The 72,089-nt window shown below is 45.6% G+C and overlaps 2 protein-coding genes across 2 annotated transcripts; both read right to left on the bottom strand.

The window, feature by feature from the left end:
- Positions 1-24,072: 24,072 nt before the first annotated feature.
- Positions 24,073-34,765, bottom strand: LOC135826976 (uncharacterized). Its single transcript, XM_065339501.1, has 5 exons — positions 34,655-34,765; positions 30,993-31,124; positions 30,480-30,608; positions 26,628-26,671; positions 24,073-24,660 (listed from the first exon to the last, which is right to left on the bottom strand). The coding sequence occupies exons 2-5, from the start codon at positions 31,114-31,116 to the stop codon at positions 24,487-24,489; spliced, it is 471 nt and encodes a 156-aa protein (XP_065195573.1). The 5' UTR covers positions 31,117-31,124; positions 34,655-34,765; the 3' UTR covers positions 24,073-24,486.
- A 1,658-nt stretch (positions 34,766-36,423) lies between these two features.
- LOC135827350 (mucin-2-like) lies at positions 36,424-62,084 on the bottom strand. Its single transcript, XM_065339861.1, has 10 exons — positions 61,766-62,084; positions 51,587-51,748; positions 50,408-50,713; positions 48,792-48,899; positions 48,209-48,376; positions 39,860-39,991; positions 39,379-39,507; positions 37,280-37,411; positions 36,585-36,713; positions 36,424-36,485 (listed from the first exon to the last, which is right to left on the bottom strand). The coding sequence occupies exons 2-10, from the start codon at positions 51,678-51,680 to the stop codon at positions 36,424-36,426; spliced, it is 1,260 nt and encodes a 419-aa protein (XP_065195933.1). The 5' UTR covers positions 51,681-51,748; positions 61,766-62,084.
- Between the last annotated feature and the right edge of the window lie 10,005 nt (positions 62,085-72,089).

Here is a 72,089-nt window from a genome sequence, read left to right as displayed (position 1 = left end):
GAATGCGCTCTAGTCGCACTTTCGTCGGATGTCAGCGACTGTGATTCCTCTCGTCCAGAAGCTGCGACGTCCGAATCAGAGGAGAGCGACTCAGACTGACTTATGAAGCTATGTCTCTAAATTCCAATGTCCTTGTTTAGTTAGCCATTGGGCTATCAAGTTGTATTCTGGTGAACCAATCATTATTTTCCATCGTGAAGTGTGAGTTATGTTGAGTGATTGAAATCATTAAAAAAACGCGCCAAGTTTCGCTTGTCGGAGGTAGTAATAATAATCGATTTTGAATAACATAAAAATCCTTTAAAATTCCATGAACTCTTTGTTGTCCGGCCATGTCTGCATCTATTATACTCTAATTGCACTAATAATAATAATATTAACTGGTTTGAGGGAAAGAGATCAACGGGAAAATTCTGAAGAAAAAATTGACTGTCACCACCAGGACTCGAACCCGCTCTAACCACTGAGCTATTGTGTAGTCGTCATCCCAGCAGAGGCCGTTCAACATTTTCTTCAGACTTCGTAATAATAATAATAATAATAATATGACAGAAAGGAGCAAAAGAAGAAAAGAAAGAATATTACGAAGACAATTTCATGGAGTCCGAAATAGAAAGACAGTAATTTCATGGAGTCTAAGAATATTTAAAATTCGGATGTTGAGCCAATAATAAAATGTAGAAAGGGAGAGGACATATGGATACGAGTTGAGAGTAACTCTCCATCGCTATAACCAGATTCTATAATTATACAGTTAGAAAGTGCAACAACTAGGCACAAAGCTGACAAAGTACTGAGAGATTCGACGTCCTGACACCTAGCTTCAACACATCTCCGTAGCGCTAACCGAAAACTCCCAACTCTGAGTTGGAAGGCTGTCGGTTCCTACTACTATACTTCTGATTTAATATGTACTGTACTTTGACCAGGCAGGCACAGTGGGTTGGTCGAAGACCATGATTGAGATACGAGAGGTACCTGGTTCAAGTCCTGCCTGGGAGCGGTTTTTCCAGCCGTGCTGCTACCCACAGTCAACTGGGAACTTGTGGCCAGGGACAAGGGGTACATGGATGCAGCTAATGGGGTCGCTTTAGGCACTTGTGCCAGTGGTCGTGAGACTTACCCACTCACCCCCACCGTTAGGCGCTGCATCTGCCGCTAGGGTTTATCGGGTGTTAGCGGCCGTCGTGAGTTCCCTTCGGGAACGGATACGATAATTTACTTTTTTTACTTGACACACCACGGAAGAAGAGAAAAAAGAAAATGAAGAGCACCTACACAAAGTGGGAAGGGATTATCAACTTACCGGTACAAAGCAATGGGATGCTCAGCGAGCTATGCAGCGGAAGGGGTGACTGTGAATTTGTTTACTGGGAGATACTGAAGTGCTGTCTGACGAGCGTACGGAATTTGGGCGTATCTGGAGCTTGTCTAACACTGGGAGACAGTTGGAGCCACGTGGATTAGAAGGTATAGAAAGGGGAATTTACGAATAGGGTTAGACCTATAGTCCATTTCAAAACTATAGACGCGTACCTAGGCAAAAACCGTTATGCCAGCATCTATACCACATAAAATCTGTGATCACTTTGTGCATAATTTTTTTCCAAATTGGGCGTCTGTTATCCAATCCTTTAGAAACTATATGAGAGTAATTGTGGAGCGATCCTGAGCAATATTCCGAAAACTATTCTCAAAAAGTTCCAGCCAAATTTGAAATATTTCAAAACCCCTACGCGTCTATAGTTTTGAAATGCACTGTAGCTAAGGGGAGCCGAACGCAGCTTCGGGTGGTGCCACCTGACTTAAACCAATTAAGGCACTGTAAATGAGCAGGGTGCTGGTCAAGAAAAATTGAATGTGCCTGGGTGCACTTGGAAGCATCGAAGTAGTGTTGCAGAGTGGTAGTGGATGCAGCAGCATACAAGTCTAGTTTGTAGATATAACGATCAGTACGAAATATGATGCACAGTATACGGCGATGGAGAACTTCTAATTTACCTATGTGGGTTTTGTTAATGGTGGACCACGCAGGGAAGCCGTACGAGAAGAGGGGAAGAATGTATGATTTATAAAAATTAATCCGCCAATTTTGGGGCAAATGGGACAAGTGACTTGACAGTATGCCGACAGATCGGCAGACTTTGGACGACACATGATCAGCATGGTGAGACCAGGAGAGGGCGGAATATATGACAATGCCAAGGTGTTTATGGTGGGGCGCTACAGAAATAGGGTGACCGTGATCATCGGGAAAGTGGAAGATGGGCACTGGATCTGTGGCAGGGGGAAAAAGGAGGAGCTTGGTTTTGGACACATTTGACTTAAGGTACCAAGTGCCCATCCAGTGAACATTGTCGTTGATACAGGTCTGAACTTTGGGGTACAGGGTGGCGTAAGATGGGGTGGAAGCAAGGACAGTGGTATCATCTCCAAACCAAGAAATATTGGGAATTGCATAGGGGAGGTCATTAACGTATGTGAGGAAGAGCAGGGGACCTAAAATGGAGCCCTGGGGCACTCCAGATGTCACATCCTGAAATAAAGATTACTATTATTTATCACATGGCACGTGATTGTTGCCCGTACTCCAGCGAATCAGCACCTTTCGCGCCGCGGGCAATAATATGCGATATTGCCCGCAAAAAAATTGTTTATTTCAGTGATCGCGTGACTACGATCGTACGACGACTCTGTAGACTGTACGACTCTACGACGAGTCGCAGTGTAGCATTGAGACGAAGATGGAATTCTTTTTGGAGATGGACCTCCCGGCAATGGACATGGCCTCGGACGTCTGCCGTGTGGTGCTTGCAGGGATCATTTGTTCAGTCATGTTGGCAGCCTGACCGTCGGTAAGCTTGTGGATAAGATTCAGTTCTGCTCGAAGTGGTACTGTGATCACAAACAATTATTTGAAATAACACAAATTCAACTCAGCGTCGTGCGTTTTCAAATCCTCGCAAAGTCACTGCCTGTGTGTGGTCTTCATGTGCCACGCAAAACTCTTACCAGGCTCATCTCACCTTTGCTTGAACAACAAACACAACAATTCAGGAATGTTTTGCAATGAAAAATACAGCTATCTGGAGCTGAAAAAAGAAGAAAAATTGTTGAAGAATTACACACCAGGGAGTCGTCAAATACTTTCACTTGTTGCAGTACTGTATTTGACAACTTCCTGATACACATGTAAACATGAAGAAACTCTTTGTGGTAGCACTCTTAATTTTTCAATTGAAATTATGATTCTGCTGTATTTTATTGTCGTTGCCATGTCTATTGCTATGACGATGCGGTGCCGGCACTTTTTTTCTGTCTCCGTCTTTCAGTACTTTATACTCTCTGATGGCCTGTAGAAGACTTTTTGTTAGGGTGTAGGAGAAATATCTTCATTTTTCCTGTTTCGATAATGATAGCATATCAATATACATTGTGGTCATAATGTGTTGGCATTTGGGCTAATTTCAACAGCAGCCCAATGGTCTGCTCTGTGGGCCATACGATAAATTTGTTATCGCATGGTTGGTGCGGGCCTTATGGCATATTATTGCCCCTCGAGGTTAGCCCTCGGGCCTACGGCCATCGGGCTAACCTCTCGGGGCAATAATATGCCATAAGGCCCTTGCAACCATGCGATAACATATACATATTATATAGAAAAGAAAAAGGACATATGGATACGAGTTAAGAGTAACTCTCCATCACTGTAACTGGATACTTTAGACAGTCAGAAAGTGCAATAACTAGGCACAAAACTGACAGAGTACTGAGACATTCGACGTAGACATTCGTTTGTGCCTAGTTATTGCACTTTCTGACTGTATATAGTATCCAGTTACAGTGATGGAGAGTTACTCTTAACTCGTATCCATATGTCCGTTTCTTTTCTACATCTATTTATGGCTCAACATCCGAGTTTCAAATTATATATGGTATTGATTTATTTGAATTCGGTATCTCAACAGTACATTGTACAACTTGGGAAGATCCGAATGACATGTTTTATTATATTATTATTACAGACTCGGGGTCAGATAAGGCTCCATTCACTGTGACACACTGATTTCGGTCCAAGAGGTAGCTAGTTATCCAGGCGAGTAGGGAGCCGGAGACACCATGGGCACAGAGTTTCGCGATCAGGCCCTTGTGCCACACGGTGTCGAAAGCCTTGGAGAGGTCGAAGAAACGGGTGCAGGAGACCTGCCGCTGGTCTTTTAGGGAGCAGAGGCACGTGGTTCCCGCTCAACCCATAAGAACTATAGGCCCGTATCCTTACTGTGAATAATCTCGAAAATCATGGAAACTCTAGTAAACAGACACATCGTAAACTATTTGAGGACCACCATCTGCTCACGTCGCACCAGTTTGGATTTCGCAGAGGCCTCGGCACATCAGACGCTTTGCAGGCTCTCCAGGTCGTATCCTTGCTGTGGACATCGCAGGAGCATTTGACCGTGTCTCACATGTCGGCCTCTTCCACAAGGTGCGTAGCCTAGGCATCGATGATCTGCTGAAGAGATGGCTTGCCTCGTACCTGGACACCCGTTCCTTACAGTGCCTTGTTGGAGGGCGTACGTCAGCTACGTATACGACCTCCGCTGAAGTCCCCAGTGAAGCGTTCTTGGTCCAACGCTTTTCCTGGCGTACGTCAATTACGCGCCAGACGTTCTCGCTGACGGCGCCAGCTTGGAGGCCTATGCTGATGACACAACCTTATACAGCTTAGTCACCTCCCAGCAGACCCCGGAAGTCGCAGCGCAGTCACTGCAGGTGTCCGTTGATCGACTGCACGAGTGGGGCCGTACGTGGAAAGTGACTTTTGAACCAACTAAATCCCAGGCCAGGACAGCCACCCTCAGACGCCGGCTTAGAGACGCTGGCGCCGGCTTGGATCTCCCCCCCCCCCCCCACTCCTGTTTGGTGGCACGCTGGTGCCCGAGACAACCAGCATCACCCTCCTTGGTGCGAAGGTTGACCTTTGGCGATCACCTACGCTCCGTAGCCAACCGTGCACGCCAACAGCTTGGGGTCCTAAACAGAGCCGCCCACATACTCACCCCCGCCGGCCGGACGACAGTGTATAAAGCGTTCGTACGACCAGTCATGGAGTATGCGCCTCTTGTATGGATGGGTGCTGCGCAGAGTCTCCTCCAGCATCTGAACAATGTTCAGCGCCTCGCACTCCATGCTATCGGCCCTGGGGCACACCTAACCAGCTTGGCCTTCCGCCGTACTGATGCCTCGCTTGCCTGCCTGTACAAGCTGCACTACTTGCCTGGTCCACTGCAGCTGCTCTCTGTGTTGCCACCGCGCCGTATCACCTCTGCAAACCCCAGAACCCGCAGCGAGCACGGTAGTGTCAGTGGCCATGACCACCAGCTCCAACACCAGCTGCCTGCATCTGCCCTGCTGGCGCTGAAGCGCTCTTTCCCACGCTGCAACATCAGCGATTGGAAATCACTCCCTCCCTGCCGCTCTCCTGTCCCAGCCTCCCCACAGCAAGAGAATGCAATCATTCAAAAACGAACGTTTATCGCCATCTTCGCAGCACAAACTGGCTCTGGGCAGTCGATTCCCTATGAATAGTATGATGCTATGAAAGTTTCTCCCCACACTCACTCGTGTTAAGCTTTGGATTTTTCGCATCTTTCTGACCTGCACAGCTCTATCTTCTTCTTTTTTTTCTTTGTTTTGGTGCGTGTTTTTGGCCGTGACGCCGAGACCTCAGGTCGGCAGAGTCATCAATGCACCACCATCACTGCTACGTCTCGGCACAGCGCCTGCTCATTACTTGTCATTTTGTCCTAGTCTTCGTACCATTGTCTTTCCTTATGCCTTTCGAGCTGGTTATGTGAACATAGTAAAAGAAAAAGAGGTCTTGGATTATGCAGGACGATTGCAGGTATGGTCATACAAGCGGTCGTGCACTATTCTCTCTAGCAGTTTGGAGACACAGGACAGGAGGGAGATTGGTCGGTAATTAGACGGGTTGTTCTGGTCGTCTTTATTTTTGTACACTGGAATGACAGTGGTTGACTTTTTTCGTGACGGGAATGTGCCGGAGGACAGGAACGGTTAAAAAGAATGTAGAGCGGGCGGGCAATTGAGTAGCTCAGTTTCCTGAGGATCTCATTGGTGATCCTATCAGCTCCGGGGATTTGTTCAGAGGCAGTCTTGCTTTATACTTGTGAACAGTCGATGAGGTGTTGATCGGGTAGTGCAATATAGTTGCTTGTGGAGGTAGGGAGGAAATAGTGGGAATAGGAGTATCGGGGTCAACCTGTAACCCAGTACTGACGAAGTGGTGGTTCAATAAGCTACTAATGGATGCCGGAGAGGTGCTTGTTCGACCATTGGGGCACACCATCTTCGAAGGTATGACCCCGGCGCTGGTAGGATTTCGCAGTTGACGAATGAGCACAGGAAAGGATGGGAGGTTATGGTTTGTGGGAGATATCGTGGCAAGGAAGTTGCGGATGTAGCAGCGATGGCAGGATCTGGAAAGGCATTTTAAATAGTTACGTTGGTGTTTGTATTTGTTGAATTTTTTTGGGATGGGTATTTCCGGTAGATGTTGTAGAGATCACTCTTGACTTTAAAAGCTGCTTTCAGTAATGCAGTCTTCCAGGGGCAGGTTTTGTGGCGTGATTTCCGACGAGGAGGTGAGGATCTTCCTCTATATAGGTCCAAGGCACCTTCAAGGATGTCTGTGAATGCGGAGACAGCCGTGTCGATGCAGTGGGAGGAGAGGACCTGAGACCAGGGTACATCTGCGGGAAAGACATTCATGGCATTCCACATGTTATCCGTGGCACTCAGGACATTGTATCTTTGTGTAGATGGTGGGCTGGCTGCTGTGTGGGAATACTTTGAGGAGAAGAACTCAGTCAGCAGGACGGCATGGTCTGAGGCCCAAGAGGAGTCAGGTGTTGAACGTGGTTGAGTTGGTTACGGATGTTGCTCACGATAAGGTCTAGACAGCTGCCAAGTCCATTCGGAGGGAGGTGGGTGGGAAAGGGTACCGATTAGGTCAAATTATAGCATAAGAAGAGGTTGTCAAGACTCAGACCCTGTGCATCCGTTTGGTCAGTTGAGCACCAGCCAGAATACCTACAGTTGAAGTTGCCTGATATCACAAGGGCTTCCGGCTTCCTTTGAGTTGATTGCAGGGCTATTTGGGTGGGCGAGCAATTAAAGTAATGACAATAATAATACAGTAATAATACAGGGGAGAATGGAGACAGCGATCAGTCCTCGGAGTTGGCAAGTGCCAAGTTCGAGAAAGACAGAAATTATACTGTATGCCACACACGATCGAAGGCCTTGCTTAGTTCAAAATAGCAGGCATTGACGTGTTTCCCGTCGTCTCTCGCAGTGGAGAGGGTATGGATGAGATGGGCAAGCTGCTGCTCAGTGCCGTCTTTCTCACGGAATCCGGACTGCTGGTTGGGTAGATGGGAAGTTATGTGCTTGTAGATGAGTTTATGTGCATTTTTTTTAGGATTTTTGTAGTGCTCAAGAGAGAGATGGGTCTATAGTGTTGGTTGGGTTGGGTCACCAGGCTTGGGTACTGGAGTAATGGTGGCATCTTTCCACTCCTGTGAGATTTCTCCGGTTTGGAATGATAGATTGAAGAGGGACGATAACGACGGTGCAAGTTCCTTAGCCGCTTATTTGAGTAAGCGGTTTGGAATAGAGTCGACCCCAGGGCTTTTGTTAGTATCAACTCCGCGGAGGAGTTTTTCGACCTCAGCTTGGGAAGTCGAGATTTCTTGAATGGGGCTGAGGATGTTAGGGGTGGTTTTGATGGCTGGAGTTTGCTCATCAGCATTGGCCAAGGACAGTTTGTTCTGTGATATGAAGAATTCATTGATTACAGCGACTTTTTGTGCTGGTGCCGTTGCAGGAGTTGCTTGGCTGACGAGCTCGGTTACGAGTTGTTTTGTATCTGTAGTTAGGTGCTTCATTAGGCGGTGTAGAAGTAGATGAGGCTGTTACATTGTTTACGAAATCCGATTTTGCACGACGAAGGAGGGTGGTGACACGGTATATTTGGGCAGTGAACGTGTTCCGGTCATCGGGCGAGAGTGAGTGAAGGGATATTCGGTGTTTTTTGTGCTTATACTTGATCTCTTGGCCCTTTGCTATCCATGGTCGTGCACGCACGTTCTTCCTGTCCAAGGGGGCGGGGGGGAGTGTGAGTAACTTGGCAGTGTTCTTGGGAGATGCTCAGGACATTGTCGCGCCAGAATCGCCAGAAGGTGTCAACTGGGCATGGGTCGTGTTGGTTTGGATGGTGGTTGAGATGTGTGATGTAAGTAGGGAAACTGACATATTGTTTGAGGCCCTATGTGTGTAGAAGAGTTTGTATGTCGTCCCCAAGGCGATCTGTTCTGTCTGTGGTGAGCCACGCACTGTTCTTGGCATTGAAGTCTCCAAGTAGTAGGAGATCGTCACCTTCGGCTCTAGCAGTTTTAATGCTTCTTTCCAGCTCTGCACAGAAGAGAGTGCCATCGCTACGGGGTGGTCGGTAAATGTTTGCAACAACGAGGGAAAGATTATTGGTGGAAATTCTCGTACATACGCATTCTACTGCTGTCATTGGTATTGTCAGTACCCTTGTGTTGAAACGGTCCGCTGTGTACAAGGCAACACCACCACCAAAGTCCTGTCTGTCAGCCCTGATCGGCTTGTAGCCTGTAGCGTTCTGAGATTAAGAGCACGAACGGGTAGAGGTAAGTAACTCGTCCATTTTGTTGAATAAGTAACGCACATTGGTGCTGAGAAAGTTCAAATTCACTGACATTGGTATGGATTTTAATTTTTAAATCCCATTTTTGTTTTTTTGTTTTTTTTGCTGTTCCTGATTGAATTCGCGTTATGCTGTTGGCTTCCTCTTCTTGTCTACTGTGGCTTGTTGAAGTAACGCGAGGCTGCGTTCGTCGTCATCACTGTACATTTTTGTTGTTGGTGCACCATTGACCTCTGATGCGGCAAATGCGGGACCGATAGTTCAACTCGAACCATACAACCTCACCGACATCATTGCAGAGGAGGTTGAGAGGTGCAACCGTACTACCAGCGTCATAGTACGAGGACTGCCTGCATCATGGAATGAAACCCTATCCGTGCATTGCAGTACTTTGTTCAAATGTTCGACCTCTGACCTGCTGGAATTCGAACGTTTGCGCCCACGCGCTACTAAACATGAGACTCCAGCGCCAGGTCCAGCCCCTGTCAGGGTACCCTTTGGAAACAAGCGCCTCAAGGCGTCAGCGTACAAGGATCGCATTGGCCTGAAAGTGAATGGACATTTAGAAAAGCGATCCTGTCAGCTTTTCTATTGTTTTGTTCACATGGCAGAAAAAACGACACCGCTATGCTACGTAAGTTTCTACGTAAGGTGCTCGGTACTTCACTTAGGCTACGTAAGTTTCTACGTAAGGTGTTCGGTATTAGATCTCCTAACGCGTGGTAGCCGCGTGTTGTGCACGTGCACGGCAGACATTGTGTTGCATGTGCAGTCCGTTTTCGGATGTGCATGCGCGAGGAACTTCCTTCTTTGGAACTGCTTCTTGTATGAGCTGTTTCGGATATTTCGTGTCCTGGCTTATTTCGCTTCGGCTCTGCTGAGACCTCTTTTCACGGAATATTACTCAATGACAGGTGAGTTGACCAGTTCCCTTTGATTCATTTGCTTTTGTTGACTCTTTCATTTACGAAAAGTGTGCTGATTTTAGGTGGAATACAATGAAATTAATAATGGAAAAGCTGACAGGATCTCTTTTCTAAATTTAGCTTTTCTGCTGTCGAGGCCTCCTTTTACGGAATACTCAAAGACAGGTGATCTCTGAGTTGACCAGCTTCCTTCGTTTCATTTGCTTATGCTCACCCTTTCATTTACGGAAACGTGTGCTGATTTTATTCGGATTTAGATCCATTCGTTTCTCTTTGCCCTTGCCAACAGTGTGCGAAGAACGCGAGTTCACCTTCTTGACGGTAAGGCTTATGTTGCTGCTGAGGCTTTAAATAGATGTGTTGTCGAAATACTCATGTTCATTGTACATTGGTACGTTACAAGTAAGGCACTGGTCATGATTGCTTCCGCCATTCCGTGCTCCGATCATAGGGTAGAATCTGAATTTTGCAGTGGCATAGCATTGTTGGCAGTTCCCAATCTGGAGGGAAAGGTTCAAAGACGCATTGGCCGAGTACTAGTATGCAAAATAAATTCGCATATCAGAAAAAAATCTCCATTATGGAGAGGTTCATGCATTCAGTGACTTGTTTGCTTCATACGAAACAAGCCAATGGGTGCAGTCTCGTCTCGTGAAAATCTCGTACGATTGGATTTGTTTACTCGAGTCTGGGCTGTTTGATTTGTGAGTAGCGCCGAGATTGCACTGCCCCAAATAAAGTTGCGTGCCGGTAGAGCAAGAATTACGATCTGCAGTCTGTTTGTAGTACCTGCAAGAATGTGCTATACATGTATCGTATTTTCTCTGTTGTTGTTTCAGTTGCCGTCATGTTGCTAAATAAAGGTTCAGTGACTCATTTGTTTCATAAAAGACGAGTCAATGGTTTGGTCTGGCTTAGAATCTTTCGCTGTAGAAGAAATCTATTCGTGTCTCTATTGGAGAAATAAATGTATTCACTCGTTATAAAACTCACAGAGCAAATGCCATCGGTCCCTAGATGTTCGTCCTAAAGAGGTTTGACTGGATATCATTCATACTCCCCCGAAGTCGTGTAACATTTTACTATTATGGAGTGCCTTGTTTATCTCTCAGTACCTAAAACCATATATCCTTGCCCCTTATATCCTCAGGATCAGTGTAGGTGTTGGAACGAGGTGTCGGACTCAGCGATGTATTTGTTTACATTTTAATGCATGTTTATTGTTCCTACTTTGCTGTGTTGTTTTAGACAATCGTTGACTTGTAACACTTTGAAGTCATTGAACTGCTTCCAAAAGTTTTATCGACATCAACAGGATTACGATTTCATTACAATATGATGCCGGATGACCTTATCACGACAACCCATGACTACAATTATAAACACAGAATCAACAAAACATCTGCGGCACACACCTGGTTACAATTCTCAAGTAAATGTGATTTAGGGTGTGGACATCTGAATTTTCTGAAAGACAAGACAATTTTATGACAGTCATGAAATTCTGCAACATCCACAGAATGACTTGCGTATAAAAAAAGTATCACCGCCACGACCCATATGATTCCCCTGCAGAAGAACATGAATACATGTATGCAAGACTAGTTCCATTTTCTGCAAGAAAAGGCTTGCACATCAATGCGTATAATACGGTATTGAATTTGATATGATACACATAGGGGCTCCCGTAAGAAGACCATAGGTCTGTGGGGAAACATCCTAGTAAAATAAATAAAATAATAATAATAACATGCACAGGCGCTACATGTAGGCCATCATTAGGGCATTCCATTGGTTACACAATTATATCCTTTAGCCAAAAAAAACAAGAAATTATAGCAATAAACACTGCTTTTAATATGGCAGTTTTCTAAAAAACGTTATTGTGTTCTAGTCCATGGACCTCGTCTAAAAACGAAATGTGATAGCCGAAAATTAAAATTTCACACAAAACCTCACAATAATCACACACAGGATGCGAGACGACCTTTTCCCCTCGTGGTCCTCTTTCATATGCAAGCATGTTGGCGCAGTACATGTACTTGTACAAGTACAAGTGTCGGAATAAACAAGTGTTGAAAGCCGTACTATTAGATCTTCAAGTATCGTGATTATTGTGAGGTTTTGTGTGAAATTTTAATTTTCGAATATCACATTTCGTTTTTAGACGAGGTCCATGGACTAGAACACAATAACGTTTTTTAGAAAACTGCCATATTAAAAGCAGTTTTTATTGCTATAATGATGTGTACGTCAACAACGACCTGACTCGACAACAGCAAACGAAGTGGAAGGCAGTACGAGGTATAAGCAACTTCGAGCCAAAAAGGTCAAGTGCTCTCTGCCTTATGACGTCATATTGGATGACAAAGGGACACCTCCCTCTGACAATGCCATCCAGGATCTGCTGTCTGCCCAGTAGGACATATCAGGGAACCCCCAGCCAGACAACCGCGCCGTCCTCAAAGTCGCTCATATAAACATCTGCAGTCTACAAAACAAAGTTCATGAAATCCATCATATCCTGCATGCCAATAAAATTCACATCATGTCAATTAATGAAACCTGGCTAGACAGCTCAGTATCAGATTCCCTGCTGAACATCCCTGGATATCGGATATATCGGAACGACAGGAGCTTGAGGGGCGGAGGTGTGTGCTTGTACGTCATGTCTAGTCTCCGCGCTCGTCTCATCATGCCCGCATCCAACACACATCTGGAGTCGTTGTTTGTGTCAGTTCGCATTGCACGGGAGCCAGATGCGTGTAAGCTCCTCGTGAGTTCAGTCTACCGCCCACCGAGCTCTGGTACAGAATTCTGGGAGCAGGACAGTGCCCAGTTGGATGGCAATTTCGTGGACAGCTCTGACCTGCTAGTTCTGGGAGATTTGAACACGGACATCTTACAACCGACTCTACATCATAATCATCATCTACTTAAGCTTTGTGCAGAGTACCAGCTGCAGAACATTGTCCACGCACCAACTAGAGCGCCGTCAAACACGTGTCTTGACCTGGCTCTGTTGAACACTACCTTTCCATTGCCCAATCCAACGATCATTCCCATGTCAGATCTTACTGATCACCACCTAGTCCGCCTTGATACTGTAATACCGGAATGGAAGCCCCCAGCAACCCAGAGAACTAAGGTTGTGAGAAAACCAGGAATAGCTACTATCAACTACTCTCAGTTTAATGCTGACCTGAATGATATGCTCGAGGACTCATTCTCATTTTCAACATTGGACAGTCAAACTTGCCATCATAACGTCTATCGCTGCTGTTACTGATCCGCATGCTCCATTTAAACAAGTTAGACTACCCCTCTGTCCTAAACCTAAGCCTCAACCGTGGGCAACACCAGAGTTACGGAAACTGCTGCGGCGCAGAACTACTATGCATCGTAGAGTCCTTTCGCAGCCTGGGAACTGTCAGCCTGGGAATATGCTTCTTAAGGTGGCTCGCGCCTATTTCTAAACTCGTCTTTTGCGCAGGTTCTCGCGCATCATACGTTCGAGAAAAGACATGCAGAGTTGGCGTAGCGAGCTTGTAGCGCACTCCAGTTTCGAAGGGTCCAGCTCGAGCAGATGGCCTGAGTACGAAACTCTCGTACTCGAGTCTAGAGTGTGGGCTTTTTTCTTCTTCTTTTTCACTCCTTCACTTGGCTACTTTTTTTAGGTGCATTTTTTACTTGTGGAAATTGTCACCTGTCAGAGAAGTGTTGGGATGTCCCTTCCAGCAGGCACTGCCCATGCCCATGGTCGGCTTCGGAAAAAGAGTAGAATAAAAGCGTTGGAGTCTATGTATGTGGATGTCTTGGAAGGAATGGGGGACGGCACAGACGGGTACGTGAATGTGTAAAACCTGAGTATTTTGTATTTTCGTTGAATTGGTTCAAGTGACTTGGCGAGTCCCTTCCACAGTAGAACGCCATCCTTCGCAAAATTTGTCTGACTATTTTGTCAAGAATGGCCGTTCTATAATGATAAATCGACTCTGAAGCCAGTGGATTATGGAGGTCGCCCTTGAATATAAATTGAAATGGTCACGAATGTACGAAAGTATTTTTGATTCGAACATGTACTGGAAAACGTGGTTGCATTGTGTCAGTAGAGGGTACTACTGTAGTACCGTATTATCTCTAATATAAGCACAGTCTCCAATAATAGCACGTCTCCAATAATAGAACACCTTGGGGCGGCATTCAAAAAATAAAGTGCTCAGTCTCCATTATAAGCACACTGTGTAAATTCATTATCTGTACCGGCGAAAAAAAACCCTGAAATGTGTGTGTCTGACATGAATTTGGCATGGCAACAAGCTTCTGAAATGAGGTTGAAATAATAATGGAACAGTCTCCAATAAAGGAACGTCTCCATGAATAGCACGGGGCGGAGGTACATTGAAAAAATAAAGGACCGTGCTTATATTAGAGATAATACGGTATCTCACCATTTCTTTATGGTAATCGCTGTCCACCAAGAACTCTACTATAGTTATTGCCACGGCTTGATCACAGCGGTACACTGAGTTTTTGTTGAGAAATTCCTTCAATTTATTGTCTTATCACTCTGACTAGACTCAGTGCTTGAGCGTTTTATTTAGGATGCATTTTTTAGAGATTGATATTTACCAGTATGTGTTTCACATCACTCCTGACGAGAATACGCATTTGAAAGCAACACTGGCTGACAGCAATCATGCTCCCCAGGCTCTAGTGTGTGTGTGTGTGTGTGTGTTACAAGGGCGTGCATGGCAATTTGGTAGAGTATGTGTGAACACAAAGTCCACTATATATTCACAAACTCAAGTACATCGCAAAATTGTGCCTTCGTATCGCATATTGTGCCTTCATAACTTTGACTAGCCCTAACCTGCTGTCTGACAGGTGTGTCATTGGTGAATGTACATGTATACTGTCTCCCTTCACAACTACGTGCATGTAACACAATATTTACAGTGCACTTGCAGTGTATATATGCACAGTAACCAGTAAATTGTGGCTGCCTCTGTCACATTGTCATATTCACGCGACGTACATTCTAAATCATCGAAAATGCCCAAACCTATTTCTTCGTGTGCAGAAGAAGATTGAACACATTCTTTCCTTGCATCTGCGCCTTGATCCTTGAAGGATGATGGCGTTCCTACGGATGCGGAAAACTCGGCCTCTAGCCGAGTCTGACGCGAACCGTGAATTTTTTCCTTGACATTGGTTGATGGCATCAGTCACATCTAAGAGCGACACTCTATCTCAAACATATTTACGCAAAGAAGTAGTAATCTTATCTTCATTGGAGCGATGGTCTGCAGGCGTGCGATCATGTGTGTGCCTTGTGTGTGTGTGTGTGTGTGTGTGTGTGTGTGTGTGTTTAGTCACTGTTTACACGCACGTTTGTGTGTGTGGTGCGTGTGTGTGTGTGTGTCTGTCTGGCCTGGTATGAGGTTGCTCAGGATAGGTCTGCCTGGCGGGTGGACTGTCTTATCTACCATCGGTCGTTTCGCCAGCCAGGTGACAAACAAGGCACAAATGTGGCGCAGAGCAAAGTCTCCCCATCCAGGATCAGCGTGGTGCTGTGCAGTGTGGTACATGCAGAAGGTGGTTTCACTCTCGTGGTGGCCTGCGTGTGCATCATTGTTTGCCCCTGGAACCATTGAAAGTGTCCGCCGGCATCATCTATTCCGCTCAGCGTCCATGCTTCTCTCTTGTGTTTGACATGCAATCGGCAATTCAAGTCAGTGCCTGGTTTCAGACGTCACATGTGCGACCGTGGCCATCGGGCAACCAAGTCTGACAGAGCGTCATATTGTGTCCGCTGTTCTCGCTGCAGCCGTCAGTTCCGTCGACAGAGTGACCTGAGTCGTCATCTCCGTTTCTGCTCCTGACAATGACTCCGGCTTCTTTCGGAATGGTGTGGCCCTTGGGCAACCATGCTACAGTAGCAGTAGTAGTAGTAGTGTGTGTGTGTGTGTGCGTGTGTGTGTGTTCTGCCTCGCCTAATAGCTATCATCGCCTTCGGCGATGGGCTTTCCAAAGGTCCAAAGGTGTGTGTGTGTGTGTGTGTGTGTGTGTGTGTGTGTGTGTGTGTGTGTGTGTGTGTGTGTGCGTGTGTGTGCGTGTGTGTGTCTGGAGCGCCACCGGGTGGCGTGCTCTTTCTCTCTCTCTCTGCTGCCCTTCCGGGGCCCACGTGATCCTAGTGGTAGTGGCTCGACAGGACAGGTGTGTGTGTGTGTGTGTGTTTGCATGTATGCGTGTGTGTGTGTGTGTGTGTGTGTGTTTGTGTGTGGTATGTGTGTGTACACTGGTGTAAATGTGTATTGCAGGGTTGGGTGGGCTAGTAGAGAAGAGTAGATGTATATGGACATGTACATGGGATATGTAGGTGTGCATGTACATGTAGCAAAGCAAACTTATCAAAAAGGCATTCTGCGCCTATATGGCGAAATTGAGCATTGAAGCATATGTTTTTTATTTTCTCATTGGCATGTACACAGTTAGTCCATTCAATAACCAAAAAATGAGGAAGATTGTAAATCAGGTTCTTGATGAAATACCCGTCCGCTATACATCACAAATCCTGTACAAATTTGACAATTTAGTGAAATTGTCATCGCCTATATCTCAAAAGTTAGCATTGAGACCCCGTTTTTTTAACTCGCCATTTGCATACACTACCTAAGAGCAACCGCCCACCAAATTTTCAGAGCAATCGTTAATTTTTTTGAAATAGGCGTGAGCCACCTTAATCAACAGTATCGTTCTGTCAGACGCGAGGGGACGCTTCTGAGTAGGAGACTGAAATCCCGTTTCCTGATGCACCAGTTCTCGGCACTCCGACGAAATCCTAGAGGTCAGTGGGCTCTTCTTAACAGTCTGTCTGGCAGGCGGAAAGTAAGAAATCAGCCAATTGCATCTCTCAGTAGTCTGACAGAGACATTTGCTAACATAGTGCACGATCCAAGCCGGCCTGATGACATATGTTTACGCCCAGCCACCCTACAGCCAACTACTGCTGCTCGACTGTCCCATTTTCGACCCATAACTGTGGCGCACATCACCACACTGCTCAAAGCAACAAACACAAGTAAGTCACCTGGCTCTGACAACGTCTTACCAGCCGTACAGAAGCATGGTCGTGATTCCATAGCAGTTTCTCTCACTGATATTATCAAGAGTGCATAAACAGTTGTTTATGGACTGTTGATATTATGAATAAATCTCCGAGCACAGGGTGCGTACCAGATATTTTCAAGAATGCCACAGTCAGCCCAGTTTTCAAATCAGGCGATGCAGAAAGCTCTACTAATTACAGACCAGTCTCATGATTGCCCATATGCAGTAAGATATTAGAACGAGTTGTCTTGGAGCAGGTGATTGTATTCTTTAAGTTACACAACATCATGTACGTGCCTGACAATCAATTTGCCTACCGTACCAACAGCTCGTGTGAGGACTGCCTAGCGCTAGTGGTCGACGAATGGCTCAAAGCCCTTGATAACAACGATTACTGCGGCATAGTGTTTGCAGATATGAGCAAAGCTTTTGACCGAGTTAAGCATCAAGAGCTCATTGACGAGTTGAAGATGCTTGGCGTTGCTGACACTGCACTTGTGGTTTGCAAGCTACCTGACCAGACGCGTCCAGCGAGTAAGAGTAGGACACCAGCTAGGTGGGGCCCGCCCTTGCACAAGAGGCGTCCCACAAGGCTCCATGCTCGGCCCATTGCTATTTTGCATTTACACCCGTAATGCACCACAGTGCTTCCAACATGCATTGAATCAACTTTATGCCGATGATATCACACTCTATATCAAGCACAAGTCCATCCAGATCATCACAACCCAGCTGAGTGATGACCTTGCCGCTCTGGAGCGCTACCTAGATCAGAAGGGACTGGTGTTAAACCCGTCCAAGACTCAGTTTGTCCTGCTCAGGTGACCGGGCACGGAGCTGCCACCTGGCACCGCAGTCAACTGCTGGGCACTTCAATAGTCCCATCTGCTTACGCTCGGTACTTTGGAATACTGGTTGACGAACATCTGTCTTTCTCAACCCAAGTGGATGCAGTATGTGCAAATGTCAATAGGAACGTCGGAGCATTTGTCCATGCAAAGCAGAATATCAGATTTTTTGGCATTCAGTCCACATTTGAGTTTGGCAGCACTGCATATATTCATTGCTTATCACAAACCCTATAAGACAAACTTCTTACTGCCAGCCGCGTAGCATTAAAGAGAATATTTTCGTTGGATAGAATGACTCCCACCACTTTTCTATACAGTCATACTAACTTGTACGACCTTGAGAAACGCCTCAACTTCAAAACCTATGTATTTGTTTACCGCTGCCTGAATGGACTTGCTAGTCCTCTTCCGCGAGACCGCTTTACCTTGCGCGCCCATGGTGCTCGCACTGCAGCCACCACCCGTGGCCAAGTCTCTGCTGCTCTTGTTCTGCCCTCCGCTAACACCCGATATGGCTTTAGTGCAATTTCTTATTTGGGCGCTGCCAGGTGGAATACACTTCCACCGGCTTGCCGCATGTCTAGTTCACCAGCTGAATTTCGCTCATCCATCAAATTATACCTAGGGTTCCCTGTAAAAAGGCGCTGACGCCTGTTGGGAATTCCCTAGTAAAAGAAGAATAAATAATAATAAAATAATAATAACATGGTGTCACTCGTGTCGTCGATGTCGCTCGTGCCTGCGTCTCCCTCGTGATCACGAGGCGTGCTGGTCGCAGTGGCCAGCAGGCTGCTGCTTGGTGACGCGGGGCTGGGCAAGTGGTCGTCTTTCGTCGACGTGCTGTTGGCTGGGCCGAGGGGAGTCCTTGCTTGACTCTTCTTTATTGCTGCCAGTTGATTTTTCATGTACAAAACTGTCGTTCAGTTGAACCGCCAGGCTCGAAGCTGAGTCCATACGCGGCCGGTTCGTACTGCATGTACCTGCGGACTCTTCGTTTTTATTATCAGTTGGTGATGTTTCAGGTTCAAAACTGTGTTCAGGTTTTACCGTACCGTTTCTTTGGTTGTAGCCAATGAGCGACGTTCCCGCGGTGGCCTTGATCAGCCGATAAAGCCCGTGGTCAATGGATACGGAAAAATACGGTAGCAATAAAGCCCGTCGTCAATGGCACTCCGTACTCTGTCAGCCTAGCTCTGCAGGGGTCTGTGGCAGTTTTTCGTTGTCAGCTCAGTTAAGATCTCACATTCGACTGTGAACATGCTCTGGTACATGGTATACGGCAGGGAGTCGTAAAATACCGGGAGGCGACACGCCACACATTTCACAATCCGAGGATTGCTGCACTCGACCCGTGAAATTTGATGCGTTTTTGAAACGGTCATCGTCATCTTCTTTTTCTCAATTGTTTTTGCTATGCTTCGAGGCCTATTCTGGATCTCCAGAGCGAAAGCTGGTTGTTTCTGATACGTACCACGCATTACCTTAGGTTGAGCCGTGGCTTTTAATTGTTTTGGGAAGTTCACTGCCTTGGAGACGACGGAATGTCAGGGTAAGTTAAAAAGCTAAAAAAAACGCTAACGTAAACGCAAACCTTTCCGTACTTCGGATCGTTCAAGCTGACTTTTCCCTTAGCACAAAGTACGCTATAGTTGAGACGAAGTAGTCGTGACAACCATGGCTAAATGAATTTTCGTGGAAACCGATGCGGGAAATTCAAAATTTCGAACCAGGGATTAGTTTGCTGTCGTTCAGAAAGAATACCTTGGCGAGGTCTTTTACTCTGGAATAGCAAAAGCACGGCGAAAATGAGTTTTCGCTGTTCCCAGGTCCTTGGAAACCCTTTCCTAAACGCAGCACCGAAGACTGTAAGGGTTCTCCAGCTCCAGCACGTCTGGGAGGGGCCGATGAATTTCTTCCTCAGGAGTGCCGTGGAACTGGTCCTTTGTTTCCCAGATGGGATAGAGGGAGAAAGGCACGAAGCAGAGGACGCAGAAATTGTCAACTGAAAGGCAAAAGTCGCCAAAAAAGCTAAATGTCACAAGAGGAAGCAATCTCGACTCTCGATCTCATCTCGATCTGTACGACGTGCTTTTTATCTCCCGCCAGTTACAAAACAATGCGAGTTTTTTCATTTTTTGCAGAATTTCTATAACGAACGTCGGCCCGTTATTTTGAGCTCTGTAACGTTTTTCCGTTATCCGATAAGGCCATGGTAAAAAATATCTTTGATTCTCAAGTACGCGCGCATCGATTTTTGGTGGCGCACCGACGATTTTTTTTATTTCTATGCATGCATATGCGTGCATGAAAACGGTCAATGCGAAAGGCATGAATCCGGGAGTAGAAAAATACCGGTATTTTTCTACTCCCTGGCCTGAATAATAAAATAATTATAAATTAATTATGAACCTGTGACGTACACATGTGTGACCCTATCTTTGGAAATAAAAAAAATGTGGGAATTAAAATAAAAAATCGCTCGCTCGCACCGATTTTCACAAGCTCATGACCTGAGAATCAACTTTATTTTTTACCATGGCCTAACGTCTTTTGTCACGGCTGGGAGTGAGTACCGTAAAAGTTAGCGTTATCGTACTTTTGCTAAGGATGTCTATTCACGAAATGTACTCAAATTTGAATTGAGTAGGTGCGAATGACACCCTGTTTTCGGAATAGTTCTCCACTAAACACACCATGCCCATGGCCCCTTCATGTTGTCCAAGTTCCATTCTCGGTTTGTGTGAAGTTTTGAGATGAAGATCGATGATGCACTCACCTTTCCATGGAAGGGAAAAAAAAGTAGCATATCAAACAGAATCCATGCAGCATTTGATGCCACTATCCTCATTCTTCTACATTCAAAGTGTTTCACATTATGGTCCATGAACTACACACAATATTTTGTCATTTCTTAACTGTTCATAGCTGTTCATACTTGAAGTAACTGTGTTCTGAACACATTGCCTTCAGGAAACATAAGGCCGAGTCGCCTGACCGACTGAGCAAAGTTCTCTGCGACGAACGTCACACTATCGGCAAATGCACTCAAGGCGAATACCCGTGAATACCCTGTATACTGCTTGATCCACTTATCACAGAAGCATACACATACACGCACGCACACACATACCATGCATACGCCCGTCGCAAGAGAAGAACGCAAGTCTGCAAATGCACTGGATGTGCACCCACAGATTTTCTCTTATAGCAACGATAGCGAACAAGATCTGAATGAGACAGATCAAGACTTGCACCAGATAACTGTATAATCCACACAACTGGCAAAGCCATGTGAATCGACCACCAATGCACAACACACATACACCTTTGGACCTTTGGATGCCCATTGCTCCGTGCAATAATAGCATCAGGAGTTCCAGTATTTCCTGTGGCGAGTTAGATCATTGGGCCGACGCTGAAGTCCCTGCCACAGCCGCAAATGAACACTCTAGGCTTTGGCACAGCCGCACACATATACACACACACACACACACACACACACACACACACACATACACACACACACGCATGCTCGTGCAACATTCACATATCACTGCTTCAGTTGTTTTTAGCTGTGTCATATTGTGTCTTATACAGAGCTTCACTTTGGGAAAAGCGGTTGAGATGCTGGAGAGCACTTGTTGCCATGCTTGCGAAATGCCAGCACCATGGCATGCCTTCAGCTGGCACACTTCCTGGTGTAGTAGATTTCCAAAACCTGATGCCTTGAGTAACTGTGTCCTGATAACATGCAGGAATGACTCCATCGCCTCAGTAACACTCGCCTGTCTCATTGTCAGCAGTTCGCAAATTCCATGGATTATTTCACCTTCCATAGGCCTGTACACCATGGTGGCACTTCCACACTTACATGGATCTGCACATAGGCAAAGCAAGGGTTGAGGGCGGAGGTTTACATATAATGTCAACAATTTACATACTAGGTACACACGTAATTTCAGGACATGAATAATAATATCCTGTCACAGTTTCAACACTGTCACATGTCATAGTGAACAGACAATGCACCGTGGGCAGACTCCCATTTTTCGGGTGAGTTTGGGGCGCTTAGTATGCTACAGATTATACATTCGTGTTCACAAGGACAAGACGAGACCAAAAATTAATCAGACGAGAGAATCTCACAGCTGAACATCTCCACAACTCAGGTCACCAAGTGGTTACGTGGCGTCATCTACATCGTGCACGGTGGACTCATCACTTTGGCAGGCATTTCTGTCAAGCTCCATCATCCTTTACCCCGTCAAGGCACAAACTTAGAATCACCAAATCAACTGCTGACACTCGGACGATTCCTTGGGAGCAGGATTATTTTTTTGGTTTTTGGGACCAAACAGCGAACGCGTACTTTGTGCATGACCTGCTCCGCTTTGACCTCATGGGGATTCTATATTTTCCCTCAGCACTCGTGCCCGAGCTGAGTTAATCATCCGACGTGGTTGTGCATCTCGTGTCGCCTCCCGGTATTTTACGACTCCCTGGTATACGGTACCTGAAAACAGCCTGTCCAAAAACGGCAACATGAAAAGTGTCGACACATCGTGGTCAGTTTTCAACTCAACTTCTTGTTGTCGTGAGTGGAGAAGACATTTTACGATAGTTGTGAATAAGCGAAAGAGCATGCACCTATCTATCTGCTAAGAAACAAGCTGAAATAAGTGGCAAACATCGCGATCGGTTTTCCACTTTCTGTTCTACATGTACTAAAAAAGGAGTTGACGAGTTGCCGAACCTTTCTGATAATTTTGAGGAAGCGAAAGGTCATGGACCAAGGATCATCCCATCCATGAGAAGCGGACGGAGCTGAAACTCACAAGCTGAATCCACCACGTCCCTGACCACCACCCCTATACATGTCTTGCTTTATACCAGAAAGGCGAAAGACAAAACCTGAAACACCATCATAGAGGTCTGGCAGGACTTTACGGCTGAATCCAGGCCGAGTGCGTACGGCCAAGGCCGTACGCACGAGGCCTTGATGAAGGCGAAAAGTCCTGCCAGACCTCTATGATGGTGTTTCAGGTTTTGTCTTTCGCCTTTCTGGTATAAAAGCAAGACATGTATAGGGGTGGTGGTCGGGGTCGTGGTGGATTCAGCTTGTGAGTTTCAGCTCCGTCCGCTTCTCATGGATGGGATGATCCTTGGTCCATGACCTATGATTGTCTACATCGAGTGCGAGGGCGCTATTATTATTATTACCGTATTATTATTATTGTGGCCAGCTGATTCCAAGATTCTATCGATGATAGTAAGGGTAAATGTTTCAATCCTGGGAGACAGGTATGGACTTGTGAGATTAGTGAAAAATAGAGAGAGACAGAGAGAGAGAGAGAGAGAGAGCCAGAGAGAGAAATAGAGAACATAACCATCCAGGGAGTGGTATGGTGGCTCTTACTGCATCGTACATCTGCCGCTATGGGTCACAAACATTATCGGCCCGTGGGTTCCACTGTCCGTATGCTATGATGACTTTCTACGCGTAGTTTGCCCCAGTAAAAATTCCGCTCAATAGAATTTGAGTTATAATAGAACGGTGAAAGTCTGAGTAATAATAATAATAATAATAAAACAGGTCGCGTAATGAAGCAGCATAACGATAGATGTGCAAAGTCATGATGCCTGGTCCGCTTCTGTCCTGGGTTCACTACCCCGTGCTTTGCAGCCGCGAGCAAAACCAGCTCAGGCTGAGAGTTCCCTCCATGATTGCTTGTCCAAAGCGCGCATTCTGAGCCCACTCAGATCAGTCATGGTCTTCAGTGGCATGTCTCTGGCAGCTGTGCTTGCCTTGACTGCCGTGGCCAGGTTCGATTTCGGGCGTCCACGCACACCGGTGACATCTCGACGGAAGTAGTTGTCCATTGCCTGCTGTGGCGGGGCATCTGAGTGCATCCTTAGAACATGACCCAACATCCGGAAACGGCGGACAGCAACGGTGTGCGAAAGTGGCTGTGTGTGTGCTCTGGAATATAGGTCTTTGTTGGAGATGATGGCGGGATACCTAATTCCGAACAAGTTTCGTAGTTGACGTCTATGGAAGGCGTTCAGCTTCTCCAGTGCAGCCTCTGTCAGTCCCCAGGTTTCGCAGTTGTATAACAGTGAGTATGAGTGCTAAATACCCCAAATTCTCATCCTCACTTTAAAAACCATCTGACAAAAACAGCACAAAAAAAACACCACAAGCTCCTATAGTCGTGAAGCGCCTTGTGGGTTGTGATTGATCGCATGCGTTTTTATCAACATGGTTTATTACGGAATAACTACCCCTGTTACCGCCAAAGGACAACGACTTCAATTTTTGGTACTTCTCAGTAGAAAAGACTAGAACACATCTTTCAAACCGCCTTGGAGAATAGAATTGCGAAGAAGAAAAGAAACAAGAAAAGGAAAAATGGAAATTGAAGAAAGAACATTGTTGAGTTTTCAAGAACAGATTTTCACGATGCAGGATAGTGGCTCGTGGTGTACAACAGCTTCGAAGTAAACGTCGACGTCTTCGAAAACGATATTGATGAAGTAGCTCGTCAAAAGGCTTGTGTTTCTGCAGACCTAGCTAGGAAGGAATGAGGGTACAGAAAGAGAGGTGTGGTCAGCAGCTTCAGCACTTGCTACAAGTCATACAGAGGCAACAGCGCACTGGAGAGTAGAACTGCAGATTTGAATTCAAAGCATGCATGTGCTGCTACATGCAATACTGGTTCTCTGTGAAGCCTCCTTGTCCGTACATATAGGGCAAGGATCATAACAAAAATAATAAAGAATATAGAAAGAAAATTACTGGATAGCACAATACGTAGTGGATCAGTGGTATGTGTATATCTGACTAGCACCATGCCCAAAGAGTATTAGTGTACCAAACTACTACAGATGCCATTGCGATGACAAGAGTAACACTTGAGCCGGCATGCTTGCATGCCTTGGAGCCAGGAGTGTTCTGATGAAAAGCACCTGGTGTGATAGCTGTTTTCCTTGGAGGCAGCACTTCAAGAGTATGATTCTACAGATAGAAAGAATAAGAACCACAGAAAGTTGACAAACGCAATCAATAAGACAAGCTGAATCGACATTTGTGTACACTTTATTCATTCAATGTAAAACGGTCATGACAATGTGCAATGAAACGATGAAAATAGGAAGAAAAAGTGTAGAGAACAAATTTTGAATTATGGCCTAAGAAAAACTACAGTGGGGACGACACTACGGCTATAAAGGCGTGCTTTCAGGTAAGCTTTTCCCAAATCGGCCCGTTTTCGTCTATTCGGCTTTTTGCTAAGCTCAAAATTACATCAGATTCGGCTGCAAAATCAGCATATTGTTCGAAAATCAGCTGCAAAATTGGAATAATACTCATAAAAAGGACACACTTCAGGCTCATTACAAACATCTTGAAAGTTTTTGTCTTCACAAGTATACTTTCAAGCCTTCAAGCCTTTTTATGAGTATTATCGCATTTTTGTCTCAGAGGAAACTGTTTACCAAAATTGGAATATTTTGGAAATCGGCTAAAAGAATTGTTGGCATATTGGCTTCAAAATTGGTGAGATATTGGAGGATTTGGTAGATTTTTGGCGATTCTCTAAGAAACCCTCCAAAATCGGCGAATTGCAAAGCGATATCCGATAAGTCTTTATTTCGGAGAAATTTCGGCCAGCCGATTTGGGCATTTTACTGGTAACGATGGCTCTATATGCTATGAACTATACTGCAAGCAATGTCACAGCGGTTTGGCATCAGTCTACAACTCATCAGTTCCCAACAAGCAAAAGAAAGCAATTGCTTCATCTGTCTATCTTCAGATGCTGATTCCCCTAAAAGAAGTGTAGAAAAAGTAACCAACATCCTACAATTCAACAACTACCCAGAGTCAGGTATGGTTTCCGCACGTGAACGAGCTATGCGCCCCCCGACGTGGCAGAGTGCAGAATGAATACCATGTCACCCTAAACCTACCGTTTCACACCGAATCTTTCCACAACAAAGTTCATAAATTACTCCGTAAATTTCAAGATATAATTATGCCCAGCTGATCTACAGGAGCCGGCGTCCAAGTTCTATGATTTGCACGTCTGCCCTCAGCAAACCACTATGCCACAGGTATACAGACAAGTCCAAGCCTCGTAAACAGGGGTGGCCCAAAGCTGCTTGTGTCGCCTGCATGTCTGCATGTCTGTCAGAAACATGCACAGAGCGAAATATCGTACACCACGTAGACTGTAAATGTGGTGATAGATATGTCGGGGAGACTTTCCGCAGCCTCGCCGCCAGGACCAACGAGCACAGCGATGACACACGCTTGCAGCCAAGTCAAGATGCTGAGAAGTTTGAAGTCGAATCCGGTATTGAGCACTGTCCAAACTGATCCTAAAGAAGTACGATCTCTTTCTCCATCTCAGTCTCGCCCTATATCTTTCTACCCCCCCCCCCAACCCCTTCTCTCTCCATCTCTCTCTCTTCTCTCTCTCTCTCTCTCTCTCTCTCTCTCTCTCTCTCTCTCTCTCTCTCTCTCTCTCTCTCTCTCTCTCTCTCTCTCTCTCTCTCTCTCTCTCTCTCTCTCTCCTTCTCACACACACACATACTTTCTATTCCTCTCTGTCTCCATCTCTCTATCACGCACTTTTCAGGCACTATCCTCCTCAGCTTACTCAAGCTCAGCTGATGAGCGGTGAATTCCCCGAAACACTATGTATTAAGCAGGGATTGGTTCTTTGTTGCGGGGTTTTCCCAGTAGAAGGTGCGATGTGCTCCTCGTGTGCTCCGGATGGCAGCCGTGAGTCCGTCAAGAGCCAAGTTCGGCCAGAGGCCTATGTTCCTCGTTGAAACAACCAACTTCATGACTAAGACCGCCGAAGTCGCAACTTTTAAGTTCGTAAGTTCATATAATGACAAAAAATACATTTAGAATTATGACACTACTGTTTTCCCTGCATTTGCTAGTGTAGCGTGTTCCCGCACGCTAGCTCTTACCTGTGAGTTCAAACTTGCAGTCGGCTCACTAGTTTCCAGCGTAACTGCAGTGAAGCACACAGTGCAGCATACATGTACATCACCAATCAGGATACGGCTCAATTCATCTATGGCCGATTTGACGCGAAGAAGGGGCCAGCTTTCCTGCGTAGCTATAAGCTTGGACGTAATTCAGCAAAGTCGAGTAGAAAAATTCAAAATTGTTCATATCGAGAAAACTCTAAAATGATGATGGTGAACATGTCCCCAGCGTTAGAGATGATCTACTATCATCTCATGTTTAGTTTTTTTCTAAGAGCAGGTTCTGACGATGGGTGACTGGTCCGAAATAGCAATAATTTGTTCGACATCACTAATAAAATAATTTTTTATCCAGCGCATGCACCAAGACTTAATGACAGCTGAAGAGAATGGTTGTCAGTTCACCCCCCCCCCCCCCGCTTTCTTTGTATGAGTACTCAATACTCATACAAAGAAGAGAGTAGAGTAAAACCTGTGACTAACGACCACCCATTGGTGCCAGCAAAAGTGGTCTTTAGTAGCAGGTGGTCTTTAGTTAGAGGTTTGCACTGCGTGACCATATATAGATCCCAATATATGATATGTATGGCAACATGCAGCTAATAACGTTAGAATTCCCCAGGACTTGCGCATACCATTCTTATATAAGGTCAAACAACACTTGGAGAGAAAGACGGAGAGGTGGAGAGAGACAGAGAGAGAGACGATTGATTTTTGCACATATCAAATTCAGCTGCTACCTCTGAAGCCAGGAGTCAAACGTTCTCTGTGGAAGTTTCATTTTGCGCTGGACTTCGAATTTGTTCATGTGACCAATCGTACCCACTGCCCTAAGTAAGTTGCTGTGACTTCTCGATTGCTTGAGCGCGATCCTTCAGCATCGGAACCTTGCGGTGCTGCTTGGTTTCTGGATTCCTTAATGCCATCGTCGATTCGTCTGTAGCTGTATGCCTGAGGTGAAAGAGCCGCTCAATATTCGTTTCTACTTCGAGTAGTAACTTGAAATATGGACAGGTGTAGTGCAGTCCACACCGACTCCATAGTCAAATGAATTGCGTTCATTTGTTCAACTCTAGTATCGAAAGATTCCTTTCAGGACAATGGAAATTAAGCAAATTTTCAAGAAGAAGCTTCCAGAAAAATAATCTTGAAAAAGAGAGCTTGCAGATCCGTGTATAGACCGAAAAACAAATACAAGCAGCTTCTGTAAAAGGACTTGGTGAAGTGATGATGGACAACTTAGCAAGCAAGGGAGCTGTTGCAGTGTGGCGGGGAGCCTGAAACACAGCACGAATACCAGACTTATGCAGTTTTACACGGCAATTTAGCAAAGACCGTGAAAGCGCAGGAAAGAAGCAATTAGAGGCGTAACAGAGATGAGATAGTATCATAGACATATACCACATTCGACTTGCTTTGAGTGACAAGGAGGATCATTTATACAGACATGTTTCACCGTTTCTGAGTCCCGCACAATCTGGGTTTCGTAATGTCGACTCCACCTCCCTTCAACTGACCTGCTTCGTGCAGCAGGTGTGCCAGCATAGGGATAACAGAGCGCTTGCTGGTATTTGCTCCTTTGACTTGGCCAAGGCGCTTGATACCGTCTGGCATCGAGGACATTTGGCCAAGCTCGAGCATGCATTTAGGGTACGTAAACACCCCCTCTCCTGGCTGAAATCTTATCTCTCTGGGCGTTATCATTACGTAACTGTGCTTGGCACATCCTCGGCTGCAGAGCCAGTATTGTGAGGTGTTCCTCAATGATCAATTCTTGGTCCCCTACTATTTATAATTTACGTAAACGATTTACCTGCAGTCTTCCCTGGAACGTCTCTGCTTGCTGATGACACGACCTTTCTCACCTCATCAGCTTCCCTCACTGGCTGAAAAACAACTTGCGTGCTGGCATTCAGGAAGTTCTTTCATGGATGTCGTCCTGGAGATTGTCCCTAAATCTATCAAAAACAAAGAATATGCTCTTCCCGCCCCAGCCAGAGTTTACAACCCTCATCCATGGCAACTTTCCAAATCGAATTCACATAGTGTCTTCTCACAAACACCTTGGCATTGTGATTGACTCTGCACTCTCTTGGGTACCCCACACCGAATATATCTGTAAAAAATCAAGTAAATCTTTAGGAATTTCTTCCCCCCCCCACAGTTCCTACCTCCCACTTTCTTGCAAGCTTCATTTCTATTTAGCCTACCTTCGCCCAATAGTTTTGATTATACCGATCCGTCTTGGGTTGGATTATCCTCTTTCGCTGCTGCAAAGCTTGAAATACACCACAAGAAAATCCTTAAAATTCTCCTCCGTAAACCTTGCATGCTCTCATCATCCGCCCTTTATAACATCGCTCACACAACCCTGTTATGATATGGACGCAGTGTACACGTGGCTTCTCTTGTCCATTCTATTAAGCTTGAGTTGTGCCCACCTCATCTCATGTGTTTTAATTGGTTCTCTTCTCTAAGAACTAGAAACTTGCTCTTACTCCCTAAGTGTAACTCATCCACTCTTTTGCGCTTCCCTCTCTTTATTGCTTATTTTGTTTGGCTCACTCTACCCAGAGAAGTTAAGGATCTGACCTCACTCCGCCTGTTTAAGATCCGTGCCGCCCCTTATTTACTATGACATAAATAGCTTATTATCCACATGTCCTTTGCGTCTCTGTGTTTTTCACTGTTTTTATTTGACATTATCTTTCTTTACGGAGTTGCTGTTGCTGTTCATTTTTGTTACTCTTTCTTTTTCCCTCCCCTTACTTTTATTTATCGCCGTGGTTGGCAATCACCCACTCTCTTAATATTGGCCGGTGTTTCCACCAAGTCTTGAGATGTTGTAATAAATATTAAATAAATATTAAGGCCCAGCCATGCCTCCAAATCTTTCCAGTGGTCGTCGCCAATTTTTTCGCCAGAAACTCAATGTGGGACGCCCAAGTTAGCTGGTCATCAATCAACACACCGAGGTATTTTGTCACGTGTGTGACTTGCAGAACACTGTTGTTGCAGGTGATGGGTGACGGAGCAGAGTCAAACGCACCTCTGGGACCAATGAACATCGCTTGAGTCTTAGCTGAGTTCAATGGCAAACCTTTCTAGTAACGGGTCAAAAATCGTCTTTGGTACAAGAAAAGGCGGTCGCCGGTCGCGTTCAGCAGGTAGTCGCTAGTCACACTGCATTTTGAATGTGAGACCGTCTGTGCCTGGCAAAGTGGTCTTTAGTACCAGGCTGGTCGTTAGTCACGGTGGTCTTTATTTACAATTTTTACTGTATGTATCTATTTCAAAGTGCAATGTGAGGCATGCGCTTTGTTGCAAAAACTTATTACACTGAGTGGTTAGGACAACCTCAGTATCATGGTTTGGTACCATTTTAGGGTTGTGATTGCTTAAGGCCCATTATGCGCACCGGGTATTGAGAGCCGATCATCATTAGTCATTGTTGATGGTTGATTGAACTGTGCTTTTTGATTTGAATCGCTTCCTAATAGCTGCATTTATGGAGTCAAGCTGAGAAGTAGGATGTCCCCAAAATGAGAGACATACCGTTACATTCACAGTGCAATGTTTATGCCTTTTGCTTGTCGATCCACGATATTACAACTCTTGCCATGCCCCCTCACTGTTACTGTTTTGGCATGGCTGAAACAGGGTACGTCGAAGTAGCTGCATGATATCTTACCTCTGCTGCTCAAGCACGGAGTGTTATAGATTTTCGGTCCCCTAAACATTTGCACAGAGTAACATGTCACTCAAAGGCAACAGTACCACTCCTGCATGTGGCTGCTTGATATCTCTAGGGGGAACTCCCGTTATGCTCACCAGATGCGTATGCAGATCCAACTTCATCGGTTGCTGGTGAAGTTTGTTGCGACTGTCCCGGACTTTGAGATGTTTGGCTTTTTCTTTGATCTGGCACTGGTGGTGTTGGGGGTGTCATACCTGACAGACCTGGATTGCACAAGACATAACCATGACAATATCTCTGTACTCCCCAAGGTTCTTGGATTCTGAAGGTTGCGAGGGCCTCTTTTACGAGAAAACAAAGTACAATTCAATGTTATATCAGGAAAGATTAGCACACAACACAACAAAGGGTTCTCAAGATCCCCCACCCCACCCCACCCCCCCCCCCCCCCCCAGCCCACCCTCTCCAAATTCTCTCATTACAATCAATATTCATCAACTCTTCAGTGGTTCCTCTAGTGTATCGATTGGAGGCCCGTGATTCAAGAGTACTGACTGTAGAAAAAATCAATCAACAATGTCGATTTACAACAGTACAACGGAGGGGCTTCTCCTATAACATTGGCCAAGCCCCTGGCTTGATCTTACCAGGATATTTTGATACTTGTGCATTGGCTACTGCCGGAGTTCTTGGGAACTGTCCTGGATTTTGCGATGCTTGACTTTTTCTTTGGATTGGTACTTGTTGCGTTGGTGTTGTTTTGCCTGCCATGTCTGAATCTGCACGGACATTAATAATTAAAATAATTATATTACCTGCATTACATACGGTCACTGCACATGGTGTCTAGATTATCAAGGGGATTGCTTAAAATGGTCTCAAGCACAGAGTATGCGACCGTACATGATGAAGGGATTGATACCTGCCCCAAGTGAAGGTGCGTTGTGTGCCGATGTCAGAACCGATATTGGCAGCAGTAAGATGTGCAATTTGATCTAAGATATACTCGAAACGAAATTTGTTGTTCGCCCTGAATAAAGAGACCTAGGGTATTCCAGAACATGACAAAACACCACAGGTACCGGACTTGCTTGATGCGAATCTGGTAATCTGGTTTTCTGGTCATCTGGTCATAACGTCTCCTTGTGAGAAGGCCCTATTGCTTTCAAACATGGTGCAGATCCACAAATGGTCCTCGCGCTCTGTTCTGAAAAAACTATCGCCCAGTCTTGTTATTATGCATAATGTCTTAAGAGAGCATGTCTGAGAATACCAAAGTATGTGTGCAAGTGGATCTCTCCGATTTCGCTCAAAATTTGCAGGTAGGTTGCCTTTGGGGTGTGGATCGACTGTGCAAAGCCCTTGAAAAAGTTTCTGAAGGGAACCTTGAAATTTGCATACCCCTCAAAAATGGCCGAAATATCACATTATTTATGGGTCTAGAAACGAGTCACGCCACAGCGTATACGAACAAGCTATGAACAAAACTACATCAAGCCAACATTGCCTCACCTTAGAAGAGTTCCTGGAGCAGTACCGCTTAGCCACGCCAGCATCCCAGAAGACGAGGTCCATCACCCCCTGACGCCACAAATGATCGTCTTGAAAATAGCCAATTTACAAGCGCTGGCAAAACAGCCAGCTACGTCCTCAATTGGCCAGAACTATACACCGGCAGATAGTAGAACACCTCTTCTAGCGCTGAGGACATGTCCCCCATCTTCCTTTTGGGGTTTTCTTGAAATAAACATTTTTGAATTTTTCCACTCGACCATGCTGAAATACGGCCAAAGTCATACCTGCGCAGGAAAGCTCGCCCCGTCGCGACGTCTCCTCAGCAATTTCTACTCCAACACTACTCCCAAGGCCGCAGAACAAAGTGTAGTTTTGACTCTGACAAGGAAAAGCAGCGGTGATCACTTGTCACTCCAAACGACAAGCTTCTCCTTGCGCCACCAATAATTTTTTGTGCGACTGTTGATGCAAAAGTGACTGAAGGCCTGAGCGCAGTTTTTGAATTTTATTGCAAGATGCACGGTGAAATCACGTGCCTTGTGACGCAAGAATGCCAAGTCGCGTTGCCCACGGCTCACGAGATTTCAGAGTCACCTTCGTCAAGTGCGCTTGTTACTCGCCTTGAACGCCCGTTGGTCTGGAAGTCATCCCACTCGTGTTGTTACTGCGCTCAAGAACACGCTGGGAGTGTTGTAGGCCTACGAGCCGGGACTTTCCCTGATCATGTAGGTCGAAGACCAGTGAAATGATGATGAAATCACATTCTTTATGACGTAAGAAATCTCTCATGCAGTTCACGCGACAAGTGCGTGCAGTCAGTGCTACTCGCGTGCCAGTCAACACAGGGACCGAGCTAGCCGCTTTTGTCGAGCATCGACATGAAAACAAGGGACTTTTACTGTTGGACTATGTTCGGGATTGCAGGAGGTAAGTGTGAAAGACGAATAACTCTCCATGCTGTACGGGGCATATTTCAACGGCTTGCTGCCATTGCAACACTCCTAGGACAGTTTGTTGGGGTACTCAGCAGTTCAAGCAGGAAATGAAGGTCATCTTACCTCTGCCATCATGGTCTGTTCCGAGTAGCGTTCCAGGCACTTTCACGATCGTTGGCCGCGTATTGTGATGCAGGAAGCGTCATCCTACGTCATAGAGCACGCGATCTCACCGTGCATCTTGCAATAAAATTCAAAAACTGCGCTCAGGCCTTCAGTCACTTTTGCATCAACAGTCGCACAAAAAATTATTGGTGGCGCAAGGAGAAGCTTGTCGTTTGGAGTGACAAGTGATCACCGCTGCTTTTCCTTGTCAGAGTCAACACTATACTTTGTTCTGCGGCCTTGGGAGTAGTGTTGGAGTAGAAATTGCTGAGGAGACGTCGCGGAGGGGCGAGCTTTCCTGCGCAGGTATGACTTTGGCCGTATTTCAGCATGGTCGAGTGGAAAAATTCAAAAATGTTTATTTCAATAAAACCCCAAAAGGAAGATGGGAGACATGTCCTCAGCGCTAGAAGAGGTGTTCTACTATCTGCCGGTGTATAGTTCTGGCCAATTGAGGACGTAGCTGGCTGTTTTGCCAGCGCTTGTAAATTGGCTATTTTCAAGACGATCATTTGTGGCGTCAGGGGGTGATGGACCTCGTCTTCTGGGATGCTGGCGTGGCTAAGCGGTACTGCTCCAGGAACTCTTCTAAGGTGAGGCAATGTTGGCTTGATGTAGTTTTGTTCATAGCTTGTTCGTATACGCTGTGGCGTGACTCGTTTCTAGACCCATAAATAATGTGATATTTCGGCCATTTTTGAGGGGTATGCAAATTTCAAGGTTCCCTTCAGAAACTTTTTCAAGGGCTTTGCACAGTCGATCCACACCCCAAAGGCAACCTACCTGCAAATTTTGAGCGAAATCGGAGAGATCCACTTGCACACATACTTTGGTATTCTCAGACATGCTCTCTTAAGTTATTTACAGTAAAGAAAATAGGACTAATAAACTGAAATTTACGCTACAATGTCAAGTACCGCCGGTACTGTCAGCACCGTTGGTCAGTGTCGTGCAATGTTATCGCATGAGCTGATTGTAAAGTAACTGGTGATGTTAGTGCACATTATAGCCTGATATGCAGTTTCTTGGTCTTTTTTTCTTTAGTATAAATTTATCCTTGGCTTTCCATCCGAGGCTAAAGTAAGGGGAACTATTGTCAATTGCCAACTGATGAATCATCTCGAGCGCCAGCAGCTCCTCACTCCCACCATTTTGAGATCTGTAGGAGTCTCGGCACGAATTCTCGCAGCTGATATAGCGGGGGCTTTCACTGGGTCTGCCACGTGGACCTCCACTGCAAGGTCAGGCAGCTCGGAATTACTGGCACTCTCCATAGCTGGCTATCGTCTTATCTTGACAGCTGTTCACTCCGGTGCTTAGTTGGCGGGCATATTTCTTCTCTCTACCCAATCTCTGCAGGGATGCCCCAGGGCAGTATCTTGGGCACTACGCTGTTTTTAATATACGTGAATGACGTTGTCGATGTACTTGTTGGCAATGCTAAGCTTGGGGCCTAGGCAGACGATACAACACTATACATTTTAGTATCCTCAGCACAGTGCCGTCGGGATGCTGGACAGGCATTGCAGATATCTACGAACTGCCTGCACAAGTCTCTGCCGCTCAAACAACTAATGTTACAGATATTCGCTCCCCTAAACATTTGCACAGAGTAACATGTCACTCAAAGGCAACAGTACCACTCCTCAATGTGGCTGCTTGATATCCCCAGGGGGAACTCCCTTTCTCCTTACCAGATGCAGGCGCAGATCCGTCTTCATCGGTTGCTGGTGAAGTTTGTTGCGACTGTCCCGGACTTTGAGATGTTTGGCTTTTTTTTGGGTCTGGCACTGGTGGTGTTGGGGATGTTATACCTGACAGACCTGGATTGCACAAGACATAACCATGACGAAAAGCTCTCTGTACTCCCCAAGGTTCTAGGATTCTGAAGGTTGTGAGTGCCTCTTTTAGGAGAAAACAAGGTACAATTCTTTGTGCCATCAGGAAAGATTAGCACAACAAAGGGTTCTCAAGATCTCCCCACCCCCCCCCCCCCCCTCTCCAAATTCTCTCATTACAATCAATATTCATCAACTCTTCAGTGGTACATATTTTTAAAATATCGAATGAAGGCCCGTGATTCAAGAGTACTGACTGTAGAAAAAATCAATGAACATTGTCGATTTACAACAGTACAACGGACGGGCTTCTCCTATAACATTGGCGAGGCCCCTAGCTTGATCTTACCAGGATTTTTTGATACTTGTGTATTGGCTTCCGCCGGACTTCTTGGGAACTGTCCTGGATTTTGCGATGCTTGACTTTTTCTTTGGATTTGTACTTGTTGCGTTGGTGTGGTTTTGCCTGCCACCTCTGAATCTGCACGGACATTAACATAATATATTATCTGCATTACATACGGTCACTGCACATGGTGTCTAGATTATCAAGGGGATTGCATAAAATGGTCTCAAGCACTGAGTATGCGATCGTAAGTGATGAAGGGAGTGATACCTGCCCCAAGTGAAAGTGTGTTGTGTCCCGATGTCAGAACCGATATTGGCAACAGTAAGATGAGCAATTTGATCTAAGATATACTCGAAACGAAATTTGTTGTTCACCCTGAATAAAGAGACCTAGGGTATTCCAGAACATGACAAAACACCACAGGTACCGGTCTTGCTTGATGCGAATCTGGTCATCTGGTTTTCTGGTCATCTGGTCATACCGTCTCCTTGTGAGAAGGCCCCATTGCTTTGAAACATGGTGCCGATCCACAAATGGTCCTCGCGCTCTGTTCTGAAAAACTATCGCCCAGTCTTGTTATTATGCATAATGTCTTAAGTAATTTAAGGTAAGAAAAAATAGGCCCAAGAAACTGAAATTTAGGCTTTAATGTCCAGTACCGGCAGTACTGTCAGTACCGTTGGTCAGTGTCGTGCAATGTTATCGCATGAGCTGATTGTAAAGTAACTGGTGGTGTTAGTGCACATTCTAGCCTGACATGCAGTTTCTTGGTCCTTTTTTTCTTTAGTATAAATTTATCCTTGGCCTGCCATCCGAGGCTAAAGTAATGGGAATTATTGTCAATTGCCAAATGATGAATCATCTCGAGCGCCAGCAGCTCCTCACTCCCACCATTTTGAGATCTGTAGGAGTCTTGGCACGAATTATCGCAGCTGATATAGCGGGGGCTTTGACCGGGTGTCCCACGTGGACCTCCTCTGCAAGGTCAGGCAGCTCGGCATTACTGGCACTCTCCATAGCTGGCTAGTGTCTTATTTTGACAGCTGTTCACTCCGGCGCTTAGTTGGCGGGCATATTTCTTCTCTCTACCCAATCTCTGCAGGGATGCCCCAGGGCAGTATCTTGGGCACTACGCTGTTTTTAATATACGTGAATGACGTTGCCAATGTAATTGTTGGCAATGCTAAGCTTGGGGCCTGCGCAGACGATACAAAACTATACATTTTAGTATCCTCAGGACAGTGCCGTCGGAATGCTGTACAGGCCTTGCAGATATCTACGAACTGCCTGCACAAGTCTCTGCCGCTAAAACACATAATGCTACAGATATTCGCTCCCCTAAACATATGCACAGAGTAACATGTCACTCAAAGGCAACAGTACCACTCCTGCATGTGGCTGCTTGATATCCCTAGGGGGAACTCCCTTTCTCCTTACCAGATGCCGGTGCCGATCCGTCTTCATCGGTTGTTGGTGAAGTTTGTTGCGACTGTCCCGGACTTTGAGATGGTTGGCTTTTTCTTTGGTCTGGCACTGGTGGTGTTGGGGGTGTCATACCTGACAGACCTGGATTGCACAAGACATAACCATGACAATATCTCTGTAATCCCCAAGGTTCTTGGATTCTGAAGGTTGGGAGTGCCTCTTTCAGGAGAAAACAAAGTATAATTCAATGTGCCATCAGGAAAGATAAGCACAACAAAAGGTTCTCAAGATCCCCCCCCCCCCCCTCTAAATTCTCTCATTACAATCACAAAGGCACACAATGAAAACCTTGGCAAATTTATTCCGTTGTGACTCCGAGTTTCATGGCTGAACCAATCATCAGACAACGATAATGGAATAGGAGGCAGCGCTGGTATATCTAAGTGGAGAGAGGTGTGATAATACGATAGCGAGAGGAGTAATCGCGTGATTGTATACAGGGACGGGCTATTTCAGAGGCAGATGCAGTACAATCAATATTCATCAACTCTACACTGCTTCATAATTATAGTGTTTAAAATATCGAATGGAGGCCCGTGATTCAAGAGTACTGACTGTAGAAAAATTCAATGAACAATGTCGATTTACAACAGTACAACGAAGGGGCTTCTCCTATAACATTGGCGAAGCCCCTAGCTTGATCTTACCAGGATTTTTTGATACTTGTGTATTGGCTTCCGCCGGACTTCTTGGGAACTGTCCTGGATTTTGCGATGCTTGACTTTTTCTTTGGATTGGCACTTGTTGCGCTGGTGTGGTTTTGCCTGCCACCTCTGAATCTGCACGGACATTAACATAATATATTGCCTGCGTTACATATGGTCACTGCACATGGTGTCTAGATTATCAAGGGGATTGCATAAAAATTAATGGTCTCAAGCACTGAGTATGCGACCTTACGTGATGAAGGGAGTGATACCTGCCCCAAGTGAAAGTGCGTTGTGTGCCGATGTCAGAACCGATATTGGCAGCAGTGAGATGAGCATTTTGATCCAAGAAATACTCGAAACTAAATTTGTTGTTTACCCTGAATAAAGTTACCTAGGGTATTCCAGAACATGACAAAACACCACATGTACCGGACTTGCTTGATGCGAATCTGGTCATCTAGTTTTCTCGTCATCTGGTCATAAGGCCATGGTAAAAAATAAAGTTGATTCTCAGGTCATGAGCCTGTGAAAATCGGTGCGAGCGAGCTATTTTTTATTTTAATTCCCACAATTTTTTTATTTCCAAAGATAGGGTCACACATGTGTACGTCACAGGTTCATAATTAATTTATAATTATTTTATTATTCAGGCCAGGGAGTAGAAAAATACCGGTATTTTACTACTCCCGGATTCATACCTTTCGCATTGACCGTTTTCATGCACGCATATGCATGCATAGAAATAAAAAAAATCGTCGGTGCGCCGCCAAAAATCGATGCGCGCGTACTTGAGAATCAAAGGTATTTTTTACCATGGCCTAATGTCTCCTTGTGAGAAGGCCCCATTGCTTTCAAACATGGTGCCGATCCACAAAGGGTCTTCGCGCTCTGTTCTGAAAAACTACCGCCGAGTCTCGTTATTATGCATAATGTCTAAAGTAATTTAAGGTAAAGAAAATAGGACCAAAAAACTGGAATTTAGGCTTTAATGTCCAGTACCGCCAGTACTGTCAGGATCGTTGGTCAGTGTCGTGCAATGTCATCGCATGAACTGATTGTAAAGTAACTGGTGATGTTAGTGCACATTACAGCCTGACATGCAGTTTCTTGGTCCTTTTTTCTTTAGTATAAATTTATCCTTGGCTTTCCATCCGAGGCTAAAGTAATGGAAACTATTGTCAATCGCCAACTGATAAACCGCCTCGAGCGCCAGGAACTGCTCTATCCCACCATTTTGAGATCTTTGGGAGTCTAGGCACGAATTCCCGCAGCTGATGTAGCCGGGGTCTTTGACCAGGCAGGCACTGTGGGTTGGTCAAAGACCATGATTGAGATACGAGAGGTACCTGGTTCAAGTCCTGCCTGGGAGCGGTTTTTCCAGCCGTGCTGCTACCCACAGTCAACTGGGAACTTGTGGCCAGGCACAAGGGGTACATGGATGCAGCTAATGGGGTCGCTTTCGACACTTGTGCCAGTGGTTGTGAGACTTACCCACTCACCCCCACCGTTAGGCGCTGCATCTGCCGCTAGGGTTTATCGGGTGTTAGCGGCCGTCGTGAGTTCCCTTCGGGAACGAATACGATAATTTACTTTACTTTTACTTTTTTTGACCGGGTCTTCCATGTGGACCTCCTCTGCAAGGTCAGGCAGCTCGGCATTACTGGCACTCTCCATAGCTGGCTAGCGTCTTATCTTGACAGCTGTTCACTCCGGTGCTTAGTCGGCGGTCATATTTCTTCACCCTACCCAATCTCTGCAGGAATGCCCCAGGGCAGTACCTTGGGCACTATCCTGTTTTTTTAATATACGTGAATGACGCTGCCGATGTAATTGTTGGCAATGCTAAGCTTGGGGCCTGCGCAGACGATACGACACTATACATTTTAGTATCCTCAGCACAGTGCCGTCGGGATGCTGTACAGGCCTTGCAGATATCTACGAACTGCCTGCACAAGTCTCTGCCGCTCAAATACATAGTGTTACAGATATCCGCTCCCCTAAACATTTGCACAGAGTAACATGTCACTCAAAGGCAACAGTACCACTCCTGCATGTGGCTGCTTGATATCCCTAGGGGGAACTCCCTTTATGCTCACCAGATGCAGGTGCAGATCGATCTCCATCGGTTGCTGGTGAAGGTTGCTGCGACTGTCCCGGACTTTGAGATGTTTGGCTTTTTCCTTGGTCTGGCACTGGTGGTGTTGGAGATGTCATACCTGACAGACCTGGATTGCACAAGACATAACCATGACAATATCTCTGTACTCCCCAGGATTCTTGGATTCTGAAGGTTGTGAGTGCCTCTTTTACGAGAAAACAAAATACAATTCAATGTGCCATCAGGAAAAATTAGCACAACAAAGGGTTCTCAAGATCCCCCCTCCCCCTCCAAATTTTCTCATTACAATCAATATTCATCAACTCTGCAGTGGTTCATATAGTATTTAAAATATCGATTGGAGGCCCGTGATTCAAGAGTACTGACTGTAGAAAAATTCAATGAACAATGTCGATTTACAACAGTACAACGGAGGGGCTTCTCCTATAACATTGGCGAAGCCCCTAGCTTGATCTTACCAGGATTTTTTGATACTTGTGTATTAGCTACCGCCAGACTTCTTGGGAACTGTCCTGGATTTTGCGATGCTTGACTTTGTCTTTGGATCGGTACTTGTTGCGCTGGTGTGGTTTTGCCTGCCACCTCTGAATCTGCACGGACATTAACATGATATAATATTACTTGCATTACATACGGTTACTGCACATGGTGTCTAGATTATCAAGGGGATTGCTTAAAATGGTCTCAAGCACTGAGTATGCGACCATACGTGATGAAGGGAGGGATACCTGCCCCAAGTGAAAGTGCTTTGTGTGCCGATGTCAGAACCGATATTGGCAGCAGTAAGATGAGCAATTTGATCTAAGAAATACTTGAAACGAAATTTGTTGTTCACCCTGAATAAAGAGACCTAGGGTATTCCAGAACATGATAAAACACCACAGGTACCGGAGTTGCTTGATGCGAATCTGGTTATCTGGTTTTCTGGTCATCTGGTCATAACGTCTCCTTGTGAGAAGGCCCCATTGCTTTCAAACATGGTGCCGATCCACAAATGGTCCTCGCGCTCTGTTCTGAAAAACTACCGCCCAGTCTCGTTATTATGCATAATGTCTAGAGTAATTTACAGTAAAGAAAATAGGACCAAGAAACTGAAATTTAGGCTACAATGTTCATTACCGCCAGTACTGTCAGCACCGTTGGTCAGTGTCGTGCAATGTTATCGCATGAGCTGATTGTAAAGTAACTGGTGATGTAAGTGCACATTATAGCCTGACATGCAGTTTCTTGGTCCTATTTTCTTTAGTATAAATTTATCCTTGGCCTGCTATCCGAGGCTAAAGTAAAAAAACTATTGTTAATCACCAACTGATAAACCGCCTCGAGCGCCAGCAACTCCTCACTCGCACCATTTTTGAGATCTGTAGGGGTCTCGGCACGAATTCTCGCAGCTGATATAGCCGGGGTTGTTGTTGTTGTTGTTGTTGACTTTTATTTTTCTTCACCAATTGCACAGGCATGATTGCCTTCTTACCGGCCTATAGGTCCGGTTCTCACAGAAAGATGAAGAAAATTATATGAGGAAATGTATAGAGATAAAGACGTGCAAGCGGTATGATATTATTATAGAAATGTTTGTTATGACATTGTGTGTATGCTGACACTCAATTTGTGTGAATTTTTTATAATGTGATAACAAATAAAATGTAGTGGAAGCATTTCATGAGAATATATGTGTGAACATTGGCAGACTTTGTTGGACGGGGACACTTTTTTTAGGGGTCTTTGACCGGGTCTGCCACGTGGACCTCCTCTGCAAGGTCAGGCAGCTCGGCATTACTGGCAGTCTCCATAGCTGGCTATCGTCTTATCTTGACAGCTGTTCACTCCGGTGCTTAGTTGGCGGGCATATTTCTTCTCTCTACCCAATCTCTGGAGGGATGCCCCAGGAGAGTATCTTGGGCACTACGCTGTTTTTAATATACGTGAATGACGTTGCCGATGTAATTGTTGGCAATGCTAAGCTTGGGGCCTGCGCAGACGATACGACACTATACATTTTAGTATCCTCAGCACAGTGCCCTCGGGATGCTGCACAGGCCTTGCAGATATCTACGAACTGCCTGCACAAGTGGGGTTGCCGGCGGAAAGTGTCGTTCAAGCCCACCAAGTCACAGGCTATCACTGCTATTCTACGACGCACTGACCTAGACCTACCCCAATCCTGTTTGGTAGTACCCCTGTACCGGAGGAAACCAGCATATCACTTCATGGAGTTCGATTTGACTCCAAATTGTCCTTCGCTAGTCACCTCAGGGCAGTGACCATCCGCGCCCAGCAGCGCCCCGGTTTTCTCCCATGGGCGGCTCACATTCTAACGCAAGCTGGCCAAAACGATTGTCTACAAGACATTCGTGAGGCCCCTGATGGAGCATGACCAGCTTGTGCCCAGCATGGGCGTGCCAGTCAGCCACATCCAACATCTGGATAATGTTCGACGCCGCGTAACGTAAGGTTTGTATGGTTCTTGTATGAATCTGCCACGTTTTCGAGCAGAATCTGCCGGTCCCTAGCCAAGCGAAGACTCCTTAGTAGTTCTCAGCTCCATAGGCAGGCGAGGGTAACTTCTATGTGCTCTAGAAGATGCCCTTACGTGTCTCACAATCGCTAAAAAACTTCAAAATACATTTTTGTTTGCCATCTCGCTGAAACAAAACCAAATTGCACGATTCAAACTGTGCTGCAAAGCTCAGATCTAAGCGCTTGCTTTGATGTCCAACATGCATGCGATATAGCAAATGGAAAATCCCTAAAAAGGAAGTCGTGAGCAAAAAGTTTCAACTTATGGCCAAGCTTATTGCTTCGCCGGAAATTACAACACTTGGAGAGAAAGAGGGAGAGGTGGAGAGAGACAGAGAGAGAGAGAGAGAGAGAGAGAGAGAGAGAGAGAGAGAGAGAGAGAGAGAGAAGATTATTTTTTTGAAGACATCAAATTCAGCTGCTACTTCTGAAGCCAGGTGTCAAACAGTCTCTGTGGAAGTTTCATTTTGCGCAGGGCTTCGAATTTGTTCATGCGACCAATCGTAACCTTTTGCCCAAAGTAAGTTGCTGTGACTTCTCGATTGCTTGAACACGATCCTTCAGCATCAGAACCTTGTGGTGCTGCTTTGTTTCTGGATTTATTGATGTCATCGTCGATCCGTCTGTAGGTGTATGACTGAGGTTAAAGAGCCGCTCAGTATTCATTTCTACCCCGAGTAGAAACATCGATCAGAGAGTGCTTCCGATGCGCTCTCCAAGACATTTCCTATCATGTTTATTCCTGGAAGGGGCTTGAAATATGGACAGGTGTAGTGCAGTGCACAGCGACTCCACAGTCAAAATGAACTGTGTTCATTTGTTCAGCTGTAGTATCGAAATATTCCTTTCAGGACAATGGAAAATAAGCAAAATTTCAAGAAGGAGCTTCGAGCAATATTTGATTTCCTACATCTCGGTCGCTAGTTATGTTATGTTATGTTAGCTTTATTTTACTTCACCATAGGTACAGGCATTGCTGCTTTCTTGCTATAGATCATAAATGATGCCACAGCTCCTAGGCTATGATGAAAAATATAATAGTACGATAGATTGATCAAATATGAACAGCATGCGACGTTATAAGCTGTCATGACTGTCAGCAGGACAATTACAAAAAATACCATGCATCAGTGTATTTTATGTGTGTTGTGGTTGTACATGTAGATAATATTGATGATGGACAGGGGACAGAACGTAATAGTGTGTCAATAGCTAATGGACTGAAGTGAGATCAAGATCTGAAAGAGATTTTTTGAAATGAACAAGGTTTGTTAGAGAGCGGGTAGCATCGGCTAGAGAGTTCCACATATTGTTTTGCAGTATGTGGGCGAGCGTCGCTGAGTGACTTTCTCAGCTTCAAGCTCCCGTGCATTTTTACCGTACACACATCTTGTGCTGGATGCCATCAAACACGCTGGCTTTTCGCAACATGACACCTCTGCTCTGTACTCCAGTGGTGCTCTAGCAGCACCCAGCCACCCACCTTGACTAGTGACTGACTTCGCGTCTTTTTTACCAGTTCACTCGCGTTCAACTCGCTCTACTCTAGGTGTTTCGTTACTCTTTGCCGATTTTGCCAACTTGTTTGGAACTGGTACGCCTGAACCGGCAGTTTTGTGTGATGGTGAAGTGCAGAAGATGCGAAAATTGCTGTCAGACACCTGTCATTGGGCTGAAGTAGATAAACGAAAATTTTGCCTTGGCGGAAGTCATAATTTTACAACTAGCCTATAACTAGCGTGAATCTATACATCCTGTACACACACTTTGTACACACTCTCTCTAACGGTCTTCAACTAGGTTACACTGCAATTGATATCCATGAGATGAAATTCTCGGGAAAGGCCCATCATCCGGAATAAGTCTACTGTAGACAAAACAGGGGTTTATATATATGTGACAAGTACTAGTGGCCAAAGGTGTGATGGTATAGCGTAAAATGTTGCAATACCACAGGAAGCGAGATTATTATTCTGCGTGATATGTATGAAGTGAAATATAGTGCGGTGATAGTGCACGATTACTAGTGTGAGTACAAAGCAGAAAAATACTAGGGGTGAAAGGGGTTATCCGGGTTACCGGGTACCCGTCTGTTTACCAATTGATCCGCTAGCAAATGAGTACCCGTTAGTCGTGTACGATGTACCCGTCAGTCTTGGACGATGCACAGTCGTACAGTTCGATGTACAGATTGAATGTGTTGTTGCTGGTTTGATCCTGCTACATATGACAATTTGGACTGTTTTGCATGTAGCGCAGTAAGTGCATATGCTGCGCTTGTCGCGATGTAGTGCACTTGCTGTGAATTGCATGACATCGCATGTCCTCCTGGCACGAAATGCGGAGGGCTATTGTGTAGCAACTGTTACTATTGGCTGCTAAAGGGCACCCGGTAACCCGCCCGTTAAGCCAATTACCCGTTTGTAAAGGGAACCGTTTCACCCCTAAAAATACACACTTCTAGCAACACTCACACACATACATACATAAACACACACTTGTACTTGTACTTGTACTTGCTCACTGCCAAAACTGGTCACGTGGGTCTCCCCGGGAGAGGGGAGAGAGACTCAAAAGGAATCTTGGAAAGATGACTCAATTGGCCATTGAACCACCCAACGGCCGACACCCCCTGAAATCCCCAAACTAGGGTGGACTTGAAATGATCCCACTTATGGGCTCACCACACCTCAGAAAGTGGGTGAGGACAAGGTGCAGAAAAAGGCCTGATTGACGGCATCAGGGTATCCGTCCCGGGATCCAACTGCAGGTACCCCTGCCCCCAGTGAAGGTAATACTTGGTACTAGTGCGGGTGGCTAAATCAGAGTGGATCTGATATAAGCTTCACTAGCACCATTGAGTTAACACACACACACACACACACATGCACACACACACACATACTACTACTACTACTATCAATCAGCTACCCCTTGGGGTCACGCCGCCCTCCACTCAGAGAACTGAGCGCAAGGTGAGAGGCAGTGGCGCAAACAAAACAGAAAGTACAGCAAAATGAATTGAAAAAAAGGAAATCAAAACAAGCTGCCATATTGATGGAAAGGGACTCACAAACAGAGGAAGGAAATATCACAAACCAGATGAACAGTCTGCTGTAGGTCCACTATAACATGCAACGACTGAAGAAAGGAACAATATTAATGTGAACATGATGTTCTGTTCAACAATAACGTCTGTACTGCTTCGGCCTTCATGCACCAGGAAAGCACAATCTTGAGCTGGAGGGTGGGCACCGAACGTCCCACAAGGGCTCCACAAGACGTACTTTCACGAAACGACGAGGAGTATGCGCAGCAAGCTAACATCACAACACCATCGCCGCACGACGACTGGCCACTCAGGTCCAAACAACACGACAAATTCACAATTCCAGCTATCACCGCGCAGGAATAAATTGTTGCGAGTGTGACCTGTATCCTTTTTCATCCAGGAATCCACTTGTTTTGCCGAACGCCACTGCATTGTTTCAGGCTGGGGATTGATCCGAGGGCTCGCCACGCCACTGCGGAGGATGCGGAAAGGACGCAAGAAGACGGTGACGGCAACAAATTACCCGCCCTGGTCGTCAGCTCACTGAATGCCCTTCCGCGCGAGCGAAACCGGCTGCAAGGCATGAAAAGCCTACTGCCAGTCAATACCCAGGGACGACCCTGACCAGAAGGCCAAGGCCGCCCCGTGGAGGAGGCCAACAAAGAGAAAACCAGGAGCTAACAAATCTGCTTCCTCTCCGCGAAAATGTTTTGCACACACACATACACACACACGCACACAGTGCACAAATTCTTGCACAAATTATGACAGATATATTTACACATCATTCAACAGTCGCCAACCATTGTCACTGTTCACTGCCGGCTTCCTCTTCTTCATGAATAGTGCCTCCATGATTCTGCGGTCAACGTATGACCGTTGCTTGCTGGCAAGAACTTGTAGATGGGCAAATGGCGAGAACTGCGGTGACGATGGGAAGGTGTGCTGCTTTTGTCGATAATGGTCTCCCTATTTCTTTCCCAATATCGCGTTTTGGCTTGTCTGTAGTGCTCCTCAGTCCTCTTGCGAATTGTCCTTTCTGTTTCCCATACGTATTCTTCTTGACAGATGGTACATTTAATAGAGTACACCACATCTTGGGACATACAAACATCACGCTTCAGACCACCATCGCATGAACAACATTCAGCCGGCCGACCCCGCCCCCTCTTCTCCCTCTGCCGCTGTACCGTCCTGGGGCATTGTGGCTTGCTGAGTGACGATGAGACCAACATATCCTTTAGTTAGCAACCGGACGTGAAGACCACACGCACATCTCTATCAAACGACCTGACCACTTGACGAACCCTCCTTGCAAGCTGGTCATTTACATATGGTACCTTGACAAGTGACGTGTACTGTCGTTTCCCCTTCCGATGTATTGTCTGCTGGTGGGGCTGCTCTGGTTGTCCGTGCGGTGTCGGAGTGTTGTATGGCTGACTGTATAATGCGCCGTGGGTAGTGATTCTCAAGGACGAGCGTGGTGATCTTTTTAATCTCCGTTGTCGTCCTGCCTCCGTTGTTGCGTTGTTGACTGCCCTTCCCAAAAATCACGGTTCGCGTGACACTCGGCTGGAAACCGAGTTTTCCGCATCCGTAGGAATGCCACCACCATTCAAGGATTACGTAGCAGTGCAGCTCTTAAAGCGGTGCGAGGTGAGTTGATCAGCTCACCAGCAAATGGTCAAAGACCGAAAATCCCATTCACTGAATCACTAGACATGTAACACATGAGCCGAGCCAAGCTAAAAGGTGGCTTAGGCATAATTTTTGGAAATTTCTTTTTTCATGCCAAAGTGATGTCTATAATATCCAACTTCCATCATGGACATTTTGGTGCCCATCTGAAATGTATATGTGCCATAAATAAGCATACATTGTGCACATGTCAAAGAATGGCTGGTATCAATCACACTAAGGATTCCAAGACCTTCCCAAACTCCAAGAAAACATGGGACACCAAGTGGAGACAAAGCTTAGCAGGTGTGCAAGCAATACAAGAAGAATGAACTCTTGTTTTCAAATCAGAAGATTCAAGAAAGAAGAATTAACAGATATTTAATCATCATCACATTTTCATCATGACTCATGTCATTTTATCATGCAATACGAATTTTCATATCCATCATGATGTTGTGACTATATTTTTCGCTGGGTTGGGGAACGTCGCATCTTACCAAGACAGTCCATCATACTCTCTCCAATCACCTATGTTAGGATGAATTAGTCTTTTCATGTAGCTCGTAGTGCTGTGCCAGAGATCTAGCTCCATTGGTGTACTGCCCTCGTACCTACATATTGGTCCAGTAGACTGCACATCGCTAACAAGCGGCACTGGTTCTTTGTCCGTCCTAGTCCATGTCATTCTCCTTCCTTGCCAAGGATACTGGTAGAAGGCACCACTGGACAATATGCTAGCAGGTAGAGTCAATGCATCGCTTCGTCGTGTGGCACTATTTCCTTGAATCGAGGAAATTTTGAAATCCAGTACGCCACGTCATGAACACTAAATTGAAGGTAGCCAAAACAAAGTGAAACATGGCAGGAAGAGCCAACTCACCAGGCCGCTTGTCAGAATGATAGTCGGAAGGCTCGTAGACGTCTCCCCATAGCTATTCGCCGCTCTAGTCGTGGCCACGATAAGAAACACAGCCACTATGAATGAGCGACTCTTCCTTGTCAAGTAGGTTTGTGCGTACACGGATACAGAATGTCATTCTGCTCACCTCCACATTCTCTAGAAACTCCATTACGATCTCTGGCAGCGCTGAGGAATCTCCACAACGATGAAAGAGGGAAAACTGAAGAAGTGTTGCTCAAACATAAAACGGCGCCGGCTTCTCTCTTCATCTGCTTGCAAACTAAATATTTAATTACTTGAAAGTGAATTATTATCGCGATCGCGCTCGAGTAGAATTTTGCCAACTGTGACGTTTTGTTGATTTTCTCGATTTGTTGGCAAAACACAAAGCCACTTTTTAGCTTGGCGCGGCTCACATCATAATGCCTATACAAATCATATTGCAAAGAAGAGGTCAAGTGAGAATTCAATTTGGCAGGAATTCCGCGAGCTAGCATGTAAGGAGCAACACACGCTTCCACAAAATTCAATCATATTGTCCATTAAAATCACAATGGGGAAGTGTGTGTTGCTCCCCACATAGGAACTAGCGGTTTTCCTGCCGACTTGAATAATAACGTGTATACAAATCACAAAGTATGTATCTGCACTCACAGGCACAGTAAGGAATGGAGGATAGTTGTCTGTCAGCCTGGCAACTTGGCGTGGCATCGCCCATAATCCCTTGATCCGCCGCACAAGAATAGGTAACGTTTTCTCCGAAGTTTATGACCGCCCTGTCAGAAGTACCATTAGCAATAGCAGTTACATTGCATTGCACAGCTGTACACAGAATGAGGACCACATTGAATATTGCTTGGCATGATGCAATTAAAAAAATTATCAAGCAGTAGTACAAACAACAATTCCCACCGAGTTTCCCAAGCAAATCTCTATTGACGAAGCAGCAAAACGAAAAAAATCTGACACAACTCATGCTCAGTCTTTTTGCAATGCAGACGCAGCGAACACGTGATCATGTTACATCATGATTTGAGTAGCGTGATGGAGGGTATATATAAAAAAGGCGTTTCGTGGTACGGCCATGAGTGGTGTCAGTCATTGGTGGAGTACAGGTCACGCAATTATAAACACTCTTGTGATCACCCGGATTGAATGTATACTTTATGGAGTAATTAAATTTTTTTGCTTACAAAAGCACGTTGTGAGTTTAGCACCAACAAACAAGGATACGTACGTGTACAGGGTTCACATGGATGGTGTGCATAAAGGTATTCATAACCTGGTTTACAAGTTACAATGCCACTCGCTGATATGTTGAAGATATGAGCTGAAGCGGAACATGCTGTTAGCATAAGAACAAACACAATAATAACACATTTAAACAACTTACTGCAAGAGCTGAATCCGAAAAGAGTCACGACGTTTAAATAACCGTATTTTCTCCGAATATAAGTCACATCTTTTTACATTAATATTCAAGGGAAAGGGGGGGGGGGGGTGCTACTTACAATTGAGCATGACTAACAACTGAATTGACTAATTATATCAGAATATTATGACCTGAAACTGGGAAGTCGACTTATTATCGGGGGAATATGGCAGTAATAACATGGATTGCCTAGCAGTAAGATTCCAACCACACAGATTGAGTGCTGAAGGCTATACAGACCAGACATGGTGTTGGTTCAGAATGATAGGACACTGCTCTTGAACGTGAACGTCCCATTGGATAACAGTGTCAATGAGAGGGTGTTGGAGAAAATCAGTCAGTAACTGCCCCAAGCAGCGCTCAGGAGGATTCGGAACCAAAAGATAATAATCGTTCCGGTCGTCATTGGTCCTCAGGTTGGGACGTAAGGAACAAGGAACAAGATGCGGCCAAATCTTAAGCCTTGGACTCCTCCACGGGTGACTCATCCAGAGTCTCCAGCACTTTGCTATTCTGGGCACCAGAATGCCGTGCGTTCACTCACTGGTCATGCATGGAGAGTGCGGGCATGGCATGGCTTAAAGAGTAGGTGCAACTTTGCCTTAACTCCTTTATAATACATCTCGGTGGAGCATTGTGTGCTGTGTGACGAGCCAAGGATTTTTGCCATATGCTCCCAGTCATGCTTTGTCTTCTCTATCTGTGTTGTCTTATTTCGACTAAAGTCGTCTTAGCTGGTGAGGCTTCCTACAGCTTCATTCATGAAAAAGGTTTCAGAGCAGACTTGCCCATTCACTCTGCAAACTCGAACTCATTTAATCATTTTTTTTACGTTTCGGCAAAATTGCCCTCATCAGGTATGCATACCTGATGAGGCAATTTTGCCGAAACGTTGTGCATACCTGATGAGGGAAATTTTGCCGAAACGTAAACAATTGATTAAATGAGTTAGAGTTTGCAGAGTGAATGGGAAGAGAGCGAGTCTTCTGTGAAACCATTTTGATAAGGTAGTCTTGCTTGGAGTTAAGCATGTGCTGCTACTATTTAAGGCGATGATGCCGGTCTGGAATTTCCTGTAAGACAAGAATGAAGTTGAACTCAGGTGGTGAGGCAATTTAGTCACGGTGAGTAAGGTGAAGGAGAAAATGTTACGACTAACTGTCCACCAACGTAACCAGAACATAATACAGTAAGTAATTGCCACAAAATGGCAACACAATTGGTCATACCAAGCAGAGTTGGGGTGTATCCTGCCATGAACGTCTTTGGACTTTTAAAGTATTTTTTTTGGAGTAACATGACATAAAATAACCATTTAGAAATTGCGACTCCATTTCTACAGGTCAGACGTAAATTGAGTGGTGTCGTGATGAGGTTGGAATTGTCGTTTAACCATTCAGTGATTGGAGGACTTCACTTACCTATTTCGCACACGACGTATAATGGGGTCTTCAAGAAGCGAGTGGAAGCATTGTGGCTTGGTCCTCCAGTGACAAACGCAATCATTTCGTTTTTTCCAGCCTCAAACTGGTTGATCCAGGCAATGCGGGTATCACCGAGCAAAGTTCGCGTGCATCTCGACGTGAAGGCTTTGGGACTTAGTAAACTGCCATTTTGTAGCCTGCATATTTCCTGGGCGACTGTAAAGTTGAAAAGCTTGTTATCGTGTGTCCGCTGCAGGACTGCACCAACTCCAGAACAGTAGCTGTAGCCAGTCAATGACGAATCTGGGTAGACGCACATAGAGAAGCAGATATAATGATGTAATCGTTTTCAAATACTTATCATACCCGCTGTTCAATCCCCAACACATTAGCACTTGAGCAGTGAGAAGTTTGCCTGTAATTGATAAGATACTGGGTTTTGGAGACTGGCTGATGCACAGGATGAAAAGCTCGAAGAGCGCAAGCAAAGAAATCTACGGTGACATATCCAGTCCATTAGTACTTGAGCTACTGTTGGCTTTATCGGAGCCATACAATGCTTGAAGATAAGCCAGCAAGGCACGTGATGACCTGGTGCCATCGTTTCTTTTGCCATGGCGACATTCAAATGCAAGCCGTAATGTGCTACAGTTTCACTCTGGATTAAACGTGTGCACAACCAGGTGTCGTGCCCGAACCCGAAAACTTAGTTCACGCTTTAAATCAATGAAAGTGGGTTTTAAAAACGAGAAAAAAATGATATCCTCGCATGGCTCTACTGTAAAAGTCCATTGCACAAAAGTGCTCTTGCAACAAAACAGATTATTATCAAAAAATATTTCCATCCATTTCCACAGTACTATTATGCCTTTCCAACATCCGAATGTCTGCTTCGAGGGTATTAATTAAACTAGGTATGCATGCTGTGCACCCACGTGGGAGTCAACTCCAAAAGTGTTCTGGCATATACTACGTATGTCTTCTGTTTTGTTTTTGTTTTTTTGTTTTTTTTCTAGGAACACAGCCCTACCAAGAGATATGCTAAGTATGTCTTCTGTTTTTTGTTTTTTTGGGTTTTTTTGCTGGAAACACACCAAGAGATATGTGAAGACAAACACAGAGCAAGACACAGGGGATGTAGGGACGACGTGCCGATGTATTTCAAACATGACTTACAACCGCAGTAAGGAACCGAGGAGAGATTTCCATCAGCCATGCAGCTGGCATTACCCACGGCGATAAGGTTGTGAGAGCAAGAATAGGCAGCCATTTCTCCGACTGGAATTACCGCTTTGGTAGGTTTACCATTAGCAATTGCAGGTACATTACATTTAACAGCTGCACAAAGATTTAGCAAAAGACGAAAAAAGACGGCTCATCAGGTGTGCAAGGATGGACTCCGATGGAGACACATGGATTAATTACTAGCAAAGAAAAGCAACTAGTCTTGTGATTCTATCATTTGTATCCGTTAATCATGTTTACATCATATTATGTTTTAGATTTACTCTGAATGCTCTTCTAAAATTAAAATAATAATAATAATAATAAATGTAGAAAGCAAAAGGAAATATCGATACGAGTTGAAAGTAACTCTCCATCACTGTAACCAGATACTATATACAGTCAGAAAGTGCAACAACTAGGCACAAAACTGACAGAGTTCTGTTGTTTTGTAGTCAACTAGTCCATCACTATGTCATGCATGAGGAGTACTGTAGGAGTTTGGGTTTCGGCTTGTACAATTCGTTTTCGCAAAGCTTCCCCTTCTTTACTTATCTTTAATATTTACGACCCACCCAAGTTGGGTGGTGTGCTGCTTTGCTGCTTCGAATTGTAGTTAGACCGCTTTGTCAAATATCCTACTGGTCTCGTCATAGTTCAGTTACAATCGAAATTCTTTGTTCCTTTGGGACTTTAGCTTGTGCTCATTTTCGTTGCGCTTGCCTTCCCCACTTTGGTCTTTCCATAACCTTGAACCTTCCAAGTTGGAAGGCTGTCGGTTAGCGCTACGGAGATGTGTTGAAGCTAGGTATCAGGAAGTCGGATGTCTCAGTACTCTGTCAGTTTTGTGACTAGTTGTTGCACTTTCTGACTGTACATAGTATGTTGTCTGGTCCCATCGCTGGTTTGCAGCAAGTACTCAACGTTGCAGGACGACGCTTCACGTCCTTAGAATTGACATGTCAAAAGCCTTTGACACAATTCGACGGGAGAAACTCCTAGCGGTGCTGGAATCCTTCCTGCGTGAAGACGAAGTGAGGCTGATTCGCTACTTACTACAGTCCATTCATTGGAAACTGGCACCCTAACTTTTTGGTGTCTCTCTCACATAGTTGTAGATATCGTAAAAACAATAGTACATCCTGCATTGTGTGACCCGTGCAATTACTCCTTGCCACATATCAGGCCAGAAAAGTCCAAGAACAGGGAAATAGAAATTCAGCCAGGAATTACAAAATTAGGACAGGTATGCCACGGCAAAATGTATGGAGAAGCAGATCCAAAACCCAGAATTTTGAGATTTAAAGTGGGTTTTTGATCCTCAATTCGGCCCATATCCGACTTCCAAAAGCCAGCGGGCCAGTTTCCGATGAATGCACTGTAGCCAATACGCAACTGTTCGCATTGGTCACGAGGCATCATCACCATTCTACACCACCATTGGAACACCTCAAGGGGACTCACTGTCACCCGTGTTGTTCGTTGTGTATCTTGAGGCAGCACTCCAAGAACTGCGCGCAGCAGCGCCACCCCGCTGATGCGGGCCTACCGTTCGAGCTAGCGTATGCTGATGACGTTGACTTCATCAGTACATCTCAGGGTAGCTGAATGATCTGGAAGCTACTGCGATTTTTGTCTTGGCCGACTGGTCACCGAGTGTCAACCCAAGTAAAACGGAACGTACTCAGGTGCACAGAAGCAACGACAGGATTGGTGAGAATGGTCCGAAAACTAGGATCTCTTCTTGGCGACGAAGCTGACGTAGCGCGGAGGAAGCAGCTTGCTACAGCGGCCTTCACTTCAATGTTCAACCTCTGGAAACAAAGATCTGCTGTGAGTGAGCGTCTGCGCCTGCAACTGTACTCGGCGTTTGTTCTACCAGTCCTAACGTACAACTGTGGCACTTGGGGCCTCACGCAATTTGCTCTCCAGAAGTTGGATGCCTTCCACCGACGTCAGTTGCGGTCTCTCCTTGGCATCAAATGGCCACAGCGCATCTCCAACGAAGCTCTGTACCGGAGGTGCCAAATGGAGGAGATCAGCATCTTCGTACGCCATGCCAGGTGGCGTCTATTTGGTCACATCTTGCGGCTACCACCATCAACCCCCGCAGTATTGGCAATGGAAATCTTTTTCGCAAACAACAGCACCAGATTGCTTGGCCGGTCACACATCACTCTTCCCAGCGTGCAGCATCAAGATCTGCAGAAAGTCGGACAGGGTAGACTCCTGACTCTGGGAGATCTCCATACGTTCCGGGCAACAGCTGCCTGTCGTAAGAGCTGTAAGGCTCTGTGTGAGGCAATATGTTCATCCAACTAGTTGCAAATCAATGTACATGTAATCCCATATTAGCCCGACAGTGCAACGTCAAATCAACCGGATATGTCTCCTTAATTTGCCCATCTCACTATGTTTCTCTCTCTCTCTCTCTCTCTCTCTCTCTCTCTCCTTCTCTCTCCCTTTTTTCTCTAAAATCTGATCACGACAACAACCAAAATAATGTGTAACTCAATATCAACTGGAACTATACTATCATCACACATACGAATACTATCTTATATTACCCGAATACCATAATATCATTATGATTAGCAACTCCCTCAGTATTTTACTCTTTTTCCGTCCTTCATGTTGTTTTCTGCCTTGACATCAGCAGTAAACAACATCTTCCATATTTGATTTCTGTTTACCACCACTCAGCATAAGCGAAATCATCAATTATTTGATTGACGATGACGCGCAAATGCAAATGAGCCGTCAGATGCGAAAAGGGTGCTTATGGCATCAGTTGGATCAGTTGGATCCATTGAATTTGAAGTTCTCCCAATCCGTTCAAAATTTATCACTCTCTTTCACTTCTGGTAGGGTCAAGAAACTGACTGTGGTTGGTCCCCTTGGGGAGAAAGAAAGACCCAAGTGCCATCAGTATGTGTGGCACGTGTTGTGAGCTGCCTTTGGGGTGAAAACCTTGTCAGCGCCTTCTGGGTTCAGCCCGGTCCCATAGCTCAGTGGTTAGAGCATTGCTCATGACAAGCAAGGTCCCGGGTTCGAGTCCTGGTGGGTCTGGCGATTTTTTCTCTTTTCAGGCAGTTCACTTCCCCAACTGATCCATTGAATAATAATAATAATAATAATATTAATTGGTTTGAGGGAAAGATACAAACGGAAAAGGTCTGAAGAAAAATTGACTGTCACCACCAGGACTCGAACCAGGGACCCACGCTTGTAGCCAGCGATGCTCTAACCACTGAGCTATGGTGTAGTCGTCATCCCTGCAGAGGCCGTTCATCATTTTCTTCAGACTTCATAATAATAATGATAATAGTAATAATTTTAATATAGCTATGAGTAGGATGAAGGCCGCAGGCATCACGCAACTACGTTACTTGTTTGACATGTATTACTGTTTAAATCATGCTAATAAAAAACCTCCACACATTCCCCATTTGGACAACTGGTATTTATTTTGTATAATTACCTGTATAAAACAATTGTTCTCAATAAAAAACCAGTAATAAAAACCACTAGGCAAATAAAAACTCGTATAAAAAACCCCTTTTTAGGGATGAAGAAGGAAGCAAGCACGCACTAAACACAGAATCATTGAAGTTAAACGCACGCACACCGTGACACACACACACAAAGTACATCAATACAGCATATGGCAAGACAGTTCAAGACGTACACTCTTCCTTCTTGGGCTTCTTTTTCAGCTTCAGGCTGAGCTTGCTCTTACTCTTGCGTTTCTCCGTAGCAGCTCTGGCTTGGTGATAGCACCCTTCGTATCTAAGCTGGTTACGCGAAGGCCACCTTGGTGATTCTTTGATTGGAAATCACAGTGCAACACGATGGCCCTCTCGCCAGCAACTGTCGTGAATTGCAAATTTGATGGCTTCAGCTGGCTCTGGGCCTCACTTCCCCTCAGACAGAAGTGAAGAGTACACTGAAACCAGATGTAGTAAGTAACCTTCTTGATATCCAGCGTTGTCGACACGTCGGAAAAGTACGCATTCAGCTTCTTCCAGTCTTCCTCTGATAGACCATCCCTGTGATTGACGGCCATTTCACGTCCGTTTCTCTTCTTCTCTTTGAGCGTTGCATCCAGGAGTTTGTTGGCACGTGAGAAAACCGGGCTCTGGATATTGATGCCACGGTCCAAACGATTGAGCTCTCGCTGACCAGCTCCGCGTGCTGCTAAATAGCTCGATCTTTTATACTCTTGGCCATCTTTCCTTTTCAGACTGCAGTAGAAATTCTCCAGAATCCCAGCCAAATCTTTCTCGCTGATCTTTTCTGAATCACACTGCATCCCCATTTCGACAACAAAATCGTTCAAAACAGTCAACCAATGTCTGGTTGCTGCTCTCGTTGAGGCAGGGGTAGCATCCTCAAGAAGCTTCTGCTTCGTTTCGTCTGATAACGAAAGAAAGCGACTCGGACACTCACTCTCAGCCATCTCTTCGACAAACACGTGGCAATGAAAGAGAAAGAACTCGCGCATGCGTATACATGTAATTCGAAGGATGCAATGTTCGTGTAACTGTTGCACGTGTCGTTTTTTTATTAGCATGGATTTAAATAAAATACATACTTCGCCCTCGTGTTTACGGGAAATCAAAATCTTCGATAAAAAACCTCGGCTACGCCTCGGTTTTTTATTTCCCGTAAACACTCGGGACTCAGTATGTATTTTATACGTATTTTATAACAAAAATATTATTGAAAACCCAGAATCGATTTTCTCGTTCCTATCATCAGTGGGAAAACGGAACTAAGGATACAACCAAAGAAACTGAAGTTAAGTCCTGTGGTGTTGCCTTGTACACAGCAGAACGTTTCAACACAAGGGTACTGACAATACCAATGACATCAGTAGAATGCGTATGGACGAGAATTTCCGCCAATAACCTTTTCCTCTTTGTTGCAAACATTTACTGACCACCCCGTAGCGATGGCACCCTCTTCTGTGCGGAACTGGAAAGAAGCATTAAAACCGCAAGAGCCGAAGGTGACGACCTCCTACTACTTGGAGACTTCAATGCCAAGAACAGTGCGTGGCTCACCAAAGACAGAACAGATCGCCTTGGGGACGACATACAAACTCTTCTACACACATACGGCCTCACACAACATGTCAGATTCCCTACTTACATCCACCGACAAACACCTCTCTCATGTCTAGACCTTGTTATCTCCTCACTCCACAGCAATGATGTTCATATCCAGTCACTTCCACCGTTTGGCGCGTCCGATCACACTACTATCAATGGCCACATCAATAATTAACTGCCCCCCATAATTAACAACTCCCCTCCACGATCCAGAAGCACCACATTCTGGTCATGGACAGACAGCATTATCCACCTTCTTCGAGAAGCCCTTTCAGCACAAATCTCAACCACCATCCAAACCAACACGACCCATGCTCAGTTGACACCTTCTGGCGATCCTGGCACGACAAAGTCCTGAACATCGCCCAAGAACACTGCCAAGTTTCTCGCACTCACCCCCCCCCCCCCTTGGGACAGGAAGAACGTGCCAGCACGACCATGGATATCAAAGGGTCTCTTGAAAGAGATCAAGGTTAAGCACAGAAAACACAGAATATACCTCCACTCACGCTCGCCCGACGACTGGAACACGTTCACTGCCCAAAGAAACCGTGTCACCACCCTCCTGCGTCGTGCAAAATCGGACTTCGTAAACAACACAACAGCCTCCTCTACTTCCCTACACCGCCTCATGAAGCACCTAACTACAGCTACAAAACAATGCATACCCGAACTCGTCAGCCAAGCAACTCCTGCAACGACACCAGCACAAAAAGCCGCTGCCCTCAACGAATTCTTCATTTCACAGAGCAAGCTGTCCGTGGCCAATGCGGATGAGCAAACTCCAGCCATCAACACCACCCCTGACATCTTCAGTCACCTTCAAGAAATCTCGACTTCCCAAGCTGAGGTCGAAAAACTCCTTCGCGAAGTTGATACCAATAAAAGCCCCGGGTTCGACTCTATTCCAAACCGCCTACTCAAAGAAGCGGCTAAGGAACTTGCACAGTCGTTTTCGTCCGTCTTTAATCTATCGTTCCAAACCAGAAAAATCCCACGGGAGTGGAAAGATGCCACCATCACTCCAGTACCCAAGCCCAGTGACCCAACCCAACCGACAACTTATAGACCCATCTCTCTCTTGAGCACTACATCAAAAATCCAAGAAAAAATTGCTAAACTGCTCTACAAGCACATCACACCCACCTGCCCAACCAGCAGTCCGAATTCCGTGAGAAAGACGGCACTGGGCAGCAGCTCGCCCGTCTCGTCCATACCCTCTTCGCTGCGAGAGACGACGGGAAACACGTCAATGCCTGCTTATTATCTAAGCAAGGCCTTCGATCGTGTGTGGCATGCAGGCATTCTAGCAAAACTCTCCCACTATGGTGTCCAGGGCAACGCCCTGGAGTGGTTCCGACGGTACCTGTTGGGGCGTCGGCAAAGGGCCCAGGTGGATGGCGACCTATCGCCTTTACTCGAAATCCCTGCCGGCGACCCTCAGGGATCTGTTCTTGGGCCGCTTCTATTCCTCGTCTACACCATAGACCTTCCACACGCATGTGAGAATCCCGGCACCACCTGTAGCCAATTTGCAGATGACACCGCTCTGGTTTCTATAGCGAGAACCATTCAAGACTGCACCCGAAACCTACAACATAGTGTCACAGCAGCTGGAGACGGGCTTCAAAGATGGCACCTGCTGGTTAACACAAAGAAAACAGTCACCCTCCCGTTCTACCACAATAACCGGCCCCCTGAACAGCTACCCCAGATCACCCTCAGGAATAGTCGGCTTACCGTAGCACAAAAACACAAACACCTTGGAATAATCTTTCAGCATGACTTCCGTTGGGCGAAGCATGTTGAATACATAGTCAAATAATCACTCAAGTCTTTCAATATTCTTTTTAGACTAAGGTCTACACTCACAAGTGTGTCTTTATCTCACATCTATCAGACATACATACTACCTATATTCTCATATTCGAGCAATGCTCTCACACCGTTGTCCCACACTTCCCTTGACAGGCTAGAACAACTCCAGCAGAAAGCCGCCAGAATATGTCTCCACCTTCCCCTTTACACACACGTAGAACACTCCCACCTTTTGCATCGCATCAAATGGCCAACAATATTTTCACGCTTTACCGGTCTACCATAAGCGTACCGATACTATATTATCGGTACGTTTGGCGCTAATTTTTTTGGGTCTTGTTGCTAGGAGACAGCTAAAATGGCGCTCTACGCGTAGCTGAGGTCCAAGGCTTTCTGACGATGTGCAAAACAACCATGCTTACCATACAAATTGTTGCCGTATCGATCGACTGAAGTTTGTTGAAATTGGAAAAGACGACCATCCGCCATGCGCGCATTTCAAGAATGCGAGTGCATCTCTTGGGACCGTGTTTGACAAGCGCTCTGAGATCAGTAACATCACCAGTCCAGGCTGGATGTCCCGGGAGGTTTTGCAGTGTAGTGTGTTGAGAAAAAGAGCTCCGTTGAGTCCTGCTAGTTCAAAAATATTTCGTCAACGAATGAACAAACAAAATTCTCCAAACAGAGAGGAAGCCTTCTTGCTGCCGACACGGCGACAGCGACTCTCACAAGGACTCGTCAGGTGCGATCAGCTGATTCGCCTGGCCGTGAGAATCACGTCATGTGTAAGCTCGCGCCTGAGTACTCATCTGAGCGAGAGTGAATCTGACGCGAGCAGCGATGAGATGAACAAACCGAAACTGCGATATCGTGCAATGGGAATTGCTGCTGCTGCCGTATCGCCGATGGCGAGGTGTTGGTGTTCAATGGCGGTATTGTAGAGAACCTACATTTCTTGTAAAGACGTAGCCCTTACCTGATTGTTTATCGTACGACTTCAGCTCCATCACAAACTTGGTATACCCTTCGTGCTGTGATATTCGTGTATTTCTTTCGCAATTGTATTTTCTCTCAACTTGAAGGGCTACCATGGGCCCTATCCTTGCCTGGACCTAGTCATATTTGAATTTTCTGGACACGTTCAGGCACACAGATTTTGAAAATATATGGTTTAACCATACCTACATCACATGGTTCTTGAGTTATTGCTGGTTGTGTGTACATGTATTTGCGTGACCACCCCTCACATACATTGAGTTAGACCGGCAAAGGGTTAAAGTTAAACTTATACTCTTCGCGCATTCTCTGCGCCACAATTATGCCCCACCACATATACTCTCGCTGCATAATGCTAGCAACGTGCAACCTTCGTATAATTTACGTCGCTCTCGTACTTGGCACTTGCAAACTCCGCGGACTGAACGCTGTCTCCATTCTACCCTGTATAAGGCCCTTCATTACTTTAATTGCCTGCCCACCCAGCTTCGCGAAATCCCTTCTCGTACTCCCTTCAATTCTGAGATATCCCTGCTGTTGCACAACTCTGTATGCTTGTGTAGCGACCACCCCTGCCCGTACACTTAAGTACACAAGTCTGTATGCTCGTGTGGCGACCACCCCTACTCATACACTTAAGTAGTCATTAACCCCTAGGCCCTGCCCACCCAATTCTTCCTCACTCTTTCTCCTTTCTTACACTATTATCTCTTATTGGCCACTGGCTATCGTGAGAATAAAGATTTGAAACAACAACATCAACAACAAGCAAATCAACCCCAGAAGAGATTTCAAAGCAAACATCATACCACTTGTCATCTCTTCCGTATGTACCTCCTCACATTGCTCAGCACACCTATAGCTCCATTGCGTCCAGCCTACGTGATAAACTCCCAATTAGTATTGCCATCGCTACTGCCTCAGCAAGCAGCTAAACGTTGATCTATCTATATCTGATCCCCGTGCCGGTAATTATTTTTCTCTTATTGGCCACAGGCCATCGTGAGAATAAAAGATTTCAAACAACAACAACAACAAGTGAGAATAAAGATTTGAAACAACAACACGCCGCTCGCCTCTGTTTGCATCTCCCTCTCTTTGAACACAGAATCCACTCCGTGCTGCTGTACCGACTCAAATGGCCATCACTCAGCAGCCGCCGTACCCTCTACCATATCCTTCTTGCACATAGCCTGAATCATAGATATGAACCACCACACCTTCTTGCAATTCACCTACCCCGGATACAACCCATTCGCACGCTCAGGTTCCCCCGAACCTTTGAGCTACTCACAACACGTACACACTGGCTAAGAGACTCCCCCATCTATTCTTCTCTTGATCTCTTTAATAGCATTCCACTCAGCCTCCAGCAAATCAACCCCAGACGAGATTTCAAAGCAAACATCCTACCACTTGTCATCTCTTCCGTATGTACTTGCTCATATTGCTCAGCACATCTATAGCTGCATTGCGCCCAGCCTACGTGATAAACTCCCTATTGCCATCGCTACTGCCTCAGCAAGCAGCTAAACTTTGATCTCTCTCTGTATCTGATCCCCGTGCCTGTAATTATGTTTCTCTTATTGGCCACAGGCCATCCTGAGAATAAAAGATATCAAACAACAACAACAACATACTGCTAGCAACGTGCAACCTTCGTATAATTTACGTCTCTCTCGTACTTGGCTATTGCCAACTCCGAGGACTGATCGCTGTCTCCATTCTCCCCTGTAGAAGGCCCTTCATTACTTTAATTGCTTGCCCACCTAGCTTCGAGAAATCCCTTCTCGTACTCTCTTCAAATCCCAGATATCCATGTTGTTGCACAACTCTGTATGCTCGTGTAGCGACCACCCCTGCCCGTACACGTAAGTAGTCATTAACCCCTAGGCTCTGCCCACCCAATTCTTCCTCACTCACTAATCCCATTCACTGAATTACTAGAAATGTAACACATTATTATGCCTATACAAATCATAATTATTATTGCAAAGAAGAGGTCAAGTGAGAATTCAAGTTGGTAGGGAAACCGCAAGCTAGCATGTAGGGAACAACACACACTTCCACAAAATTCATTCATATTGTCCATTAAAATCACAATGGGGAAGTGTGTGTTGCTCCCCACATAGGAACTAGCGGTTTTCCTGCCGACTTGAATAATAACGTGTATACAAATCACAAAGTATGTATCTGCACTCACAGGTACAGTAAGGAATGGAGGATAGTTGTCTGTCAGCCTGGCACCTTGGCGTGGCATCACCCACAATCCCTTCATCCCCGCAAGAATAGGTAACACTTTCTCCATATTTTATGACCGCCTTGTCAGAAGTACCGTTGACTATAGCAGGGACATGGCATTGCACACAGTAAGGAATGGAGGATAGTTGTCTGTCAGCCTGGCAAGTTGGTGTGGCATCGCCCACAATCCCTTGATCCGCTGCACAAGAATAGGTAACGGTTTCTCCAAAGTTTATGACTGCCCTGTCAGAAGTACCATTAGCAATAGCCGTTACATTGCATTGCACAGCTGTGCACAGAATGAAGACAACAGTGAATATTGCTTGGCATGATGCAAGTTAAATAATAATCAAGCAGTAGTACAAACAATAATTCCCACCGAGTTTCCCAAGAAAATCTCCAATATCGAAGCGGCAAAATGAAAAAAAATCTTACGCAACTCATGCTCAGTCTTTTTGCAATCCAGACGCCGCGAACACGTGATCATGATTTTTTCTTCTAGTTGATGAGTGTGGTTGCGAGTTTTTTTACGTCTGACGTCTTGCTCCCCCAACCGAGAGCATGGCCATTGACTTCGGAATTTTGGATAGTGAAGGCTTGGAGTCATTGGCAAAGGCCAATAACGTCAAATGGGCCGGCCTGAGCCGGGTGCAATTGGAAGGCGCCCTGACGGGATAGATGCAACCACTGGACGATCAGATCGACACACACAGGGTCACAAAGCAGGCAGGCGGATATGAATGTACCTGTACTGATGCTACTGCACTAGCAAAGATGATGGTTGACCTGATGGAGACGGTCTGAAACCTGGTAGCAGAAGTTTCCGACCTACGAAAAATCTCTCTCGAAAACGATAAAGGAAAAGATGCCGCCATTGCAGAACTCAATGAGAAGCTTCGCGCCCTGACACAACACCACCAGCCCATCGATGTCTCTAATCGCGCCCTTGACAGCCACCAGGATGAGTACTCGTACCGAGCAGCTACAAACATTCCCGCCACGGGTGTACCAGTACCCGCATCTGCACCAACAGGGCTTGAATCCGCAGCTCTGGGCGAGACGTACGCTAGTCGTACCCTCTCTACACCACGAACAAGCAACGCCAGTTGTACTACTGACAAGCCTGTCAGCACCAAGTACAACTGGTCGATTGTACGTGAAGCCGCCAACCGCCACAAGAAGCCCGCAGATCTGCGTGGAGGTAAGAAAATAACACGTAGAGTTGTATTCGTGCGGGGCATCAATATCAACTGCAGTGCTGTTGATCTTGTTGCGTACTGTAGAAAGAAGAATGTGGACGTTACTGGCTGTAGACTGATCCCCTCCAGAACAGTGTATGGAACGTTGCACGCACATCTGACAGTTGCTGAGCATGACGAAAGAATTGGTCTGGAAAACGATTTCTGGCCCGAGCATGTAACAGCACGAGAATGGAAGTTCAAGAACCCACCCCTCCCCAAGAAATCATAAACTGTGATGCTGAATCCACACGCACCCATCTTTTTTCCCACTAGGACCACATCGACACCATCATCTAACAGTGTGTCAGGGCAACTGAACCCAGATGCACCTACCTTCACTGTCCCATCACCATACAATACCTCAGCATTCATACCTAACAAACATCCCCATCATATGCCACAACCAATGCTTGCAGCTGGTACCCAAAGGCCGATGAAATTAATAACATAATATTTCGTGCTTCAGACGTGGACATATTAGGCATCACCGAAACCTGGCTAACTCAGAAAATTCCTAACTCTGTATTATTGCCAACTGCTGCTTTTCACATAGTGCGAAGAGACCGCCCATCTCATGTCGCTCTGCGTGACGGTGGCGTTGCTTTCTTACCCCGACCAGGACTCGCCTACGACAGACGAACAGACCTCGAGCCTGCCAACACCTACCTTGAAATCCTATGCATTCAACTTAAAAATGGCCACAAAGATGTCTATATTTTCTGCTGTTATCGGCCACCAAGGCAGGACACTACAGCTTCCGTTATCATCCTCGGTGACTTTAATGCTCGGCACAACGAATGGTACAGGTAGACTCCCTTTAATTCGAACCTCAAATTGCCAGGCCCTAACTTCGAATTATCCAGAACTTCTAATTATCCAAATGCAGCCCCATGCACTGATATGTATGTCAAAATGCTTGAAATCGTATGCTGAATATGTTTTGCACATTTTTATTTGCATCAACGAAACATAGGTGGTCGTACCGGTCATGTACAACGGATCATCAAAACACTGGATCGACAAAATCATTTTGACATTATCTTCATCTTCTAGTGAAGAAGTAACAGCCACTGCAGCTTTCCTGAAACAATTTCAACGGAAAAGAACTGCGCTGCCTAATCCGCGTCATGAAAGGCCGTCGGACAGCAGCACATCGTTCTGAAGAACCGAAGTGAAGCATAGGCATCGACAATATTTACGACAATGGTGTTGTTGTGCGCCACCACCTCCGCGCACGAGCTGGCGCGGCAAGAAAGGCCATCGAGATCCGCGAAGAGAGTCAGCGACCTGGAAAAAGTCGTCTTCAATCAAACCTTTGCAATTTGCCTCGCACGGGCTTGAATCAAATTTCGAGAGAGGGTGGGTTTCTTGAACGCTATAGTCGATCCTGCAGCGGACTATTGATCGATTTTTGAGCTTCTCTTGGCTAGAGAAGGAGAAAAGAATGAACTTCGAATTACAAGGATAGCAACTCAGTCTCAATTCGAAATAAGCGTTCAAAGGACATAGCCAATGTACTGTAAACAGCTCTTCTGTACAAAGACTGGGTTCGAATTATCCAACCGGCGCACTTTTCGTACTTCGAATTATGCATTCGATTTTGACTTGAAGTGACTTGCAGAAGATCGGTACGACGAAAAAGTTCGAATTACACGGAATGTTCGAATTATACCGTATTCGAATTAGAGGGAGTCTACCTGTATAGGCAGGACCCGAACACTGCTTCTGGAAGATGCAGTTCTGTCGAACTGCTGGATGATACTGGTTTTAAACAACTTGTATGCAACCGCCCAACACGTTTCTCTGCAGCCGGTCAGGGCTCTTCTCTCCTGGACCTTGTTCTCTGTAACCAACCATTCCTCATCCACAACCTCACCACACTTCCCCCTGTCTCTGATCACTGTTCTGTGGTATTTGATCTTGCAATACAGACTCGTTCCCAGCAACCAGTGCACTCTGATTTGCTCGTGAAACAACTATGCAGCCACAGACTGGCCCGCACTTAAAAACCATCTTTGGAGCCTCCCTCTTCTCGCTGCTGTACAAGAAGCCAGTAGTACAGATGAAGCATGGGTCTCCTGGCGAACACTAGTTGACACAGCCATATCATACTTTGTTCCGAAGGTTAGAAAACGAACAAATCGCTATGGAAAGCCTTGGTTCACTTCTGTGCACCATCGCCTCCGTCAACGTCGAGATCGACTATTTGCTGCAGCAAATAGTCGATAGTCGCGTCAATACCCCTGAGTGCTGGGCTGCTTATCGCATTTCAAGGTACTGCCTTGTCGCTGCCATCCGTAAAGCTAAACGTCACCGTATACGACCAGATGTCAGAAGGCCTTCATGCAGATCGAGGATCTTATGACTTGGGGGAAGAGAGTAAAGAAAATGTGCCACATCAATTGTCCTCACACCCCTATACCTGATATCCAAGGAGTCGATACCTTAGCCATTACCGACCCTGAGAAAGCGAACATCTTCTGTAAACAGTTCGCCAAGAATAGCCAAGCTACACCATGGTCGGATGCAGATTGTTGTGATCTCGCCATGCTTTCTTCTTCGGAAACATTTGCCATCCGCCCTCTGTCTATCGTAGAAGTAATAAAGGCACTGTCGACCCTAAGTGTGCGAAAGTCTACAGCTTCCAGTCTTCCCAACAGGATCCTACGAGAGACAGCAGAAGTGCTCGCCCAATCCCTCACTGCTCTCTTTAACCGCTGCACCACTTACCGATCCCAACCACTTGAGTGGAAAGTTGCAATCGTTACCCCAATTTACAAGGGTAACGGAAGTCGCACTACCGGCCGATATCTCTGCTGAATGGTGTGGCAAAATTCTACGAAGCGTTAATCAGCCGCCAGGTGTACACGTTCGTAGCGAAACACAAACTACTGTCGCCGAAACAGTTCGGGTTTCGCCACCATCGAAGCATGGTTGACCAATTTGTGTATGTCACATCAACTGTCAGCTCTGCATTTGATAATCAGGCCCAGTGTGATGCCGTCTTTCTCGATTTCTCGAAGGCATTTGATCGTACCAGCCATCGGACATTGAAATCAACACTATTTTCACCAGAACATCCCACATATTCACGAATAATCATTTAAATGTGTAAATTGCAATAATTTGGCCATAAAAGCCTTACAGAAGCCTTCGAGTCACCAGCGGAAGGGCTGGAGGATATAGTATACACACACCACTAAGCAGTTGGCATAAGTTTCACTTTGATGGAATTTATAGTGCCAAACGTTCAGGTTCGTCGAATGAGAACCGGAAATGATGCTGCTGGTTGATGTTGGGGACTTTTTTGAAGAGCCGGGTGAGGTACATATCCCACTCAAACCAGGTCACATTGCCAGGGATCCGTCGATGGATGTTGGAGGTAGCGCTGGAGTCAACCACGTCTGCTAACTGCTGCATGCTGAACACGTCAGAGCGACGGTATTTTCTCTTTACCAAGCCAAACATACCGTTGACTAGGCATCACGTATGGCTGGTTATCATAAATAATGACAATGTTATACTTCTGTGCAAATTGACAATGCAACGCCATGCAAGGTAAGCTATAACAGACTTATTTTTGTTTTGTCCTGCGCAATTATCTGCATGTACTCATCAGCAACAAAAGTGGAAAAATAGTCGTGCAAGAAAGAAATTACAGTGTTCGGATTGTGGCTCTTCTTGCCATCAGGACTGATGTTTTCTGCCTCGTCAATAACGTAGTTCATCTGTTTGCCAATGCCTTGATTACATACACCAAACAAGTGGACTTTCCGAGGCACTTGGAAGTAAAGTGGCTCTACCTGTCTGGCCGTATACGGCAAGCTGAGGCCCTGAGCAAAGTCAAACGTGTAGTGGGACTTTGTTAACGGCGGGCGATCAGCAGGAGACAGGAGCTGAAACTTGCTAAAGCTCAGCCGCAGCATCTGTGGTTCTCTGCCAGGAGCTCTCCCTCTCCCTCTGGGCCCTATGAACATGGTCAGTCAGCTGAGTGCATGTGGTCGTCTTCTGCTCCTCACTTTCAGACGCCATCACGTTGCGCCCCAAGTTCTCGCACACCGGGCAAACATCCATGCGAGCTGTCATGAACTTAATATGCGGCAATGTCTGGTGCCAGATGGAGCGGAATGTCGACAAGGATACAGACTTCTTACCCTCCTTGTGGCAGCAGTCGCAGAAGTCTCCATGCACGGACTTGTACGTTTGCGACCCTGGAAGGAAGATAGGTGGCGTGTCGTCTCTGGCACGGAGTGGCGCAGGATGTGGAATTCCAAACACTTTCGCGTGCCCAGTGATGTACTCCACGCAGTACTTCACAACAGCAAACTCCAGGGCATTGAGTGGCCGTTTGATTGTGTTGCCGTGTACTAGTGGCACAAGCCCATTCTCCTCCAGGTGGCCTCTGTACAGTCTCAGCCTTTTGCCAGACAGTGGGTACACGTGACGGAACGCACCCACACAAACAGCCAGTCTTTGGAATTTGTAGGTAAAACGCTCCCTCTTGCACTTCTCTCCACTCTCAAAAACTGTTTCAGGATTACTCAAAGCTTCAAGAAAGCCCAGGGCCACCAGCTCACTCTCGTGCGACTCCACTTCTCTCATGTTCAGGATCGACGTCTCGATGTCATCTGGGTTACAGCAATTTTTTGAACATCCGCAGTTCTCTTTTTGACAAACAGTGTCATCCTCCTCTGCCGGCGCAACGGTCGTTGCACAAGCTGCTGCGGAGCTAGCCTGCGGAGGTTTTGGCTCTGCCTTTCCGACATACAGCTCTGCTGCTGCGTTGACATCCACTCGCTGCTCAATAAAGTGTTCACCATCGTCATCGTCATCGCCATCATCGTCGCCGTCGTCAGATTGAACCGAAACGTCACTGGCGTCCGACTCCTCTTCCTCACCAAAAACTTCAGCCTCATCCTCTTCCAGGAGACATTTCAGCGCTTCGTTCACGGTGAAACATTTACGATGGCTCATAGTGAAGAGCTACGCCGACCGAAGGGCTTAGCAGAAAGCGAAGATGGCAAGACCACTGCTCTGAAGCTGTGAAAGCAACTTTTGGTCTTTCCGCTCGCGCGTGCGATTTTATTCTGCGGAGGTGTCAAGGTCGATCGATGGTACGTGGGTCGATTAAGCCAGGGTTTTCTTCTACAGGATCTTTACGATACTGGCTCTCCGATAGAAGGAATGACTGAGCTCCAAAGAAGTCACATATCGCCAAAATACGAACAGTTTTAAGTTCGATCCGAACGTGACAGCTGAGAATCAGCTGATTCACTTCAAGTATGGTTTTCTTAAAATCACGAGCAGCAGAATCAGGGCCCTTTTCGCTTGCGCCGGCTGAGTAAGAAGTCTGCTGTGTATATTCATGTTTGTCACACCCTAATGGCGCGTTCGAATTGTCTTCATCAACTGTTCAAACAAATTTTATAAATTAGTTGAAGTGTCCCATTTGAACGGTTTCTCTCATTTAAAATTTTTCAGTGGAATTGTCATGGCGATGATGACATCCGATCAGATCGACCATCTCCAAGCACTACGTGACGTAGCTATTCCAAACTCTTCGAAACTAATTCACCTCTCCCATCGGGTGAGGTTGTGGAGTTTCGAGGAGGTTCGTTTTTGTGAAGAGGCCAATAAGGCCATCTCGAAGCTCCTCGAAAAGTCAAAGAGTGACAATTCGAACGCGCCCTTACAAACTATACATGCAACCCAAACCGGACAACAGGGTCAAAAGCAGAACGTCAAACAAACCAAAATAAACGAAAGGACCACAGCAAAAATGAGCCATGAAAAGACTTTCTTTCTAATTGAACCGATACGCAACAACTTCTTTGCAGTGTGGCATGAAGCCGGAGCTAATATTATTCGTTGCAATTACTGAAAAAGGAGAAGCACAAAATGTTACAGGTTATGACTAACTGTCCACCAACGTAACCAGATCTTATACAGCCAGTCTTTTTCACCATAATTAAATTGGCTCACCATCCGGGTTGAACTTTGCTATTATTGAATTTGATGTGGGTTTCATGAAAATGATGCAACGTATCTAAAGTTTCCAGGGTTGATGGAATGTTGACTGTCATTCAAAACTTGGAAGAGGGTAAGAGAGTATTATAATATCACTGGTAATTGCCTTCAATAGGAATACTGATGGGGGTATATCTAGCGGCAGGCCGTTCAAGTAAATACTACCATTGAAGTGAACAGTGAATCGACTGGAAGAACCCGGCAAAAACGGGACACAAAGCAGATGTGAAGCCTGACCATGCGTGGTACGACCATTGACCAAATCAAAAAAGTGCTGAAAAGACTACTGGTCATTTCAGCACCCAGGCATGTGTAAGAAAACAAAATATTGTGCTGATATATCCGAGTTGTTGTTTATTTTACATCACCTATTAAATGAACAGGCTTACCTGCCCATAGGAACGGTTTACACAGAATGATGAAGAGATGATATGCAAGGGAAAACAAGAAATGATAATAATATAAGACGGAAAGGACCAAAAAAACCCAGACCCAAACTGTATTATTCCCTGGTGGAACAGCCTACTAGCGATCATTCTACAAGCACGGCCGCAACTCAGACAGCTATAGTCTTTCAAGGAAAAGTTCAACAAGAATATGTTGCACTTGAACTGGCAACCAGCCACTGATGCCCTATATAAGGGATTTTATCAGCGCCTCACTAGCATCCCCCTCCCTTCTTACCACATTGCGATGTTATCTTTCACTCTGCTTCTTCGGATGCCGTATGCAATGGTTTAGACCGACACCTCACTAGCATCCCCCTCCCTTCTTCCCACATTGCGATGTTATCTTTCACTCTGCTTCTTCCGACGCCGTATGCAATGGTTTAGACCGACACCTCACTAGCATCCGCCCTTACCACTATGTGACGTTATCTTTCACTCTGCTTCTCTCATGACCATCTACCCATTGTCCATTTTCCTCACTATTATTCATTTCCCCTCCTCCTCCCCTACCCAGGGTTTGACTGCATTATGTCATGCTTTGTCTATGTAGATGCGGAGACCTTCAAGGTCGGTAGAGCGGCCCAGCCTCACCACCACTTCTCGCACATATTCAGGAATATCGTGGACTTTCGTATAAAACAATTAAAACAAAAAAGCATGGATGACGGCGGGATTCGTTCTTTTATCGCTATTTTAACCCTAGAACTACCAAAATTTCAACTACCCTAGAATAACCGGAGGCATCATATGACTCCAACGGACTTAAACATACCTGCCTGGAATTATTTTTGGCGATATGTGTAGAAACAGAAGTCCTTGGGGTAAACAGTTTCCTCTGAGACAAAAATGCGATAATACTCATAAAAAGGACACACTTCAGGCTCATTACAAACATCTTGAAAGTTTTTGTCTTCACAAGTATACTTTCAAGCCTTCTCATCAGGTGAAATACAGGCAAGGGAAAAGGAACAGGAACAGTGGATTAAATACAGTAAGAGTAAAAAAAAAAGGTACCTTTTAAAAGGAAGAACCAATGAGAGGTGCACTATCTTGGAGACCAGCAGCTGACATTACGCGCAGCGAAAGGGCGACCTTTCGTCAGTTTACGGAAAAATAAAAGAGCATTAGCTTGCCATGCTCATCCTGCAAACTCTACATTTCAGTCCATTATCCTGGAAATGGCTGCTGCTGCTGGGCCAACTTGCTGGAAAGGAGAAAGTGGTGTCGCGACTCATAGCAAACGAATGTCTTTCTTGTTGTTTTTCTTTCTACATGTAGCTGCTTCCAGCATGGTAAACGACAGTACCCCTTTTCAGATTTTCACTGTACCTATTGGTAGTACCTCCTGGGATCAGTATTTCCACTTGAAATACTATCCACCCAAATACCTCATTCTTAGTATACTCCTATTCGCTTCCATGTCATTGGGCTCATTGCCCGTTTGGTAATGCGAATTTAAATAAAAAAGAACAACAACAACCACAACCTCTACTCTTATGAGTTCCCAACATCAGAATGGCACAAAACAAATCTTGTCAAGAGCAATGTGTAGCTGTTCTGGAGTGGGATTTGCGCAGTGTTGTTGTTGTAGAAGTTTTTTTAATGTTGCACCACAAACAGGCGGTTTCGCCTTCTTTGATACACGTTGACGACAGTGTTCGTGCTGTTGTTACAAGCGACGTCTGGTCTCATCTGGTCACAAGGAAAATCTAGTACAGCGAAAACAGTGGTGAATGATTATTCATAGGACATATGAGTATAATACCTTTTCAGCGTTTAAAATTGTGTAAAGCACTGTGGTTGCATGCTGCAAAGCTTACCCGAAGGATAGCGCTGACACAGGTATGGACGTTCGAAGTTGGCGACATTAAGCAAACCTCCTTTTGGAAGATTATAGTTAACACGATACTTGGCACTGTCACTTTTTGGATAGCCAGTTTTCCAGGGTATGTTACCTGGCGTTGTGCTTGTGGAAGGTATGTACCACGCCCATGATTGAAAGTGGCCCCTTGTAAAGTTGGTACCTGTCAAACCCACCCATGCACCACACACACACGATGCTGGATCTCCAGAGGTACGGGTGCACTGCCATTTGTTCCCGTTTGGTGTACATGTTCTAACATTGTTCAGCGCCTTCTTTGCGCAGTCCTTCTCAAGTGGAGAGTGGACAGTTGCCAAGTCCCCTTGAAGTGCCTGGCAACTATTCCGGGCTGCTTCAAAATTCTGCTTGGTCAGAAATGCTGCCATCTGAATCCGGGCGTGTGTTGCGCCGCAGACTGTCCATAATGCTGGACAAAGAGCATGGAGAGAACAAAGATATTTTAGTTTCTCCTTCCTTCTCCCGTATTAAAAATTATTGTCAACCTCAACGATGGGACAAATCTTCATTTCCTAAGACAGTCACCACAATACAGGATGCTTAATTAGTGATGTGGGGAAGGCCTCTTTTACGGGCAAAGCAAAGCACAATCATTACCATGTATCAGTACAGTGAGTAGTTAAACCCAACACGAATGAAAAATGTGAAATGGAATAAAAACAATATTTGTAAAAAAAAATTAAACATTAT

The sequence above is a fragment of the Sycon ciliatum genome, chromosome 11, assembly GCF_964019385.1.
Source record: "Sycon ciliatum chromosome 11, ocSycCili1.1, whole genome shotgun sequence".
Classification (NCBI taxonomy): domain Eukaryota; kingdom Metazoa; phylum Porifera; class Calcarea; order Leucosolenida; family Sycettidae; genus Sycon; species Sycon ciliatum.
This window is presented reverse-complemented; position numbering and strand designations above follow the sequence as displayed.

What these genes read in the sequence shown, in the direction of transcription:
- LOC135826976 (XM_065339501.1), bottom strand. Translation starts at nt 31,116, where the DNA reads ATGGCAGGCAAAACAACACCAACGCAACAAGTACCAATCCAAAGAAAA. An exon ending in TGGATCTGCATACGCATCTG is followed by an intron (nt 26,672 to 30,479) that starts GTGAGCATAACG and finishes GCTTCACTGCAG; the next exon opens with TTACGCTGGAAACTAGTGAG. An exon ending in CTGCAAGTTTGAACTCACAG is followed by an intron (nt 24,661 to 26,627) that starts GTAAGAGCTAGC and finishes TTCTATCTGTAG; the next exon opens with AATCATACTCTTGAAGTGCT.
- LOC135827350 (XM_065339861.1), bottom strand. Translation starts at nt 51,680, where the DNA reads ATGGCTGCCTATTCTTGCTCTCACAACCTTATCGCCGTGGGTAATGCC. An exon ending in ACAAGTATCAAAAAATCCTG is followed by an intron (nt 36,714 to 37,279) that starts GTAAGATCAAGC and finishes TGTGCAATCCAG; the next exon opens with GTCTGTCAGGTATGACACCC. An exon ending in CGGATCGGCACCGGCATCTG is followed by an intron (nt 36,486 to 36,584) that starts GTAAGGAGAAAG and finishes GCATATGTTTAG; the next exon opens with GGGAGCGAATATCTGTAGCA.